Genomic DNA, 70,290 nt, shown 5'->3' on the forward strand with positions numbered 1-70,290 from the left:
CACAGGAAGGGCAGGGCCAGGCTCAGCTCTTAGAGCCCCTGGCCTCAGTTTCCCTGCTTTAAATAAGCCCAGGGCCTTGTCCCGGGGTCTGGCAGTTCCCTGGCGTGGACAGAGGTGAGAGAGGGCAGGGCCCTCCTCACAGCCTCCGGGGGGGGGGGGCATGTGGTGGCCCAGCTCGGACCTCCGGGTTAGGGCTTTGTCTCCCAAGGGGCCCATGCAGGCTGGAGGCTGCCCTGCATTCTAGGACAGCAGGAGATTCAAACCACAGGCATTTCTTCTCCCTGGAAAAGGTGATTGGAAGTGCCTGGAGCGTGGCCCCTCTGGGATGTCCAGGCTCCCGGCCTTCATCACTCACTCAGTGGAATTACCAGGCTTCTGACCTCTGGACAGAACCAGAAACAGGAGCCCCTGTTTACAAAGCCCTCCCAGCTGGGATCTTAGGATGCTTGCTGGGCTGCAGGCAGGACAGAAATCAGGGTCCCCCATCTGAGGACACAGAGGCTGGGTAGGAAAGCAGCTAAGATAGTGGCAGTGGACCCAACCCCAGGCTTCTTGTCCCGCAGGCCCTGGCTGCTCACCTGCCAGAGGCGCTGGAGGGAAGATCTCTGCAGGGTTCCTGTACCAGGCCTGGAACAGCAGGGGAATCAGCTTGTCAGTGTCCCCATTGGTGAGGATGTGGTTCCCTTGGCTCAGTTCATTGCTCAGAGGCAAAGGAACCAGTCTTGGGAGCCTTGATTTTGTTGACAAAATCTGTTCTGTGGTTTATATTAGCTTTGGCTCTGTCTGCGTGAAGTTTCCAAAAATGTAACTTTCCATAGATACACTTCCATAGACTTCCCTCCCCTTTGCTCACTCCACTGGTTTTCCTATGAGTGAAACCAGTCTTTTCTTGTTTTACTTTAAGATTCATCAGGCCAGCTCCACTCAGGCCTCAGATCAGCCTTCCTCCCCCTGCCTTCCCACCCACCCTGCACTCTGTCCCCCTGACACTTGTGTTCCTGCTCTTGAGCAATTTATAAACAAGGAAGAGATTAAAATCTTTCTCCTCTGCCCCTGGATACCTTGGGTGGCTGTGAGAGGAACAAGGCTGTCACGAGGATACAGCGGTGTAGATTGTGTCACTGTACAGGCTGTCCCACTCTCACCCCCACCCCATCCTCTGATGACTCTCCTGGAGAAGAGAGGACCGGCCTCCCCCTGCCTCTCCAAAGCCCCAGGAAAGGATGAAGTGGGGGTATCTCATCCCCTGCCCTCAGGAACTGGGAAGCTGTGACAGTAGGAGCCCATCTGGGAACATCAGGCCTTCCCACTGGACAGGCAGTGCTTAACAAATGAGCAGACAGGTCCTTGGGGGGAACTAGTAACAGCACCCCCATCTTCAGGCATTTTCATATCTGTTCCCCTCCTGTTTCACTCCCTTCCCCCCCCAACCCCCCCCACCCAAGAAATAAGAATATGTAGAGGGAAGTTCAGTTGCAGGGCTGAGCAGTGCATGAGTTCCTGCACAAGATATTTTTCTGTAAGTCTCAGAGCCTGGGTTTCTGCCTCGGTGTGGTGAGGAGTAGGGAGAGGGGGTCTGATCCCCATCAGTCCCTCTCTCTAGGCCATACAGGATTCTGTGAAACTTGGCAAGTTGGAGGGTCTGGGCAATAGGGGAGGGGAACAGATGGTGTTGGAGGAGTAAGGTGGAACACTGGGTGTTCCAGAGTCTGGGGCTCATCACAGACGTTTGAGCAGGGAAGTGACCTCATGAGAGTCCTTCCAGCAAACCCATTTGGTGGGGGCGGGGGACCGTGGGGACTAGAAGCAGGAGAGGAAGCCAGGGTGCTCCTGGGTGGGGGCACTGCATCAGGTGGAGGGTGGCAGTGGGGGTGGGAGGGCAGCATGGTGTTGGTAGAGGTGGGAGTAGGGGTGCTGAGGGCCGTAGGATCCCTTATTTTCAGGCAGAGCCTCAAGAGTGAAATGGGTGCCATCGACAGAAGCAGGGAGGGCTAGGGTTCATTTGACCCGTGTTTATGACATTTTGGGGTTCTGGGAGGGGAGAGAGAGTTGGCTGGCTGGCATTTCTTTGGCCTCCAGGTGGGCTGAGGGCTGGCCCCTGGGAGGGAGCCTTCCTAGTCCTCAGCCAGCATCAGCCTACCTAAGTCTACAACTGTGGCAAGATAGCTTTGTTTCCTTGCTGCTCTCATTATATTCTAATATTGTGTAGCAAGCACTCTTCTATGTTAAGAATGGAGGGTATCATGGTTGATGTCTAGTCTTCATTTCTTTACAGTGTTTTCTCACCTTCATGTCTGATGGGGGCACATTTTTAGCACTAAGTCTAGGTGCTGCCAAATAAAACTCAGATGACACGTGGTTAGAGGCTGTATATTTTAATCATGGTGACCATTGGAAAGAATAGAGATGGAGGAAGAAAGAATGGAGGGAGGAGCCAAGAAAGGGGAAGAAAGATGGCTTTTGTCCCTTAAACACTTGGAGGAGTTCTGATCCACAGACCATTGGGATTATAGCAGATCCCTCAGTTTATCTATTAAGGATGTTATGCCCCCATGTGACAACAGTATAAACACAGTTAAAACTCAGCCCACGCTCCACTAGCTTTAAGAATGTTAAATTTTTATTTTTTTAAGATTTTATTTATTTGAGAGAGAGAGTAAGAGAGCAAGCATGAGTAGGGGGTGAGGAGAGGGAGAGGAAGAAGCAGACTCTGCTGAGCAGGGAGCCCAACACAGGGCTCAATCCCAGGACCCCCAGATCATGACCTAAGTCACCCAGCTGCATAACTGACCAAGCCACCCAGGTGCCCCAAGAATGTTAAATTCTTGATACATTTTTAAAAATTTGAGATATGCATTATTATAAATCTGGGGCATTATGTGAGATACATAAACATATTTTTAAAAGATTTTATTTATTTATTCATGAGAGAGAGAGAGAGAGAGAGAGAGAGGCAGAGACACAGGCAGAGGGAGAAGCAGGCCCCATGCAGGGAGCCTGACATGGGATCCAGGGACTCCAGGATCATGCCCTGGGCTGAAGGCAGGCTCTGTTTTTTTTTTTTTTTTTTTTAATTTATGATAGTCACAGAGAGAGAGAGAGAGAGAGAGGCAGAGACACAGGCAGAGGGAGAAGCGGGCTCCATGCACCGGGAGCCTGATGTGTGAAGGCAGGCTCTGAACAGCAGAGCCACTCAGGGATCCCCTCATAAGCATTTTTGAATTTGAATTACTGTTTCAAATGAGCATAAACTTACCACCAAAAGAAAGAAAATAAAGATATTTTTTAACAGTTTTATTGAGGTGTAATTTATTTATTTATTTTTTTTGAGGTGTAATTTATGTACCATCAATTCCACCCATTGTAAGTGTACAATTTAAGGATTTTATAAATTCCTTGAGTCCTGTAGCCCTCATGACCATCTAGTTTTATTTTATTTTAAAGATTTTTATTTGAGAGAGAGAGGATGAGTGAGTGGGGGGAGGGGCAGAGGGAGAAGGAGAGGCAGACTGGAGACTCAGTCCCAGGACCCTAAGATCATGACTTGAGCCCAAGGCAGACACTTAACTGACTGAGCCACCCAGGCACCCGACAGTCTAGTTTTAGAACATTTCCATCACCCTACAAAGATAAGTGGTAGCTGGACTTTTCTGGCAAAATCCATAGGAGACAAACGCACCTCCACCCGACCCTAAGTCAATTCCAGGCAAGGCAAATGTAAAGGCCATTTCAGTTATTCCGCTACCTCTCCTCCTCACCCTGCAAATGTCTACACTTTTCCTTCCTCTTCCCATGTTTCCAGTAGTTGAGTCTTGGCTCATCCTGGCCCCTGGGCTCACCTTTTCCTTCCCTCTCTCCACCAGTGGCTGTGAGTAGCCACTCTGGGCTGGGACAGATGTTTTTTTTCTGGACTTTGAGAAAAAGTTATGAACTTTGAGACATGCCCCAGAGCCAACGGCAACATGTGGATGCCTCCCATCCCATGTCCTTCTACCTCGGAATGGGAGGCTATTTCCTGACACCACAGTCTGATGTTATAAAGCTGGGCTCCCAGAATTGCTTTTCCATGGCACTTTGGGGGTCCATGCCTGGCACGATTGGGTATTTCCCATGGGAGAACAGTTGACACTGTTCCAGAATAGATTGCTCCTGCATCTTCTCCATGGGTCTGTCTTTGCTTCCTCATCCAGTCTCTTCCCCATTTGGCTGGTAAAGGTGGTCAGGGATCCTCAAGGTACTACTGGTCCTGGTGGACTTGCCCTTTGTGGTCTTCTTAAGCCACGGGAAAGCCCTCTTCCCTTTTCTGCTGGAGAGGGTATGGATTTTTGTCTGCTTTTTCACTGGGCCAAGGGCCCAGTGTTCCAAGGGCCTTGAACAGTACCTGAACCGTAGTAGCATTAATCAAATTTATTGAACCAAGAAGAATTGGATTCTGAAGAGGGGTGGAAGTATTCTCAAAGCCCCTTGTGGGGATAGGTCCCATCTGATCTATTTTAAGCTTTTTTTTTTCCTTTTGATTTTTAAAAAGATTTTATTTATTTATTCATGAGAGACATAGAGGCAGAGACCTAGGGAGAAGCAGACTCCCCACGGGGACCCTGATGTAGGACTCCATCCCAGGACCCCCGGGGTCATGATCTGAGCCAAAGGCAGATATGCTCAACCACTGAGCCACCCAGGCGTCTCTATCCTAAACTCCTTTATAGACATTTGGGTTTCATTTTTCCAAGGACCCTTGGTTAATGGGCTATCTTGGCAGGAGCTGGTCTGCCCTTCCACAAAACTCCCCACAAACCTATCCATGTTCCTTTGCTCAGGCCAGTCATTGGTGCTGTTTGGCTGGGTCAGTTTGCCCAACTGGGCCCATTATAACCCCAACTCAGCCAGCCCACCCTGAGCCATTTGGACAGCTGCTTCAACCATCACTAGGCTGCCTTTGGGGGTTGTGATCTCTCAACTCCTCTGGCCTAGCCATCCACCACACGGTCTCTCTAGTTTCCCTCTCTCTAGAGTCCTGAAAGGGGGGGGGGGTCACTTTGAGCACACAGCCTTCAGGTCTCTTTCCCCACTGGGATTCTGGTCTTCACCCTAGTTTGTAGTCAGCTTGATTTCTGGCCTCACTGAAGCCTTCTCGTTCCTGGTAGTGGGCCCTTGTGCCTTTCCCTTCCGTGTGGGAAGATGCTATCACCTATCCCCGTCCTCTGTTAGAGGGATGCTGCATTATCGGCCCTGCAGAAGGGACGCTGCGTTGTGGTCCCCTTCCCGGCGGATCCATTCTAGAGGAGGCCATGGCCGTTCTGGGTACATTGGCTGGGTTAATAGGCCCCCAGGCCTGCAGGCCCAGAGACCACCACTCCCTTGAGCCTGCTCCTGACTGCTCAGGGCCTGCAGCCTGGCCCGCAGGCGATGGGGCGCGTGGCGAGCGCTGGGGGCGGGGCTGCGAGCCGAGTTGGGTTGTGGGCGGGCTTAGGGGCGGGGCTGAGAAGCCGACGTCGACCGGCCGAGGGCCGCTAGTCGGGCTGGGGGCGGGGCCAGGAGCCGGGCTGGGGGCGGGGCCTGCTCGGGGTGTGGCTGAGGGCGGAGTCTGTCCCGAGGAGCGCCGAGGCTGGAGCGGGGATGGGGCGGGCCCGAGGTGCTGAGGGTAGTAGAGTCGGGCCGGGGCGGCGCGGGGGGCGGAGCCTGGCCGCGGCGGGGCTGGGGGCGGGCGCGAGGGCTGCGCTGGCCCGGAGCGAGCGGCGGCGGAACTAGGCGAGCCCGGGGCTGAGCGGAGGCCCGCGGGCTCCCGGCTGGCCGAGGGCGGGGCCGGGGCCGGGGCCGGGGCGGGAGGCCGGCGGGGGCGGGGCCGGGGCCGGGGCCGGGGCGGGAGGCCGGCGGGGCGGGCCGGGGCCGGGGCGGGGCCGCGGGGGCCGGCGGGGCGGGGCCGGGGCCGGGGCGGGAGGCCGGCGGGGGCGGGGCCGGGGCCGGGGCCGGGGCGGGAGGCCGGCGGGGGCGGGGCCGGGGCCGGGGGCGGGGCCGGGGCGGGAGGCCGGCGGGGGCGGGGCGGGGCCGGGGCCGGCAGTCGGCGGCGCCCCTTCTTCAGGTGTTGCGGCGGTTCCACGTCGCCAGGCGGTCCGCGGCTTCCGCGCGCTCAGGCTGCTCAGCGTGTGGAGCGCCGGCCCTTCGGCTCCCGCGCGGCCATGGCGGGCCCAGGCCCGGGCCCGGGGGACCCGGACGAGCAGTACGATTTCCTGTTCAAGCTGGTGCTGGTGGGCGACGCGAGCGTGGGCAAGACGTGCGTGGTGCAGCGCTTCAAGACCGGCGCCTTCTCGGAGCGCCAGGGCAGCACCATCGGCGTCGACTTCACCATGAAGACGCTGGAGATCCAGGGCAAGCGGGTCAAGGTGGGAGGCCCGGCCCGGAGTCGCGGCGCGGGGGCGGCCTGGCCCTCTGGCCGCTCCGACGGGCCCCGCGGTCCGCCAGCGCCCCCAGAAGGCGCCCCCTCCGCGGGGGCGGGGGCGGGGGCGGGGGCGGGGGCTGCGGGAGCCCGCGGCCGCAGCGAGCGCCCCGGATGGCCCTCGGGTTTCTGGCAGATCCCTTCCCTGCCCCTTCCCCTTCCTCCTGCGGGAGCAGGCCCGGGCTTGGGGTCTGGGTCCGGGTCAGTCCTCGGGGCGCCGGCCTCGGGGGCGTGCGCGTGCGGGGGGTCCTGCGGGGGAGGAGGCCCCACCCTCCCGAGCCCACCCGCCGCGGGCTCTTGCTCCGAAATGACCTCGCCCGTGGAAGGAAGGCAGCAGAGCGCCTCGGAGCGCGGGGGGCCGAGGGGCGCCGGGCGGCCTGCCCCTCCCCGCCGCGTTCCGAGCGCCCAGCGCGGCGGCCCTGGCGGGGGAGCCGGCCGCGGGAGCACCCTCCCTCCCGCGACTGCGGGGCACCGGGAGGCAGTTGCTTCTAGGACCGGAGGGCCAAACTTTTTGTCAGAGTTTCCGGCCTGGCCACGCCTCCCCGCAGTCTCTTTGTGGACTCGGTGGTGGAACTTCACTCGACGAGGGCCGGCACTGGGTCCCCTCCCCCAGCTGGAGTGTGGTAGAAACTGGAAAGTTCACAGATACCGGAAGGTGGGGGAGAGGACCGAACTTTGGCAGCGGCTCTGAATAGAAACAGCAGGATGTAGTTGCCACAATGTCCTGGCAATGGTTTGATAAATAATATTTATGATTGATGAATCAGAGTCTCTTGCCCTGGCCACCAGCCCTCCCTAATAAGAGTTGGGAGACCATGGCCAGGACGGAGCATTGTTTTTGCTCAGTATCTTTACTCCACTGAGCTGTGCAGAAATCTTTTCCATTCTTTCATGGTTTTGAGTTCACGTATCTGCAGGACGGCTCCTGAGAGCACTGAGCAGGGGCAGCACAGGGCAAGTGTTATCTCCTGTTATCTCTGTGTTTTCTAGAAGTTGAGCCAGGTATTGGAGTCCCTGGAGATCTGATGCTTTGGGTCCCTGGGCTGCTGTAGCCGTGCTCATGCTTGTCTTTTGCACGGTATTTAGCTCTTTGTTTCTGCAAAATTGGCATAATTTCTGGGTGTCGCCTACCTCATGTCCCTCCATGGAGACATAGTACGCCAACAAACTTGACGCGGCCACAGTGCCTCTAGGGTTGATGTGCCAGGGGAAGCAGAAACTCCCTGCCTGAAGGGTTTGTTTTATTTGTTTTGTTTTAATAATATTTTGGGTTTCTGTGTGTTTCTTTTGGTTTCCTTAGGATAGAAAGATAGGAGCAAGGTGTGGCAGGCAGCTTTGAGTCATTATTTGGGACCACCCCTTTGGAACAGGTGGCGAGGGAAGGGCTGGAGGATGGGTGGAGTGTGTCTGTGGATGACTTTGTGCCCTGTGATGATGCCAGCAGCCACAGGGAAAGTGGAGTTCCTAAAATATAGGCATAAATAGCAGTGGCTGCTTCTGCAAGCTGTGGGCCGGTCTTCTCTTGCACCCGTGTGTTTGTGGTGGCTGGGTGCTGACGGTGGTCAAGGAGGGGGCAGGGTGTTCCTGTTTACCTGGCGAGATAACAGCCTGTGCCCCAGTGGAGCCCAGGGTGTACTGTGTACCCGAGCACGGGTTATGCAACACAGGGCAGGCAGTTCACGATTTCTTTTCCTTATGGGCACCTCCACATTGTTCTTAGGACACAGCTGGGTGGGATTGGGATCAGGACACTGGATGGATGGTAAAACCCCTCCACATAATGGCTTCCCCTTTTGAGAGTCTGTTGTGTGCCAGCTGATTTACAGATGTGTTCTTACTAACCCCGTCTGGCATAGGACAGGGTGGCCCTGGCACCCACAGCAAGTAACTGACAGAGCTGGGCATTTTTCTTCCAGTTTTTCTGACTCTACAGGGTTGAGGTCTTTCCCCTGTGCCAGACTGCTTCTTAGAATCTGATTGGAGTGGAAGAATTTTTGGCGATTATCTACATCCTCATTTTGTAGTCAGAGAAACCTGAGGCCCAGGGTGCTAAAGAGGCATTGAATTGAAACTGAGCAGCAGTGGGTGGGGGACATTCCTTCAAGTGGCAGTTTGGGGGCTCTACTGACTCAGCAGGAGCAAGTCACTTTTGCTTTCCTCAGGTGTCTTCATAAACATCAGGTTCATGATTTAACTTCCACTCCTTTAACTTCACCCACTTTACGTGTACTGTTGTGTGAATTTTTTTTTTTATTTAAATTTTTATTTATTTATGATAGGCACACAGTGAGAGAGAGAGAGGCAGAGACACAGGCAGAGGGAGAAGCAGGCTCCATGCACCGGGAGCCCGATGTGGGACTCGACCCTGGGTCTCCAGGACCGCGCCCTGGGCCAAAGGCAGGCGCCAAACCACTGCGCCACCCAGGGATCCCTGTTGTGTGAATTTTGACGAAACGTATGCAGCCCCATAATCACCTCCACAATCACAGTATAGAATACTTCCAGCAACACAGAAAGTTCCATGTCCCTTTGTGTCAGTGTGCTCCCTTCACCCCAGCCCCTGGCAATCACTGATCTGTTTTCTCTCCCTATAGCTTCAGCAGTGTGATTTTAACTGGAACCTTTGATGAACCAGATTTTATTGTTATTGTTCCTGCAGAAAGTGTGCCCACATCAGGGATTTAATTTAAAACCTTTGCAGGGGCTGCCTGGGGTCCAGCAGGCATCCGGTGTCATATCCCAAACCTCCTCCCTGTACTTTTTTGTTGGACCTTGAAGAACCCAGACATAGATCACCTGGTGTTTTTCCAGCTCCTCTGAGCTCCAGGATGTGGGGGTATCCCCTGAGGGGTCGGGGGTGGGAGCCGGGAAAGCCAAGAGGCCACAAGGTCGGAAGGGCCTTAACTAGCTTCTCACCTAGACAGAGCAAAACTACTTGTATCCAGTTTGGTATTGAGGTTCCACTTGTTTTCATTTGACTGCTAAAAAAATTAAGAAGTTACAACTTTACAGATCTAATTAAACCTCTTTATTTCTATAGTCACTTCTAGTTGCAACCAGAATGACATCCAGACTGCTCACCTGAAGAGGTGGGCCCCTGTCTGCCTTGGCTGGTTTAGCTCCTTCCCTCTGCCCCTCACTGAGTGCTTTCTGGCCTCACTGGCCTTCTCTCTCCTTCAGACAGGCCTGCCTTGGGCTCTTTATCCCCTTGCTTGTCATACTGTGTCCCTACATCCCCCTGCTGCCTCATCATTTGGCTCCCACTGCAGATGCCTCCTTTTCAGAGAGAGGCCTTCCCTGCCCTTTTGGACCTTCTGTTCCATTACAGGGTAAGGTCAGGGATAAGTTCATAGCACTTATCAGGACTTAAAATGACCTCATGTGACAGTCTCCTCCTGTACAAGGCCTGTCAGCTCCTTGAAAGTGCAGGGATCCAGTCTCCTTTGTGGGCCTGCGAGTCCCCGCACCTACAACAGTGTTAGATGCGTGGTGTGGGGTACATGTCTGCGAGTTGATTCTTATTAATCGAGGGGAAGCTGAGGCCAAAATAAATGAAGTAACCAGCATGCGGAAGGCCACACACAAGTCAATGGTAGAACTGGGACTTGAACTCAGGGTCTGCCTGGGTCGTAAGCCCAGTGCTCATTTTTACACTTGACCACCCGTCTGAGTCTCTCTGAGTTCATAGTGATGACTCTGAGAGTCTGCAAGTTAATGAATCTAGTAAAAAAAATGTGGTTGCAGCCACCACGCTTGAGAAACAGTGTGGACTTGGGCATTTTATAGATTTTTCAGTAGTAAGAGTTGAAGCCTTCACGAGTTTCAGGATGTTTTTCCACTGCCAGAACATCTAGCCAGCCCGGAACAGCTCACATAGCCCGCTGTGCTGATTAGTAAAGTTCCTTATGGGGTGCTGGGTTCCTGTGCCCTTCCCCATGTGGATTCATGCAGCTCTAGCTATGCGGGGTTGCATCTTTCAAACTGTGGGGGTTCCAAAAGAGAACAGTGGCTTAGGAGTATGAAAATCAGGGGCACCAGGGTGGCTCAGTGGTTTTGTGCCTGCCTTCGGCTCAAGTCGTGATCCCAGGGTCCTGGGGATCAAGTCGCCCATCAGACTCCCCGCAGGGAACCTGCTTCTCCCTCTGCCTGGGTCTCTTTAAAAAAAAATTTTTTTTTTTTTTAAAAAGGAGCGTGAAGGTCTGAGTCTTCCTACTCTACCACAACTGTGGCCAATTCCTTTTTTTCTTAAAGATTTTATTTATTTATTTATTCATGAAAGAGAGGGAGAGGCAGACACGGGCAGAGGGAAAAGGAGGCTCCATGCAGGGAGCCCAATGTGGGACTCAATCCCAGGACTCCAGGATCATGACCTGAGCCAAAGGCAGACGCCCAGCTGCTGAGCCACCCAGGTGTCCCTCCTTTTTCTTTCTTAGAGCCCATGGCTTCCTCATCTGTGAGTTGCAACTACTGATCTTTGCTCTGCCTGCTTCTTAGGATTGTTGGAAAACTCTAGACATGGTTAAAATAGTGTAAAAATTCCCTTTATATATTTTTGAATAGATAATCCATCTACATGGTCCAGAATTTCAAAATTTCAAGGGCACACAGTTAAAAAAAAAAAAAAAAAAAAACTCCCTTCCACCTTTGTCTCCCAACCCTACAGTGCCCTCTAAGAAGAGGCAGTCAGTGTTACTGGATTCTGGTCTATCCTGAAAGTGCTATTGTGAATAAGGCCAAGGAATTACAAATATGAGGACTTAAATTATTACTGCTGTTGTTACCATTCTCCTCTGTAGATCAGACAGGTGATGTCTTAACTCCCCTCTCCCCTACCCTTTGCTTCCTCTCTGCCATCCTCATCCTCAGTGTCCCCCAGGAATCTTAGCTGGTTCTAAATCCTTAAAACACTATGAGAGCTTTTCTACTCTGTCTTATCTGGGGCAGCACAAAGGCCTGTTATGTAAACTCGTTTTGCAGATCACTGGGGACACAGGCCTCAAGTCCACACACACAGGTTAGCCTTGTCAAATTGTACCCCCTTTATTCAGCTCTCTATCAGGTTCACTCTCCTCTTGTTGGGATGTTGCCGTATCTCTCCTTCACAGAGGTAAGGTTTATGCCCTTGGGCCTTGGCTCTCTAGCTGCCCTGGGCCCTGCAAGTCACCTTTGTTTTTGTAGCTGCTCCTGGCACTTCCAAAAGAGGGGGCAGGGGCCGGGAAATAAGAACCGTCTTCTTTTTCGAGTTTACATCCTCTGGGCGTCCAATCAGAGGTCTGATTTTGCTCTTTGGTTCAGGTGCTTTTCTGATTTGGGTCATACTGGTTTGACTTTTCCAGTTTTGATCAGAAAGAGCAAAAGGACTGTTAGATAAGAAAGAAGTTCTGGGTCATGCTGGTTGTCTGAAGAAATCTGTTCTTGAGGCCAATGATGGCCATCCCCGTTGCAAGATAAACCTTGCCTCCCGAGGTTTCTGACAGTCCTGGGATAGCACATTTCATGGAAAGACAGTGGAAGGAGGGCCAGTGTTAGACCCCCACCGCGGCACCACCTTTAAATCTTGGCTTTGCCTTCTAGTGTTCTGGGCATGTGACGTCACCACTTTTGATCTGCTTCACTTGCAAATCGCTTGGCTTTAGGGACCTGGCCCATTGCAGATCATCAGTAAACAGGGGGCCTGTCATTGGTGTGGCAATCACCTGAGAGAGAGAAAGTGTGGCTTGAGGAGTCCAGAAGCTTGGCTTCTCGGCCTGGGTGCTCAGCTGACCTTGTGCAAGTCACTTCACTGACCTGTTACTCTAACAGTGAGCTACAGAAGGAATCCCTGTCTCACCTACCCACATAGGATTTGCTCATGGGGATGAGAAGGATCCCCATCTTACAGAGCAAAAGATCAAGGCTTGTGGGTGGCAGATCTGAAAAGAACTTATCCTTCAGGCTCCTGGTCTGGTGCTTACCCTCACTGCTGTGCTATGCCCTTTTCCACTGGGAGAACATGCATAAGCACCACATATGCATGGAAAGGTTTGGGACGAGTTTAATATCTGGGCTGTCATAGATCACTTGCATTTTACTTTTTTTGTGTGTTTTGATTAGCAGTACGATAACAGCATCTTAATGCCAGGTGCTTGTTAAACAAACAAATCCTGATTAATTCAGATGAATTGGGTGAATTGGTGCATATGGATAGTGTGAACAAAAGAAAAAACCCATCTTTACAATGGTTTACAAAATGCTGTTCTCTTGAACATGTTGCAACAGAACTTGAGCAAGTGCTGTTAGAGAGAGGATCTCTCCAACCTGCTGTGATAAATTAATCAGCAAGGATCAATTCTCTCTTCTTTTTTTTTTTTAAAGATTTTATTCATTTATTCATGAGAGACACACAGAGAGAGGCAGAGACACAGACAGAGGGAGAAGCTGACTCCATGCAGGGAGCCCAATGTGGGGCTCCATCCCAGGACCCCCGGATCATGCCCTGAGCTGAAGGCAGATGCTCAACCACTGAGCCACCCAGGCGTCCCAAGGACCATTTCTCATTAATAGCTCCCATATCTATATACCGTGACACACATGGACTCCTCTGATCTTACTTGTACTCCTTTGTCTTACAAGCTTCCCTTTCTTGTGCTGGGAAAAGAGGAACTTAGTCCTAGATGAGGTGTGTTAGCATTGTGGGTTCTTCAAGGTTTTTGCACCTGTTCATCAGTGTTTGAGGTGACACTGTCCCAAATCTGGAGCGTGACTAAGGAGTAATGTGGCTGATTTGTAAACAGTAGTGACCTAGAACCTAATGTGTCCATGAGCGCTGCCTCTTTCAAAGTAGTCTCCTTCAGAAATTGTGTGCGCATTTCCCAAATGTTTGATCAGCTGTTGACGATCCTTATTCACATTCTTTGGGACCTACAGCTCTTCCTTCTGGCAGGTCTTTCTGGGGTGTATTTGAGAGCATTCCATAGAGGTAGCGGTTCTTCTGTTCTTTGGTCCAAAGTGAGGTCTTACCTATAAAGCCACAATTCTGGTGCCAGGGGGGCTTGCCTGAGGGCCCTGACAGCAATTGCAGTGTGTGTTGGGCAGGGACAGGTCATTGGAATGTGTCACCTGTTGAGGCGACTGCTTTTAAGAGGATGCTGTTCATCTTGCTTGATATGAGAGGCCTAAAAGTTTGGCTTCCAGCTCATGGCTCATGGGTGGGTTAGGTTAGCTGATGCTGGTGGTGTGGGACCATTTCATCACTGAAGAATTCCATCACTCACTGAAAAAAAAAAAAAAAAGTCTTACAATTTCAAGCCAGGTAATTCCCACTCCTGGCATTTTGATGCCTGAGAAGGGTAAAAATTAGGTATTTTTAAAATTAAAAATATTCTGAAGTGCCTGGGTGGCTTATTCAGTTAAGTGTCCAACTCTTGATTTTGGCACAGGTCATGATCTTGGGGTTATAAGATTGAGCCCCAAGTTGTTGGGGTCCATACTCAGTGTGGAGTCTGCTTGAGATTCTCTCCTTCCCTCTCCTTCTGCCTCCTGCTCACATGCTCTGTTTCTCAAATAAATAAATAAAAATCTAAAAAATTTTTTAAAAAAATCTGTTTACATTTTCCAGTGAAAAACTTTGATTTTTTTCTTGATTTAGCTTGTTTTTTATTCTTGGATTTTAGCTCTCTCATGGGTATATAAATAATGGATGATTTCATGATGAAAAGAATGGGTCATAGCTGTCAGAATAAACTTCAGTTTGCTAGCTACAAATTGTGAATATCTGCCATGTTTACATTATAGATAATTACATGGAGAAAGATCAGTTTTATAAAAGACATGAAAATTCTTTGAAATATATAGAAAAAAAATCTGTTATATTATTGAAATCACAAGGGTAGGGCAGCCTGGGTGGCTCAACGGTTTGGTGCTGCCTTCAGCCCAGGGCATAATCCTGGGGACCCGGGATCAAGTCCCACATCGGGCTCCCTGCATGGAGCCTGCTTCTCCCTCTGCCTGTGTCTCTGCCTCTCTCTCTCTCTCTCTCTCTCTCTCTCTCTCTCTTTCTCTCTCTCTCTCTCTCTGTCTCTGAATAAATAAATAAAATCTTAAAAATCACAAGGTAAGTACCTCAGTGTAAACTTCAATTCTCAAGTTTTCTTTTTTGGTTATTTCCCCCAAAATAAGCCCTTGGAAAGTATTGACTGAATCAACTAGCAAGTAGTGAGACAGAGGGAGGGAAAGCCTTCTAAGCAGGAAAGGGTATGAGTGAAGCTCTGCTTGAAGGCTGGAGTTCATGCACGAGCTGAAGGGCTCCTGGCCAGGAAGGAGAGATAAATGTTGGGTGAATACACGAGATCTTATGGGAACTCAGTGTTGTTTTGTTTGATTTTATGACTTTTATTTTTAATTTTATGACTTTTGAGAAATAGTATCACCATAGCACAAGTTGATGGGGAAATTTTTACAGGCTCATTTGCTGAAAAGCCTAATCTCTTAAAACTGTAACTAGCAAAGTTTGGTTAATTTGATGTGAAATGGTCACGGTTGGTATTTTCAAGTCTAGCATGAAAAACTCATCAAGTATTAAAATACTCTCCAAGCTATAGAATTCCAGCTGGATTCTTCTCTTTACTACTCAGGGGTTCCCCTGCCTCTGAGCAGCAGTATGGTTATGGATGAAGGCCCTAGAGTCTTAAGATGCTTTGGGGCAATTTGCTCTCCATGTGTATATGTGTATGAATACACAACAGATTATTGTTTTACCTCACACGAGGTGGCCTTACTTGACCCTCTTTTTTTTCTTTTAGATTTTATTAATTTATTTTATTGAGAGAGAGAGAGAGAGAGAGAGAGAGAGAGAGAGAGAGAGCCAGTGGGGGGAGGGGCAGAGGGAGAAGAGAATCCCAAGCAAACTCTGCACTGAGCACAGAGCCTGACGTGGGGCTCGATCCCACGACCCCAAGATCATGACCTGAGCTGAAGTTAAGAGTCTGATGCTCAACTGACTGCCACCCAGATGTTCCCTTACTTGCCTATCTTGTCTAAAGTAGCACTCTACCAAGTTCCTTGAAAAAAAAAATCTTTATTGAGATATATAATTCATATGCCATAGAAATCCCCCATTTAAAGTGTTCAGTGTGGTCATGTTGGTTACTCACAGAGTTGTATAGCCATCACCACAATCAGTTTTTATATATTTTCATTACCTCAAAAGAACCCCCCTACCCCTGAGCAGTCATTCTCATTCCTGCTTCCCCAGCACCCACTTGTCTGCTTTCTGTCTCCATAGAGTTGCCTGTTCTGGACACTCCATACAAATGGAATCCTGCAATATTGCAGGCTTTCCTGTGTCTGGCTTCTTTTTGTTTTTGAGGTCTGAGTTACTTTATAATCCTTATTCACCTTGCTTTTTCTTCCTAGCACTTACTACCATCCTCTACACCTCACTGACCTGTTTATTCCCAGGCCCGGGAGGGAATATGAGCTCTGCTGTGTGCCTGCACTTAGCACTGCACCTTCTCTGTTGTTGCAGGAACTGGATTCAGTGACTGGCTTTTTCCACGTCACAAAGTATGTCTTGGCTTCTGTTGGATCTCTCTCCTATGCCACCCTCTTAGTAATTTGGAAGTGTGTATATCCTATTTATATTTATCTTGTTAAATATTTTTTTTAAATTTTTTTTTATTTATTTATGATAGTCACAGAGAGAGAGAGAGAGAGGCAGAGACACAGGCAGAGGGAGAAGCAGGCTCCATGCACCGGGAGCCCGATGTGGGATTCGATCCCGGGTCTCCAGGATCGCGCCCTGGGCCAAAGGCAGGCGCCAAACCGCTGCGCCACCCAGGGATCCCCTATCTTGTTAAATATTAAACGCGTACTCAAATTTATATTTTTCTACCTGTGGTCTAGAATTAGTATCTATTTCTTTGACCCTAAGAGAACAAGAACCCTGGCACACCTTTTTTTCCCTCCTCATTGCCTCCTCACCCCCAATTTCCCCATTGAAATCATCCAGGGTTCTAGTGCCAGACCATTATTGATTTTTTTTGACATTATGCCACCAGCAGTTATTTTGATAACTATTGGATTTTAATTCCAAGTTTTATTTATTGATTTTTGGTTTACTGTTTATAACTTTAGTTCATTTTCATTTTGCCTGAATTGTTCCTCAAGTGATTCTTTCAGAAAGAATCTCTAAGTGACTCTTGAAATCAAGTGACCCTTGATTTCTGATGTTCTGAAATCTTACCATTGTATATCTAGGTTGTGGGATATTTTTTTCATTCACCCTGCTCTGAACTCAGTAGGTATAATCAGAGTGAAAATTCCTTTATTTCTAAAGGTCTTAAGGAATTTTTTTTAAAGATTTATTTATTTATTTGAGAGAGAGAGCAAGCAAGCATGGGTAGAGGGGAGCAGAGGGAGAGGGTGAGAGAAACCCAAACTCCACCCTAAGCATGGAGCCCAACTTGGGGCTCAATCTCGGGACCCTGAGATCATGGCCTGAGCCATAACCAAGAGTCGGATGCTTAACCAACTGCACCACCCAGGCACCTCTGAAGGTCTAAGGAGTTTTTTAAAGATGTCTTTGATTAGCTCTCGTTCTTCCCTCTGGAACTTGCATGGGACAGGAGCTGGAACTTAGGATCTGTTCTCCATATCTCTTATCTTCTCCATCTTAATAGTGTGGTGCTCTATTGTGCTGTGTTCTGGACAAACCCTGGGCTTCACCCTCCAGCACACTGATTTCCTTTTCAACTGTGTCCTTTTTTTTTTTTTTAAGATTTCTTTATTTTAGAGAAAGAGCATGAGCAGGAAGGGCAGAGGGAGAGGAGGAGAGAATCTCAAGCAGACTCTATGCTGAGCGCAGAGCCCACACTGGGCTTGATCCCGAGATCGTGACCTGAGCTGAAATCAAGAGTTGGACACTTCAACTGACTTCACCACCCAGGTGTCCCTCAGTTGTGTCTGTTCTGATCATTTATTCCAGCTCTGTCAAAATCTGTAATTTTGACAATTACAGATTTGGTTTCCAAGATCTCCAGTTGGTTCTTTTTCATATTAGTAATATTGTCATCCTGCAGATAGTATTAATACTCTTTATTTTTCCTGACTTTTTATTATGAAAACTTTCAAGCATATAGAAGTGTTGAAAGAAGAGCACAGTAAACTGTGCTAGGTGGACAAATCTATCCTCCACCTAGATTCAACAGTTCTTCCTGTTTTGCTCTATTTGCTTTATTCTTCTGTATATGTAATGCCCATTTTTTAAAGTTGCAGATAACATGATACATCATGATACATCACCCCATACCATAACGTAATCTTTTAAGAATAGGCATGATTTATATATATATATCTATATATATATATATTTTAATTCCAGGGTAGTTAACATACAGTGTTCTATTAGTTTCAGATGTACAGTATAATGATTCAACAGTTCCATATGTTCCTCAGTGCTCTTCATGACAAGTGTACTCTTAACCCCCTTTATCTATTTCATCCATCCCCCCTCCCATCTCAGGCAGCCACCAGTTTATTTTCTGTATTTAAAAGGCTGTTTTGTCTGTCTCTTTTCGTTTGTTTGCTCTTTTGTTTCTTTTTTTGTTTGTTTTGTTTCTTAAATTCCACATATGAGTGAAACCATATGGTATTTTTCTTTCTCTGTCTGACATATTTTCACTTAGCGTAATACCCTCTAGGTCTGTCCATGTTGTTGCAAATGCCAAGGTCTCATTCTTTTTTATGGCTGAATAGTATTCCATTGAATATCTATACCACTTTGTCTTTATCCATTCATCTATGGTTGGGCAGTAGGGTCACTTCCATGTCTTAGCTATTATAAATAATGCTTCAGTAAACATAGGGGTACAAACATCTTTTATAATTAGTGTTTTCATTTTCTTTGGGTAAGTACCAGCAGTGGAATGATTGGATCATGGAGTAGTTCTATGTTTAATTTTTTGAGGTGCCTCCATACTTTTTTTTTTTCCACAGTGGCGGCATCAGTTGGCATTCTCATCAATGGTGTGCATGAGGGTTTCTTTTTCTCCACATCCTCACCAATACTTATTTCTTGTCTTTTTTATTTTAGTCATTCTGACAGGTGTCAGGTGGTGACATCTCATTGTGGTTTTGATTTTCATTTCCCCAAAAAGAATAAGGACAATACTTTTAACACACCTAAGTCAATCAGTACAGTTGACCCTCAAACAACTGGGTACACTTCTATGCAGATTTTTTACAGTCCAGTTCTGCAAATGTATTCTCTCTTCCTTATGACTTTCTTTTTTTTAAAAGATGTTCTTTTTTTTCTTTAAGATTTATTTATTTATGATAGACATAGAGAGAGAGAGAGAGAGGCAGAGACACAGGAGGAGGGAGAAGCAGGCTCTATGCCGGGAGCCTGACACGGACTCGATCCTGGGACTCCAGGATTGCGCCCTGGGCCAAAGGCAGGCGCTAAACCGCTGAGCCACCCAGGGATCCCCCCCTTATGACTTTCTTAATAACATTTGTTTTCTCTAGCTTATTTTATTGTAAGAATATAATATATAATACATATAACATACAAAATATGTGTTAATCAACTGTTTATGTTATCTTTAAGTCTTCCCATCAACAGTAGGCTATCAGTAGTTAAGTTTTTGGGAAGTCAAAAGTACACAGTTTTTTGACTGCCCAGAGCATTGGTGCCCCTGACCCCTACGTTGTTCAAGGGTCAACTGGTATTTCTGTAAAATAGCACCTACTGTCTAGCCCATTTTTTTCCCAACTTTCTCCCAAATGTCTTTTATAGTGTTTTTCCTCTTTATTTTTTGAAAAGATTTTATTTATTGATTTGAGAGAGAGTGAGCATGAGCAGGGGGAGGGGCAAAGGGAGAGGGAGAAGCAGACTTCATGCTGAGCAGGGAGCCCGACATGGGTCTTTATCCCAGGACCCTGAGAGCATGACATGAGCTGAAGGCAGATGCTTAACTGAGCCACCAGGTGTCCCATTGTTTTTCCTCTTTGAGCCAGAGTCCAATACAAGTTTGGTCCAGAACAATACCTTGCCTTTTTTTTTTTTAATGACTTTTTGTTGTTAATGATACTGATTTTTTATTTTTTAAGATTCACTTCCTGGATTTGTCTCATGGTTCCCTTGTGGTGTCTTTGCACTTGTTCCTTTGTCTCCTGTATTTCCTATAAGCTGGAGGTTGAGTTAGAGGCCCAGTTTGACTTGGGTGGGACAATTTTGGTGATAATGAATCATAAGTAATGTGTATTGCCCATTGCACCACGACAGGTGGCACAGGATGCCAGGTTTGACCACTTGGTTAGGATAGCGTCTACCAGATTTCTCTATTCACATTTATCATCAAAAGATTCCTTTTTGCTCTGTTAACTTTGTTTCTTGAGGTGTCACTTAGGAATCATGGCCTTGAGCTGGCCTTTTCTGTCTGGAGCAGCAGGCAGGATAAAATGGGATTAAAAGGAGGAAATGAAAAATAAATAAACAAACAAATACATAAATAAATGGGGAAAATGTTTGAAACTTAGAAAATGTTCTGTCCAGCTTAATTACTGTTGTTGGTAGATGTTACCATCTGACACCCTGAGACATAAACTGCATATTGGGGAGATTCATTAAATGAATCTGAGTCCTTCCACTCTGTAACTAGCTCTTCTTTCCTGGGCACTGTTCTAAGCTCTAAAGAGAAAAAAAAATGAATAAAAAACAGTCCCTATTCTTCAGGAGCTCAAATCTGGAAACAGCTAGCTCTTGTGCAGTGCTTTTAGTGTTGTTGCCCAGGTTCTGAACCAGGAATTGGAACACATGGCCTGACAAGTATGTGTGTGTTTATTTTGGTGACAGCAAGACTGAATATTGAAAATGAGGACTGTTCCTGCAAAGCTGGGCCCTGTGGTTGCTATGGCTGTCACAGGGGTGTCTGTTGAATGCCACAGGGACACAGAGGAGGCAGCAATCTGCTCTCCCCGGGGGACAGAGGCAGTGAGTTTCAAACTAGGTAGGCCCTGAAAGATAGGTGAGTTTCCCAGTGAGGAAAGATAGAAAGGGCTTTGCTACCAAAGCCATGTGTGTGTAGAGCCTTAGAGGTATGAAAGAGGATGTGTGGTTATTTGTCCAAGTCAAGTGTAGCTAGAGTGTTGGGGGAGATGAGACTATGGAAGGGGCTCAGCTCAGGACCAGACTTCTGATCATGGAAGATGTGTCACCTGTGTCCTGCGGGCTGAGGGAAGCTTTGACTGGGAGACCCACTGTTTGTCCTGAGGGTTGCTGCTTGCTGGAGGCACAATCAACCATGGCTTAGTGGGGGGGCAGCCAAGGGGTCAAGGCTGAGCGGGGCTCCCAGCTTGGCACACTCTCTGTTAACCCTAGTAGCAGGCATGGGAGGGACAGTTTGAGGGAAGGCAGAGCTCATTTAGGGACGTCTAGCATTTGATCCCTCTATCTAATCAGCTGGGTCCTTGCTGCAGAGGAATTTTGAAAAAAGAGAGTGGATGGCTTTTTGTTTTTTAAGATGTTATTTATTCATGAGAGTCACAGAGAGAGAGGCAGAGACACAGGCAGAGGGAGAAGCAGGGTCCCGGGAGCCTGATCGGAACTCGATCCCAGGATCCCAGGATCATGACCTGAGCCAGAAGCAGACGTTCAACTGCTGAGCCCCCCAGGCACCCCAAGCAGATGAGTTTAAGGGAATTACTGTGGAGACAGTGAGGGACCATTTGCCCAGGAAGTCAGAGCCTGTGGCCATGGCTTTAGGACTGCTGCCATTGCTTGCTCTTGGCTTCTTGTAGCCACGGGGTGCTGGCAGTCCACATGTTTGCCAGGGGCCCTCCTGGCCTAGTGGGCCTGCCTGACCACTGACTTGGGTGGGAGGACTCCTGGCAGTCGGCTCTTGTCTGGTCACTCTCTGTTTCCTGCAGTGCCTAAAGAGGCCTATGAGCATGGTTTGGTGGCAGCAGGGATGAGGGCTATGAGGGGGGCTTTGGTTGCTAGGTGGTCTCAGCTGCCCCTGTGAGGGCATCTCTGGGGAGCCGTGGGCCCTTTGGGAGCAACCAAGGCAAGACTCATTCAGAGGCTTTGGTCTTTTTCCCACATCTTGTCTTTTCCCCACCAAGACTGTTCAGGAAGGGGTTTCACCGATTCCTGCAAGAGGTATGAATCATCATTGAGGCTTCTCAGAAGAAACAAAACAAAACAAAGCATTTAAGGTTTCTGGAGGAGCTGCTCACAGTAAAGGGCCTGGGGTTTAGAGTCAGACACAGCTCCTCTGCCGAGGCTGCCCTGTGACCCCGTGGGCCCTATGTAGAGGATAAGAAGATTTAACCTTGGGGATCCCTGGATGGCTCAGTGGTTTGGCGCCTGCCTTCGGCCCAGGGCGTGGTGCTGGAGACCCGGGATCGAGTCCCACATCAGGCTCCCTGCATGGGGCCTGCTTCTTCCTCTGCCTGTGTCTCTGCCTCTCTCTCTCTCTCTCTCTCTCTCTCTCTCTCTCTCTCTGTCTCTGTCTCTGTCTCTCCTGAATAAATAAATAAAATATTAAAAAAAAAAAAAAGACGACTTAACCTTCCTGAGGAAGACACGGGCTGCCAGAACGCTGACACTGGTGGCGCCCGGAGCTTCTCCAAGCACGTGAGGATCCTGCCTGTGCCATCGCTGTGGAGTGGGACTGGTCACTGCTGTTCCTGGGGAGGAAATGCCTACTCTAGGAAGCTTCTGGTACCCTCCTGGACTCTTCCGCTGATGCATGAGATGGGAACCCGAGATTCCCTATCGCTCTTTCACTTCCAGCTGCGGATACCCAGGGAGGGCTGCGTGGTAACAAGGGACAAAGGAATCTGTGAGGCCGGGACCATGAGCCACTGTGTTCAGGGGGCAGGAGGAACTTTGAACTCGGGAGCCTGTCCCCAGCCCCTCCTGCCCGCTGCAGAGGAGCCATTGTGTTCAGCACCATGTTACTTGCCCCTACCCATGTCACTCGCACAGCATGTCCTCGCCCTGCTCCGCATTGCTTGGTCTCTGCCCACCTGCCCGCCTGTCTTCAGCTAACATACTGGACATCTGGCAGCTTCTCCCTATTGCTCCTAATGGTGCACCCATGAGTTGGCTGTGGCCTGTTGGCAAATACCCGGACGGGCAAAGCCCTGGGCTGTGCTCTTCCCTGGAGGACGAGGCCAGAGAAGCAACAGCAGCCAGCCAGAGGAGTAGCCTGCAGGCTCCACCTCCTGGTTCCACTCACCACATCCAAAGACATGATGAAAAAATAGCTCAGGAACCCATCTTTGGGTCAGTCTGACCAGTTTTCAGAATTTTGTCCTGGGAACTAATTTTTCCAAGGTCCTTTTCTACTATGAATAGGCAAGGAACTTTCCACTGTCTGTTTTGTCATGTGGGAGAAAGACTGTCCAAATAAAATCCTCCTCTATTTCCACTGCAGGGTTGGGGGGGTTGGGGACAGTGCCAGACATAGGTTTTGAGAACTGACCCACTAATGGCACTTTATTTTTTTAAAATATTTATTTGAGAGAGAAAGAGCAAGAGCATGAGCTAGATGGGCAGAAGGAGAGGAATGGAATCTCAAACCTACTCCCTGCTGAGCGCAGAGCCCAACATGGGGCTCAAATATACGACCCTGAGATCGTGACATGAACTGAAATCGAGAGTTGGACACCCCACTAATGACGCTTTTAGCCTGCAGAGCTGACTTGATTTCCCCACTAGGGCACATAGGAACTCCTTCCTTAGGGATAGCAGGCATAAATCCCTGGAAAGTGGCTTTAGCCTCACCATACCTCTTGTCCTCCTCTTGTTCCCTCTCTCTGGCCTGACTACCAGGACCTGGCCTTTGGAAGGGTTCCTTTATTGTTGAGTTCTTGGGTCTGTGCCAGGCGACTGGTGGCACAAAGGAGTAAGAGGGGGTCTCTCCCCTCAAGAGCCCATTCTCCATAGCCAGAGAGAGACTTACAGACCAAGAGTGCCCACATGGACAGTCCTAGGCCAGTTCCCTTGAAGAAACCTATTTTTTCATGCCCACAGAATGGTGTTCATCTGGTTTGTTTTTAATTGCATTTACTTGAGGTGAGATAACCTTTGCTGTCATCTTGCTGCATTTTAGGTTCCTTGCCTGACCCCCAAAGGCACCTTAGTTTGGGACACTTAAATTGAATGATGAACTCTGCAGCATATGCTGTCACAGAGGCAAAGACACAGCTGCTAGGGAGCAGGAAGGAAAGAATGAATTCTGTTCTGGGCTGGGGCTTCGGCCTGTGTGTCAGGGAGAGCTCTACTGACCAGGTAACTTTTTCACTACAGTCTTGAAGGTTAGGTAGGAGTTCACCAAAAGGTCAAGATGATGCAATCTGTCCTCGAAAAAGAAGATAAAGACAAGAATATGCCATCCAATGAGCCTGTAGGCAGAGGACTTATGGTGGGTGGAGAAGCAGGTGGATGGGGTGGGTGGTGGTTTCAACTTGGCACATGTGGTATCAGGCTGATGTTGGACTCAGGATAGTGCAACACTCACAGTCATACTAGGATGCAAAGACCCAGTGGTTCCCTTTCCAAAGCCAAGGCCTGGAGCCCAAGCTGTTAGATACAGACCCAGCAGGGCAGGGTGACAGGCTCTAAGGGCAGTAAGGGTATTCATCTGCCTAGCATGGCTTCATGCCAGGCACTATGCTGGGTGCTGCCAGCCAGCCAGGCTCTGCCCTTGTGAAACTCATAAGACAGAGCAGTAAACATTTAAAAAGTGCATGTGTGTGAGCGTTGCATCTGGAGCAAAGTAAATTGGGATGCGGGGACAGGATGGGCTGCTCTTTTAAGAAAGGAGGATCGTGAAAGACCAGTGAGCGTAGTTGATACTTGAAAGCAGGCTGGGGTGAAGGGAGGTGGCAGTCATGTGCCGGCCTGGGGGAAGAGCACTGGGGGAAGAGCACGTCTGGAAGGGGGAATGTCAACGACAGGGACCTCAGAGTTCTCAGGGACCAGCCAGGAGCAAATACAGCTAAGGTGAAGTTCTGTGAAGATTGCAGGTCCTTTAGGCCTCCCGGGGGTGGAGAGCTGAGGAGCACAAGGTCCTTCTTACACTGTTTTAGGGGTTCCACATCAGTGGCTGAGTGGAGGATGGACTGCAGTATGGGTGGAAGCCTGGGACAGGCTTGAAGCTGTGGGCCGTAGCCATGGTGTGAGGCTCGGTGACAACAGGTATGCAGTGGGGGGAGCGACAAAGGATTCCGTGCCCATGATTCCTGCTCGACTAGGCCCCTGCTGAGGACGGGTTACAGTGAAGTAGGCAGATAGACAGATGGGCTTGGGCCTGGCATCACGCCCCATGCCTTGGCCTATCACAGCGCTGTTAGATCTTGCCTTTCTGTTCTGTGCGTGGGGCTGGTGGTCTCTGCCTGCAGGCTTTGCTGGGGACCCAGTGAGGTGGCCTAGACACCCACCCCAAGACCCCACAGCATCCATGCCGTGGATTCTGCTCTGGCTTCTGAGAAATAGAGTCTGCGACAGTCCTCTCCAATGGATGGCTCAGGATAACTCTGGTGTGCTTGCCTGCTTCCTCACCTGCCTGTCTCTTGAGTAGCCAGAGTGGCTGATCATACTCATTAAACTTTTCACCCAGACCCCCTTGGGGGCACTACCTAATGGCAGGCATGAGGCTCCAGCAGAGAAACTGGCTGCTGGGGAATAGGCTCTCGCCTGGCCTGGCTTCTCCCACCTCTTTTGGAACACACGAGACATTTGGGCCAAGAGATTGAGTCTCCTCTACTAAACCTTCTCTGAGATCCCACAGTGGGACCACACTCCACTGAACGACCCCAGTGATATTTGACAACTAGTCAGAGTGCCTGTCATTGTAGCCTGGGCTCCCTCTGGAAAACCAGAGCCCAAGACATGGGCTTGCATGCAGCTCATTTGTTTTGGCGACAGGAGAGAGTAAAACAGGAGGAAGGAATGCTACAAGGCTGCATCCTCTAGTTGATCACTGCCATGGGCGAGTAGGGCTTGATCGGGCAGGGCATCCCTCACTCCGCATTGGCCAAGTGTTGATCCATAGGGTGGTAAGGCCCTCTCCTTTCTTGGACGTGAATGCACAAATGCTTGGTGGTTTCCAGCAGGCCTCCCGGGCTAAACCAGAGAGGCTCCAAGGTAGGCAGCGAGGCACCCCTGGTGCAGGGAGGCACTTCAGGTTGTTACACTGTAGGCTGGTTGCTGCTAAGATCTGTGAGGTGGGGTAAAAGAGATGTCTAGTACATATTTCTCTGCTTCAGACAGTCTCCAGTGGCTTCCTTGCCATAAAAATAAAATCCACACTCGATGTTCACCGATAAGAACCTAAATGTTCTGGCTTCAGCTGCCCCTGACCGCATCTCCAACCATGTCCCTTCTTCCCTGCCATCTGGCCACACTGCCCTTTCTGTATCTCCAACACGGCAAGCTTTGTCCTTCTGGACACTGTGGCACTGTTCCCTCTGCCTGAACACTGACCCCGTGCCTGGCTTCTCTTCATCAGGCCTCAGCTCAAGTTTCACCTTCTGGGACCACCCTAGGAAACCCCTATCCCGGGGAGTCTCTCCCATTATCTTTACTTTCTTCAGAGTGCTTATTATCCTTCTCTGCAAGGATCCTATTTGCATTCTTCCTGTCTGTCTTCTTCTGCTGGGATGCAAGCTCTGTTTTTATTTCATTCCCTGCAATCTCCCCAGCTCCTAGAATCAGGGCTGGCACGTGGCAGAAACTCAGTACATAGTAGACAAACAAACGAATGACCTGTGGACACAGCCCAATATATTTTTGGAGGGGCCATTTTATATAGTCTACCTTGCATTAAAGCTCCTTTGCATGTATTAAAACCACTAGCCAAAAAATTGTCATAGCTCAGTAAATACTGTTAAATGGATGCATTTATCCAGCACCTTCTTTGTGTTAGTCACTGTGCACACTGAATCTATCATTTGGCCCTTACTGTACCTTTTTATTTTTATTTCTATTATTTATTTATTAATATTTTATTTATTTATTTATTCCTGAGAGACACATAGAGAGGCAGAGACACAGGCAGAGGGAGAAGCAGGCTCTCTACAGGGAGCCGGATGTGGGACTTGATCCCAGGACCCCGGGACCATAACCTGAGCTGAAGGCAGACACTCAACCACTGAGCCACTCAGGCGTCCTCCTTACTGTACCTTTTTAAAGAAATTTAATTAAAAATTTTTTTATTATTATTTTTAAGATTTTATTTATTTATTTGACAGAGTAAAGATAAGCAGAGCAGCAGGCAGAGGAAGAGGGAGAAGCAAACTCCCCTCTGAGCAGAGAGCCCAATGCAGGGCTCGATACCAAGACCCTGGGATCATGACCTGAGCCAAAGGCAGATGCTTAACCAACTGAACAACCCAGTGGTTTTTTTTTTTTTTTTTTTTAAACAGATGAGAAACTGAAGTTATAGCTCAGAGATACCATGCTGGAAAGTGATGGAACTGGTTTACCATTTCAGGCCTGTTGGACCCTGGAGTGCTGACACTGCTTGTTTCCTCTCCCCTTGTAATGTGGGAGAGTAGGAAGAGAATATTACCAGTCATGGGAAGGACCTACTTTCCAGAAATACCTCTTCCATTGCTGTCCAAATTTCACCAATTGGTTGACCTAAATACCTTAATCTGGAGCTATTTTGTTGGTTTTTAACTTAGTTTTTATTTTTATCAGAGTTATACATGTGTATGCTTTAAAGACTCATTTGGTTCAATAAGACTTGTTACTTAAAGGTCTCCTGATACCCCCACCTCTAGCCGCTGGGGGTGATCACTTCAGCTCTTTTTCAGTTGATGGGATTTTTCTATTTCTTTTGCTTATATTGCCACCCCCCACACACACAGCCTTCCCCCAGGTATAGGCATAGTTTATTGACTTCTGACTCTGGAAGGTGATGGTTAACTAACTCAGTGCTCTCCCAGCCCCCATCACACACGTACACACTTTACATCCTCCTAGTAGTGTTGTGTGGCAATACTGATGAGATCAGGATTACATTCCTTTCAGCTCTGTTCCCAGAATGTATTCTGAATTTGCTCACTTCACCCTCCACAATTACTGCATTCATCTAATCACTGTCTTTTACCTGGATTATGGCTATTGCCTCCTAACTGGTCTTCCTATTTTTGTCCTTGATCTCTTTTGTTGTTTTTTATTTTTAAGATTTTATTTATTCGTTTGAAAGAAAGCACAAGCAGGAGGAGCGGGAGATGGAAGAGCAGGCTCCCCGGCTGTGCAGGGAGCCCGCTGCAGGGCTCAGTCCCAGGATTCTGGGATCATGACCTGAACAAAGGCTGACACTTAACCGACTGAGCCACCCAGGTGCACCTGTCCTTGATCTCTTTTGATCTCTTCTCAGTACAGCAGCCAGAGTGATCCTGTTAAAAAGTAAATATGATTGGCTCAAAACTCCCGTGGCTTCCCGCCTTCACTCAGAGTGAAGGCCAGAGTTCTTACCTATGATCTAGAAGGCACTGTGTGATCTTGATACTTCTCTGCCATCCCTTATTACTCTCTCCTTTTGTACTCTGCTCCAAACACACCGATTTTCCTTGCTTTGTCTCTGCCTCAGGGCCTATGTACTTGCTCTTCTGTCTTCCTGGAATACTTGTTTCCCAGACATCTGCACAGCTGGCTTCCTCCAGCTTCCTGAACAGATACCCATCTGCACAGTTAGCTAACTTTCTCCACATCTTTATTTTTTATTTACTGATTTTTTAAAAAAGAACGTCTTTTAACATTTATTTTTTAGTAATTTCTATACCCAGCATGAGTATAAGGGGCTCAGTTTCACTACCCTGAGATTGAGAGTTTCACACTCTTCTGACTGAGCCAGCCAGTCACCCCTATTTATTTATTTATTTATTTATTTATTTATTTATTTATTTATTTATTTATTTAAAGATTTTATTTTTAAGTAATTTCTATACCCAACCTGGGGCTTGAACCTACGACCCTGAGATCAAGAGTTGCATGCTCCACAGACTGAGCCAGCCAGACACCCCTCTCCAGGTCATTACCAATGGTTATCTCAGTGAGGTCCTCTGTGGCCATCCTATCTGAATCTTCATTCCTCACCAAGATTCATAATTCCTTCTCCTGCTCATTTTTTCCCATCTTTTCACTATCTAGCATATTTGTTATTTTTATTACTTACTTTATAATAAGTATCTTTATATTATATATTTATGTATAGGTAAATTTATCTTATTTTTTTAAGATTTTTATTTATTTATTCGTGAGAGACACACACAGAGAGAGAGAGAGAGAGAGAGAGAGAGGCAGAGACACAGGCAGAGGGAGAAGCAGGCTCCATGCAGGGAGCCCGACGTGGGACTCAATCCTGGGACTCCAGGATCACACCCTGGGCTGAAGGCAGACGCTTAACCACTGAGCCACCCAGGCATCCCAATATATTTTATAATAATTATAAATTCTTATTACTTAGGATCTTACTTAGCATTTGTTTCCTGCACCAGACTATAAGCTTGAGGATAGGAATTTGCATCTGTTTTGTTGGCCCTGGTATCTTCAGTACCTAGAACACATAGCAGGTGTTTAGTAAGTTCTTATTGAAATGATTGAATTAATATGTTATGATTAGTAAGTGCTACCCACTGCTAAGTCATGTGGTATATTGCCATTATTTTTCATTTGCCATGTTCACTAGTTTTTCCTGGAAGTAGTGATCATCTTTGTTTTGCTCAGGTGTCTATGTATTTACCATTAATTCATCTCCCCAATTAGGGGAAATCCTAATTGATAAAGTTTTCTTCTCCATCTGTCCAACACATTGTATACCTTCCCTCTCAATATATGGCCTTCTGAGTTCTGTCTTTTTTTTTTTTTAAGATTTTATTTGTTTGAGGGGAGGAAGAGGAGCAGAGGGAGGAGAAGCAGACTCCCTGCTGAACAAGGAGCCAGATGCAGGCCCAATCCCAGAACCCAGAGATCATGACCTGAGCTGAAGTCAGACACTTAACCGACTGAGCCGCCCAAGTGCCTCTCAGTTCTGTCTTCTTGAAGAAAACTGTTTCAGAGCTTTCTTGATCTCTATTTAAGTTTTTCTGTGGTTACAGAAATAATCTATAAGAATTCAATCTTCAGAAATTTATTGAGACTTCTTTGAGGCCCAGAATATGAATGGTTTATCTTGGTGAATATTCTAGGTCCACTTGAAAAAAAAAAAAAAAGTGCTGTTCTGCAGTATTGGGTGTGATGGTCTGGAAATGTCAGTTTGATTGAGAATGTTTAGATATTCTTTATCCACACAGATTTTTTTTTTCTCTGCTAACTCTATCAATTACTGAGAGGTGTTAAAATAAAATCTCCAACTACAATTGTGGATTTGTCTCTCCCTTTAGTTATGTCAGTTTCACTTCATGAAATTTAAAACTGTAATTATGTGGATACATATTTAGTATCATGATGTTTTTCTGATAATTGTCTCATCATTATGAAATGTCTCTTTATCTCTTGTAATTCTTTGTTTGGAAGCCTACTTTCATATTCCTATAACTGTTATTCTTATACTTTCTTATGCTTACATGTATTTTATGTATTTCATTTTTTTATGGGCTATCTATTTGTGTCTTTATATTTAAGGTGCATCTCAGGTAGATAGCATATAGTCTTGCCTGTTTTCCAGTCTGAAAAGCTATGGCTTTTAATTGGAATGTTTAGTCCATATATATATATTTTTAAAGATTATATTTATTTATTCATGAGAGACACATAGAGAGAGAGGCAGAGACACAGGCAGAGGGAGAAGTAGGCTCCATGCAGGGAGCCCAATGCGGGACTTGATCCTGAGACCCTGGGATCACGCCCTGGGCTGAAGGCAGACGTTCAACCGTTGAGCCATCCAGGAGTCCCAGTCCATTTATATTTAATGTGATTATGTGATTATGGACCTGGTTGAATTTAATCTTCCATTTGCTACTTGTTTTGTTTTTGTTTTTTGTTTTTGCCTCTTCTGTTTTTTATTCCTTTGTTCCTTTCCTACTATCTTTTGGTTTAGTTGAAATTTTTTTAAAAAGAATACCATTTTAGAGGTACCTGGGTGGCTCAGTTGGTTAAGCATCTGACTTCAGCTCAGGTCATGATATCAGGGCCCTGGGATCAGCCCCCTCATTGAGCTCCCTGCTCAGCGGGGAGTCTGCTTTTCCTTCTCCCTCTCAAATAAATAAATAAAATCTTTAAAAAAAAGGAGTAGCATTTAGTCTCCTCTATTGACCTGCTATTTTTCTTACTAGTTAATATAGGGCTTACTATGCATCCTTATTAATTTACTAACACTCTTTAGAGTCAGTTTTGTATCACTTCATATATTACGACTGACACCACTTCTCATTTCTCTCTTCACATCTGACACCTTACAAGTATATTTACCTCACAACAGTATAATTTCATTTAACTGCCCTCCTTTTTTTGTGTGCTATTATTGTTATACTTTTAATTTCAAATACATTATAAACCCCACTTTACAGTCATTATTTATAGTTTTCCAGCCAGTTGTCTTATATGGCAATTATAAGAAACAACAATAACATTTTTTTAACAATAACATTTTTTAAAAAGATTTTATTTATTTACTTATGAGAGATACAGAGAGAGAGGCAGAGACACAGGCAGAGGGAAATGCAGGCTCCATACAGCGGGCACGATGTGGGACTCGACTCAGGAACCCTGGGATCATGACCTGAGCCAACGGCAGACGTCCACTGAACCACTCAGGCATCCCTAAAATCTTTTTTTACCTTTGTTTTCATCAGTTTGGCTATAATCCCTCATATTTTGTATTTCTTCTGCGTGGGTTTTGCTGCGTTCTTTGGATCAAGGTGATATCTTCATTAAGTTTGGAATTTTTAGTCCTTATTCTCCCGCATTCTCACTATTTTCTCTCCCTGGGACTACAATTATGTGAATATGGAACTGTATGATATTGTTGTCTAGGGGTGCGCAGGGTGTCCTGTGCCTCTGTTGCTTTTTCTTCAATATTTTTTTTCTTTGTTCTACTGATTTTTCTTCATGTTTGCTGATTCTTTTTGTGTGTGTGTGCTGTCTCCATTTTGCTGTTCATATTGTAGAATGAATTTTCCACTCATTGTACTTTTAAGCTCTAGAATTTTGACTTTTTTTTGTATGCTTTAAAAAATAATTTCCATTTTTGTGCTGAAATTTCTTGTCTACTTATTGTCATCATATTTTCCTTTAATTCTCTGATCATATTTAAAATCACTGCTGTAATATTTTTACTTACTAAATCCGATATTTGGATCATTTTGGCATCATTTTCTATTGACTTTTTCCTTTGTGGGTCAAATTTTGTTAGGGTTATTTTGTGGGGTTTTTTTTGCATGTTTAGCGATTTTTTTTTTTTTTTTATTGTATACTGGCAATAGTGGTTGATGCCTTAGTGAGACTGTGGATTCTGTTATCTTGTTTTAAAGAGCATCAATTCATGTCCTGATAGTCAATTCAGTTTGCTGGCTGATCACCTTGAAGCTTGTTTTTATGTTCTGTTAGGGCAGATAGGTGGAAGTCCAAGGATGTTTTTCTCATCACCTCTGACTTGACAGGGGTCAGCCTCCAAACCTGAGACTTGTGTTGGGCTTTGGTTTTAGGCTTTGTTACGACAGATTTACTCATGGTCTACACTCATAGGTGGCATCTTTCTGGATTATTGTCTCATGCTGCTTGTTGTTTACATCTTGAAAATGGCAGCCTCTCATATTTTTCTGTCCTGTTTATGGAGGGAGGGCTCATCTGCCAGTAAGCATCCTGCCAGAGATGGGAGCTGCCCTGGAGCCCTGTGGCCTGCTCCATATGGGTTGATGTCCAGGCTCTCTGCTCAGCTGTTGTCTTGGGATCTCCCTCTACCACCATCCTGAGGTACCCTTTGCCTCTCTTTTGAGCTGAAGTCTCTGTTTTCTGGATACCACATTTTCTTACTTTTGGTTGATTTCTTTAGGTAGAGGAACAGTCAGTAGCTTCCTGAGAAAGGGAAGATAAACTTCTTGAGTATCTGAAAATGTGTTTAATAAACCGTCACACTTGACTGATGGCTAATTGGGTAGAGAATTTTAGGTTGGAAATAATTTTCTATCATAATTTTAGGCATTCTTCATTGAATATCTAATGCCATGTGGATTTTGTGAAACTTTAACCTGAAAACCTCTTTTTTCCCCCCTTCTGGAAGCTTTTAGGACCTTCTTTTCTTCCCCATTGTTGTGGAATTCCCATGTGGTGTATTTTGTGGAGGTCTGTTCTCCTCCATTGTGTGTGTGCTTAGTAGGCTTTTTCAACCCAGTGGGAGTTTTCTTGAAATCTTTCTTTGATTTCCTCCTCTGACTTCACTTTTCTTTTCTTCTGAAATGTTTACTATCCTAATATTGGACCTCCTAGGCTGGCTCTACAAGTTTTTCCCTTCTCTATTCTATCTCTTTGTATTTCTTTATTTTGGAGGGATTTCTTCAACTTTATCTTCCAATGCTTAGGTTGCATTTTTCATTGATGTTATATTGTTAATTGTTAAAAACTTTAAAAAAATTATTTGAGGCACAGAGAGAGAGAACATGAGTGAGGGAGAGAGGAACAGAGGGAGAGGAAGAGCAAGAAACAGACTCCCCACTGAGCAAGGAGACTAATGTGGGGCTTGACCTGGGGTCATGATCTACCTTTGGCTCCAAAGGTAGATGCTTAACCAACTGAACTACCCAGGTTCCCCAAAATCTCTCTCTCTCTTTTTTAAAGATTTTATTTTTAAGTAATCTCTATACCCAGGGTGGGACTTGAACCCACAACCTTGAGATCAAGAGTTACATGCGCATCCAACTGAGCCAACCAGACACCCTCTGTTTTTCTTTGACTACTCCCTCAACGTTTTTTTCTTAAGATTTTATTTACGTATTTGAGACAGAGAGCATAAGCAGGGAGGAGGGTCAGAAAGAGAGGGAGAAGCAGATTCACCCTGAGCACGGAGCCTGATATGAGGCTCAATCCCAGGACCCTGAGATCCTGACCTGAGCCGAAAGTGGATGCTTAACCAATTGAGCCTTCCAGGAGCCCCCTCCCCCCATTTTTTTTAAGAAATAGCATTCTATTATTGTTTTACAGATCTTTTCCTATGTCTGAAAATATTGATGTTTATTTTGGTAAACAAAAATTTGCCTCTGTATTGTTTTTCTTTCGTCGCAGTCACTTGCTTTCTGTGTTTGTTTGGCGTGTGTCGTGTGCTTTCCTGTGGGGTATGGAGATGAGTTTCTTGGTCATTTGGTTTGTGTATTGCCAGAGTTCATGCCTTTTTCTTCACCCTCTGTGTGAACTAGAAGACCCCCAGCTTCCTTGGAGCCTTTTGTAGTTGGGGAGTAAACAGGTCTCAAGACTAGAGGCTTCTGCTTGGCATGTTGTAGAAGAGGGGGTCACCTCCACAGCCCTGCCCTCAGGAACTGTCTAAGGCCTCTGGGGTGCTTCCCTGTGCCAGGCAGACTAGTGAACTAGATAGAGGCACCCAGCATGCTTGTGCCAGTGAAGTAGGATGGATGGGCCTACAGCTTACTGGAGATCAGAGGCTTGTGTTCATCTTCAGGGAGCCCCAAGAACCTGTGATCTGTGGAGCAGAGAAGACAAACACTGAGCCCCAAGAGCCCTGGCATCTGCCCACTCTGAGGCCCTCCCAGAGTCCATCTCTCCCCAGCCCAGAGCTGGTGATGTCCTGCCAGAGTGAGCAGCCTCCCAGCCTGGGTACAGTGAAAGTCCAGGTCTGCCCTGGCTGCAGCCTCCTGCCCTATCTGGCATCTGTTATGCCAGACTGCTGCTTCTACAGAAACCAGGCAGGCTCCTGCTATACACAGGCACCTCTCCTCCATGGCCATTGCCCAGGAGGGCTTGGTAGTGGGCGCTGATGGGTGTTTGTTAAGTGAAGACATGGGCAAAGGAAGACCTCAAGTTCCTTGCATTTGGCCAGGCTGGGCCAGCTGGTGGTAAAGGCCTTACAGGAGGACCCTACACGTTGCCTCCCCCAGGACCTCAGTACCATAGCCTAGGCCCCCTCACCACCAGGCTGTGAGCATGCTCCCACGTGTCACTGAGGTGGAAGCAGGGAATCTGAATACTGGAGGAACCTTCCACACGGCTGGGGATAGCGGTGCAATTACAGGCCCAGAGAGGGGAAAGTATAGGACATGCACACACAGCCAGCGTCGCAGCACACCTGAAGCTGTGAGCTGCTAGAGCCCTTCTGGTTCATTGTTCCTATCAGTGAGCTTGCTGTGTAGGGGAGAGGGCATACAGAGGACTCTGGGCCAAATGGACCCCCTGCTGTGGTGCGGAATGTCCCCTTACCACCTTTTCCTGGGGCTCTAGAGAGCAGAGGTGAGTGCTCCCCACCTTCCCTTGGCATCCTCCCAGCCCCCTCAAAGTTGGGCCACTGAGTTGTTTGCTGTGGGCCCAGAAGTCCTCTCTCTACCTTCCAGCCTCTCTTGCATGATTCCTGCCAAAGTGTGACCTGGGGGCCTGCCCAGTGGAACCAGCACTTTGGGGACGGGTCTTGGGATTACACTCCCTATCCCCTGCACATGGTCACACGGCCAGGTTCACAGGAGGCCCCCTATTTCTTTAGCTGCAGATCTGGGACACAGCTGGCCAGGAGCGATTCCGCACCATCACCCAGAGCTACTACCGCAGTGCCAACGGGGCCATCCTCGCTTACGACATCACCAAGAGGAGCTCCTTTCTGTCTGTGCCTCACTGGATCGAGGATGTGAGGAAGTACGCGGGCTCTAACATCGTGCAGCTGCTGATTGGTGAGCTGGGGGGAACGGGGCAGGACTAGCAGTGTTCCTCAGGGCATGGATCTGCCTCTCTGTCTTAGTCTCTTCCTCCTTTTTATTTATTTATTTTTTAAGGATTTATTTATTTATTTGAGAGACCCAGTGAGAGAGACCACGGGCAGGGTAAGAGGTAGAGGGAGAAACAGACCCCACGGAGCAGGGAGCCTGATGTGGACCTCTATCCTTGGACTCCAGGATCACGACCTGAGCTGAAGGCAGAGGCTTAATTGACAGAGCCACTCAGGCGCCCCTCTTTCTCCTTTTTAAACAAAGGGCAAGTGGAGTACAGAGAGAGGCTGAACTTGGCCAGGCAGGAATGAAACAAGAACTGGAACTGTGATCTTCCAAATTCTGATCCCGCCAATCACTTACACAGTTATATTCAAAACTGGAAAAAAAAAAAAAAACTGGAATTAGAGGGAGGAAGAAAGGGGTTACCATGTAACCATAGAGGGTAACACTGGTTAAACCTTCACTTGGGTCATTGCATTTAGTTCCCTTAACCTGGCCACTCACTCCTTGTTTGTAAGGGGTAGGAGCTGAGGCTCAGAAAAGTGAAGTCTTTTATCTCAGTCCACACAGCCTGTGAGCATATAAATATGAAACTTTTAGCTCTGCCAGTTGTCATTCAGTGACGTCCCGTCACACTACACTGCAGAGCAGGGTTGTCAACCATCTGTGTGCTTCCATGTCACTCTGAAGTTTGTGAAAACACAGATGCCAGGCACCACATCTGGATGGGGCCTGTGAATGTGCATTTCTCACAGGTTCCCAGGTGGTACCGAGGACACCTGTTTGTGACCCAGGGACCCCACTTTGAGAACCACTGTTGCTCTTACCTGCTCTTTGCTTTTCCTCATAAATCAATTCCTCAGACCTGGGCTCAAGAAGCTTTGGACCACTTGTGTGGTCCTGAGGTTCTTACTCCAACAGTCAGTCTGATTCTTTTTTTTCTTTTTTCTTTTTTTTTAAGATTTAATTTATTTATTCATGAGAGAGAGAGGGGGAGAGGAGAGGAGAGGCAGAGACACAGGTGGAGGGAGAAGCAGGCTCCATACAGGGAGCCTGACGTGGGACTCAATCTCGGGTCTCCAGGATCACGCCCTTGGCCAAAGGCAGGTGCTTAACCGCTGAGCCACCCAGGGATCCCAGTCAGGCTGATTCTTTCAAGTTTCATATTTATATGCTCACAGGCTGTGTGGAGTGGGATATACAAGCATTTGACAGAGCTGGACTTCACAGGCAAGAGTGGAGACTTAAAAGAATTCTTCTAGAAATGGGGTCAAGGAGCCGTTGACCAGATTTTTTAGAACATAATGAAACCTCTGACGCCTTGTAGAAGCCAGAGATGTGCCCTCGGGTTGGCTGGTATGCTTTGCTCTGACAAGCTGAAAGCAAAATAATCGAAAACCACAATCTTAGAGCAAATAAGAGAATTCCAGAGGAAAGTAGGAGAGAATAAATAATAAGCCTAAAAAAATTGTAGCGAAGGACAAAACTCACAATGCTAGGTTTCTTTCTTCTTTTTTTTTTTAAAGGATTTTATTTATTTATTCATAGAGACAGAGAGAGAGAGAGAGAGAGAGAGAGAGAGGCAGAGATACAGGCAGAGGGAGAAGTAGGCTCCACGCAGAGAGCCTGACGTGGGACTCGATCCAGGGTCTCCAGGATCACGCCCTGGGCTGCAGGCGGTGCTAAACCGCTGTGCCACCGGGGCTGCCCAACAATGCTAGGTTCCTTTCCTTTTTCCTTTCCTTTTTCCTTTCCCTTTACTTTCCTCCTTTTTTTTTTTTTTTAAGATTTTATTTATTTATTCGTGAGAGACAGAGAGAGAGGCAGAGGGAGAAGCAGGCTCGATTCCCGGACCCTGGGATCATGACCTGAGCCGAAGGCAGCCGCTAAACTGCTGAGCCACCCAGGTGTCCCACAGTGCTAGGTTTCTTTGTTAACACCACCACATAGGGAGTGCCTGCCAAGTGCCAGTTGTGTTTTCAGGCTCGTTTTACCATTTGATTCCTCCTGGGCTGAGGTGGTGGCAGAGATGAGGAAACTGAGATTCAAGGATGCTGTGTGACCCACTTATCTGTGGGTCACACAGCAAGTGAAAGGGAGCCGAAGTTTCTCACAGCTCTAAAGTACTGTGTTCTTTAACCAAACTTTAGGGCTCCTGCTTGTCAGGAAGAGGCAATAAAATACTCGAGCCACTGGCAAAAGTAAAAGAAAAAAAAATGAACGAGGGACTTCAAATGTTAGAAATAAGAGCTTTAACATTAAAAAAAGTCTTAGAAAAAAGAGGGGGAGGGACACATGGGTGGCCCAGTGGTTGAGCATCTGTCTTCAGCTCAGGGGATGATCCTGGGGTCCTGGGATCAAGTCTCACATCAGGCTCCCTGCATGGAGCCTGCTTCTCCCTCTTCCTGTGTCTCTGCCTCTCTCTGTGTCTCTCATGAATAAATAAATAAAATTTTTAAAAAAGAGAGAGAGAGAGATGACCAAGCAAAGTGATATTGGTTGGCAGCTGGAAGGGCGCGATGGTCGGCCTGGCATCTCTGGGTCTCTGGGTGCGGCCCACTCAGTGTGTCAGGGCCTGCTGGCACCCATGGGCCTCACCCCGCCGCACTGGGCCTTTCCCCACAGGGAACAAGTCGGACCTCGGCCAGCTCCGCGAGGTCCCGCTGGCTGAGGCGCAGAGCCTGGCAGAGCACTACGACATCCTGTGTGCCATTGAGACGTCGGCCAAGGACTCAAGCAACGTGGAGGAAGCCTTCGTGAGGGTGGCCACGGAGCTGGTTGTCAGACACGGTGGCCCACTGCTCAGTGAGAAGGGCACTGACCACATCCAGCTTGACAGCAAGGACGTCGGGGAGAGCTGGGGCTGCGGCTGCTGACCGGGGTGCCGGGCAGGCAGGCAGGGGCCTCCCCACCTCCCCGCCCCCCGCCCCCAGCCTGCCAGGCCCACCCCTCCAGGGCTGGCCCTCCATGGCGCCAGCGATTCTAGTGCAGCTGGGTAAAGTCCTGGAATTATCCATTCCGTGGCCTGGGTACTTGATGGGAAAGCTACCCTCGAGGAAGGAAGAAGCGGGGTGCCTTCTGGGTGTTGGGGGTGGGGCCCCTCCTGCCGGCCAGTGGCGGTCCCCTCCAAGTTCTTCACAGTCCAGGACTGGCCCAGGCCCATAGGTATAGACCACGGTGGGAGAGGGGCCAGGATGTGCCTCCCCTGCGGCATGTGTACTGGTTCCGACCACTTCACACCTTGAGTCTTGCTGTAGCTGTGGCGGCAGCAGGTTGCTGCCTCCCAGGGATGTGGCTGGTGCCGGTTCTCCCGGGTCACTTGGGGCCTCTGGTCGGAGCCTCGGAGGGAGAGAGAGCTAGCAGCCCGACAGGCTCAGTTCCTGAGCACAGCCCCAGGGAAGCCCTAACTCCTTCCCGGCGAGGAACTTTCTTCCTTTCTTCACTGCCAGCTCTAAGCTCGCAGATAGCTTGGGGCTTGGCTTGCTGCCTTAGCAAGCAAGACCTCTCAAGTTTTCTGGTTTTCCATGTAGCTTCTTGTTTTCATCGGCACAAGTATGGGGTCATGGCCCACTGACTGTCTGCTGGCCTGGGGCACAAAGTTTTGCCACTCAGGTTGCAAAACCAGCTGATTCTTCAGCACGGACTCTCAGAACTTGCAGGTTTGGGGGAATGAGATAGGAATGTGGACATTTAAGGGAAAAGTAAAAGCTTGTATCCCTGAGGCTCAGGTCTGAGAGGAAACCTCAGGGCACCTAGTCTGACCTGTGCAGAAGCTCTTTCTGCCACGTCCAGAGTGACAGCTCCCCCACTGCCTCCAGTCTAGCTTATAGTTTCCCAAGCCAAGAAGGCAAGGCCCTGGCAGTCCTGGGTCTGGCCACTTCATCCTTGCGGCCCCACCCACCCTTAATGGTTTCAACATGTGTTGGGTGCTGAGGTTAGAAGGCAGATGAGGGCTGGCATCACTGGGGCTCTTGGAAGCACACTGTCCTCTGGGAATAGCTCAGAGGATCCCAGGGATGGAGCTAGGGGAGGCAGGTGATTTTCCCATACCGCCCCCGCCCTCTGCGTGGGGTCCCAGGAAATACACTGTTGTCAGAGCCGTGGGCAATGCCACAGCATGGAGCTCGAGCCCCAGGCCCAGCCCCAACCCCAGAGGTGGGCCACGGACCTCCAGCTGACTTCCCTGGCCTTCCACTCATGCCCTTTGTTCTGCGTCACTGCCTCTCCCAGGCAGGCCTGACCACAGAGCCAGCAGCCAGACCCACGGCAGTCTGGTGAAGCAGGGTCAGGCATGGAAGGCTTCCCTGGCCGGGACCCAGACAGGCAGGGCTGGTGACTCCCTTTCAGTCAGGGAGGCAGCCATGGGATGGCTGAGCCTGGTTCTGGAGAGGAAGGATGTTGGCCTGGTTGGACCAGGAGCTACTGAGTGGGTGTCTTTGCTGAAGGGAACCAGTCCATTGGTGTCCGGGATGGGGTGGGAGCAGGGAACGAGAAGGCCGCTGGGCTTCCTCCCTGAATGGCCTTGCCAGTGGGGTGGGGTGAGCAGGGCCTGGGACCCAGCTGCTGGCAGGCCTCTCCCCTGCAGTTCCTGGGCTCTACCTGCAAAGTAGAAAGTTCCTGTGAAGGAGGCACATTCAGGCCAAGGGCAAAGGTCCTCCAGCCCCATGACCTCTGCCAGGGGACTGATGTTTGGGCAGAGCTGGGCATTCAAGCTGGGCCCAAGCTGGAAGAGAAACTTTGTGAATCCTGACCTTGTAGAGACCTGCTGCTTTGGGGGTGGGTGGTGGCGGGGATGTAGAGGGTCTTAGAGCACAGGCCTGGGCCTACCCCTCCCCCCACCCCAAGATTGACTTGCGGCCTCAGTTGCCAGTGAGCACAGGTATGGACCCTCCCTGTTGTTCCCTGCTGTCCCCCTCTGCCTCCACCTGGGATGGCTTGGGGAAAGTGGGAGGTCCTTGCATTCCATCTCCTGCACTGGGATGCCCTGGGCTGCCATGAGGATCCAGGCACAGCAGCAGGTAGCTGGCTGATGATGGACTCTAAGCCATCCCCCTCCTCCTCCAGACCCAGGGGTTAAAGGCCGGAAACCCTGCAGAGGCTTGGCTGAGAAAGGGGAAAGATCACTGGCCCAGCCAGGACTGGCCTCACGGCTCACCCAGCAACCACGAAAACTCTTCCCTTTCCTGCCTGTCACAGTCCTACAGTGTCCAAAACGCTGGGCCGTGTGGTCTCCTGCCACCCTAATCTCCAGGTGGTTAGCCTAGAAATCCAGGGGTTGTCTCAGGCTCCTCACTCTCTCTCCGCACCCTACCACAGTGCTGGGATCCCACCTCCACGCCAGTCCCCACGCCTCTTCTCTGGACAGGCCCCAGCCTCCCCTGGACACCTTGTGGACCTCCTTGGCCCCTGGGCTTCTAGCCTGCGCAGCACAAACCACCCTCCTGCTGCAGTCAGAGTGGCACTTGTAAAAGGTCACTGCTGATGCTGCCCCCTCCCCTTCCAGCGTGCCTGGGGCCCTTGGGATACAGGCCATGCTCCACCCAGATGCCCAAGGCCTCCACAGCTCTGCCTTGGCCTCCCTTAGGACCACCCTCTGCCCAGGCCACTCCCTCCCCCTGCCCAGCCTCTCTTCATATCGTTTAGGATCCCACAGATGACCCACCTAGACACCTCTGAGAATTGGCCCCACCCCAAGCTAGTCCCTTGGTCATAGAACCTTCTGGCATGAATGAGTTCTTTATCTCCCTCTTCCTGAGCAGGAGCCATTTCCCACAGGCTCAGAGACCATTTCCCCACACAAATGCTGGTGCTTAGGTCCCGATGCTGGTGTGCTGACCGTGTGCTGGCTGGACTGCCTGTGGGGGGCCCATCCCAGTCTCCTGGGCCTCGGTCTTCTGTCACTTGGGTAAGAGAAAATGGGGAAGTGTTGAGACAACATGATCCACCTCTGTTTCCTTCTGCAGCAGCCCAGGGCTTCTGGGGCCAGAGAGCTTAATCTCTTCCTCTGTTTATAAATTGCCCAAGAGCAGGAACAGGTGGGGTCCAGACCAGGGTGTGGGAGAGGAGGCAGGGGACAGAGGGCCAGGAAGTGTCCTGGCAGCCACCAGGCCCCAAGGAGAGTACCGTCTGAGGCCTGGGTGGGGCCCCTGTGACGTGGGCTGCAGAAAAGGAGGCTGGTGTTTTATACTCCGGAGGAGGAGTGGGGCAGGCAAGGGACGCGGGTCGGGATTCCCAAGCCAGAGAGGTGGGTCCCTGTCCTCCGAAAGGGCTGCAAGGACATCAGGCCCCAGCAGGCATGGAGCTGGAGGGAGCTCCTAATTCATATTGAATTCGATTACTCTTTCCCAGGAGGGCTGCGGGGTGGGGCCTCCAGCCCTGTGCGCCCTGCCAGCCCAGACTGTTGGGCTGTGGGGAAGGCCTCAGCGAGCCCAGTGATGCCGTTTGCATTTGGGGATTTTTCACATGATCTATTTATGATACCGAAATCTTTATAGCAAATCTATTTTTTAAAACATGGAAAAGTTGCCTTTATGGAAACAGAGCCAGAGTGTACACATTCCTAAACCATTAAACTGATTTCTGCAAAGAGCCAATGGTGCCCAAGACTGGTTCTCTCACCTTTGAACCCAGAGCCAGCCCAGGTGGCCACATCTCCACAGATGCTTCCACCTGCCCAGCTGGCTTCCCCAACTAGTCTCCAGGCCTGGAGTGGGTGGGGGGAGGGGGTCTATGCACTGCCCACCGCCCTTTTTAAGACATCTCTGCCCCAGACCAATGTGGAATCCTACAGAGAAGCAGTCAGTGCCTAATGAGCAGGAAGGAGCTTGGGTTTGGTCCTCACTGTCAGGGATACCTGTGTGACCTTGGGCAAGTTACTGCACTTCTCTGGGCCTCTCGGGTTCCTTCAGTTGGGTTTGCAAGTTGGGGGGGGGCAGGTTGAGGAGCATGGTTCAGTGCATCAGGCCTGCTACCTCTCACACATCTACAACCCCATGAGAAGGTGTTACTATTCCTGTTCTTTCCAGATGAGCCAGCAGGCTCAGGGTTTGGGAGTTCCTTGCCCAAGACTTGAAACTAACAAATTAGAGGTTTTATTCCAAGTCCAGAGATCCCCATGAAAGCCAGGCTGGTCTTGCATACTGCTATATTCCAAGGGCAAAGAATGGTTTCAGGCATGTAGTAGGTGCTCAAAGAATTGCCAGCCGCCTAATTGGGACCCCTGGCACCACGACAGCCGTGAATCCATAGCCCACCCATATAACCTGTGGTCTGTTACTAGTCCTTCTCAGAAAGGGGCCATGTTGACATGGAGCCAGATGAGAATTGCATAGTATGGGTGCACACGGTGGCCAGGTCGGACTGTACTTGGTCAGCCACACCCTGCTCTGAGACCAACTGACATCAGGGAGGTCAGACCAGCCTCCGTTCAAATCCCAGGTCTGCTGTGACTGGTTGTGTGACCTTGGGCAAGTCATTTTCCCACCCAGCCTCTGTGTCCTCAGATGGGGGACCCTGATTTCTGTCCTGCCTGCAGCCCGGCAAGCATCCTAAGATCCCAGCTGGGAGGGCTTTGTAAACAGGGGCTCCTGTTTCTGGCTCTGTCCAGAGGTCAGAAGCCTGGTAATTCCACTGAGTGAGTGATGAAGGCCGGGAGCCTGGACATCCCAGAGGGGCCACGCTCCAGGCACTTCCAATCACCTTTTCCAGGGAGAAGAAATGCCTGTGGTTTGAATCTCCTGCTGTCCTAGAATGCAGGGCAGCCCCCAGCCTGCATGGGCCCCTTGGGAGACAAAGCCCTAACCCGGAGGTCCGAGCTGGGCCACCACATGCCCGCCCCCCCCCCCCCAGAGGCTGTGAGGAGGGCCCTGCCCTCTCACCTCTGTCCACGCCAGGGAACTGCCAGACCCCGGGATAAGGCCCTGGGCTTATTTAAAGCAGGGAAACTGAGGCCAGGGGCTCTAAGAGCTGAGCCTGGCCCTGCCCCTCCTGTGGGGGCATCCAAAGCTCCAAGCCCGACTCCCCTATTCCCTGGACACATTCCCCCAGGGGCTCAGCTGAGGAGGGATGTCGCCAGCCCTTCCTTCAGGGAAGCTGGGATGCAGGGTGCCCCCACCCCAGGCACCCTTCCCTCACGGCTGCCCCCCACCCCAGCAGCCTCTGCCCGGCCTGGCTCCCGCCTGCTGCCTCCACGCCCAGCTCCATACACCTTCCTCGAGTAGGTCACCCCCTGGCTTGGACCTGCAGGCCCCTGCCGCCCACAAGACTCCCCTCAGGGCCCATCAGGGCCATTCACAGCCGGCCACACTCTGCCCTGACACTCCCCACCCCCAGCCCACAGGGCTCTGCCCTTTCCTGGCCCCGCTGCTCCCGATGGGCTGACCCCCAGACCCACCTGAAGAGCCCACCTTGCTGCGGCTGCCCCAAGCAGGGCCTTCTGCATACCAACAGTCCCAGCTGGGGCCCTGGGCCCAGAGGACAACCACCTGCTCCTGACACGGACTCCCAGGCACCCCCAGGAGCTCCCCAGGATGGGGGCCCCCGCCCCCAGAGCCTGCCGTCGGGTCCCCCATGGGAAAGACAAGATTCGCCCCGATGGCGGGCTGGCTCCCACTGCTGCTTCCTGGGCATCTGTGCGTGCTCTCCCCGGGCCACCTCGGGGGCTGTAGCAAGGCCAGCTCTGCCCGCCCACCTCGGCTGTGAGAATGGAGGGAGCTGAGATGAGTCTCCTCCCTCCCACTCCGGGGCTGTGTGCTTTGGGCCTCTGTCCCCACCTTGCATCCTGGGGCTGCCAGCACTTGCCTGCGGAACACGCTACAGACATGGAGGTTCCCAGTTACAGCTACTCACTCATCAGCACAGCGTCACTTACCTATGAGGGAGCTGGAGGGTCCGAGTATAGGGCTGAGGGGACAGCAGGAGGCATGGAGCTGACAAAGGAGGCCGGGAGAGAGGGTGCTCAGGCTGGTGAGTGGGGCCAGGATGCCTGCCCTCTGCTCAGCGGGCAGTCCAGGGAGAGCAGGTGGCATCCAGGAGCTGCTTGGAAATGTAGGATCCCAGCGCCCACCCCAGAGCTCCTGATTCAGAATCTGGATTGTTGTAAGGTCCCCAAAGGATTTGTGAGCCTGCTGCTGTTTGAAGAACGCTGGTGCCCCACAGCCTGCCCATCCCACCCAGGTGATCCCTGGGCAGGCCTTTATGGTTCGAAAATGTTTAGGTTCTTCCAAAAAAAAAAAAAAAAAAAAAAAAAAAAAAAAAAAAGGAGGCCTGAAGGTTCTTGCCCATTTACCCCTGAAAGGTGTTTTCCATCCTCCGCCGAGGCACTGACTTGCTATGTGGATGTGAAGGGCAGAGGGCTGGTGGCTGGCTCCTTGGCAGGGCCCCCTGGGATCACCCGGGCCACCCCAACACCGACATTCTTCCATTGGACTCCATCCCCATCTGGCAACATTTGAGCTTGTGTCTGACAGAGGTTCTTGACCTTTTCTGGATCTCTGACCCCCATAAGCTGTAGACCCTTTAGTCAGGAAAGATCTATATTCACATCCACACCCAAATGTGGCGCGTTGTTGGGGGTGAGTAGACAGGTGAAGGTTGCCCACTTCCCATGTCTGGAATCTTCAAACTTCTATGGAAATGCTGTTTACAGCTCTTGAGATGGTAGAGTCTGAAACATAGAGTTTTCTGTGTGAATTCACGAGAGTGAATGGCCCAAATGCCCATCCAGTGCACAGCAGAGGTTAGTTTTGAGCCCTGGATGTCGGGCTCCAGGGTTGTGCCTCAATCCTCTGAAATCCTGGGAGGGACCCTTGGATTTCGTGGGGTGGGACTGTGGCTGCACCAGACAGCCCAAACTCAGGTTTACATTCAACAAAAGGGACCCGATTCTAAGTGGACATTTCTGAAAATAACAAACTTTATGGCGATCTATCTCAAGGAACGAATCTTAAAAACAATAAAACCTCTATGCACAGGAATATCCATGGCAGCCTTATTTCTGTACAAGGGGAAACCAGGAGGCAGCCATCCCTTGCTGCAGAGTAGTTTAGACTGTGTCTGAGCACTGGACGTGTAGGACTATCTCTCAGTGAAGGGCTGGGGAACGTGGGTCTTCCTTCCGCCCTCCTACACTTTCTGGTCTTCTATGGTCAACATCTACTACATTTGTCATAGAAAGACACAGTATGCTCCAGAAGGGTCATGAAAGCAACGTAACATTCAAAAATATGACGCTGCATTCATTGAAGGATTCAGAATACCCAAGTAAAGAAGTGTTACGTCAACGTAAATAATAAGGCGAAATAATAACACGAAAATGTTAACAGTGATTGTGTTAAAATGGAGCTATAGAGAACTTCCTATTTCTTTTCTCTCTTTTACAAATCTTTGAAAATGGAACTATGCTGCTTTTTGATATATATAATATATAGCATATTTTATATATAGCCTATTGAAATATATTACATAAGAGTGTGTAACTACGGATTTCTGTCTCAGCTGTAGATGTGCAGATGTACATATAGATACACGCTCATGTGGGAAATAAGTAATAAATCTGATAAAGAGTTTTTGGAAACTAGTTTTCATCACTCATAACCTTGCTCAATAGTTTCAGGGAGAATTTTGGCATAGTGAATTGATAATCAGGGATTTTCTTACTCATTTGGTGGAGGCTTTTTTGTTGTTTTTTTACTTAAAAATCACATATTCGATACATGATTTTTGCTTTAATTCTGAGAATTTCCAAATGCCTACAAAGGCAGAGAGTGCAACCAAGCCCTGTGTACCCACTGCACAGCTTCAACAACCCTTATCATCTTGCCACACTGGCTGCATCTATTCACCCCCTCCTCCTTTTCAGCTGGAGAATTTTAATGCAAATCACAGACAAGAGGAGGCATTTCCCCCAAATTGGTCACTATGAATCTAAAAGCGAACAGGCAAGTGGAACCATAAGAAAAGTAAGCCCCACCTAACAAAAGTAATCATAATTCCTCAAAGTCATCCTAGATCTAGTCTTTATTCAAATTCACCAATTGCCTCCTCCAAAAGTCCTTTAATTTTGTTTTTGGTTGTTGTTGATGGTTATCAGATTTGGGTGTGTATCTCTTTTTAAGTCTCTTTTAATCTAGAGTATTATTCCCTTCTTTTATTTTTTTCTTGCCACTTACTTGATTAAATGGGGTCATTTGCCTATAGCATCCCCTCTCGAATTTTGGGTTTGGCTGATTACACCCCTATGGTGTTCTTTAGCATGTTTTTTTCTCCCCCATACTTCCTGGAAACTGGTGGTTTGATTGAACTCTTGGCAAGAATAGGGGTGGTGCAATTTGTACCTTTTGCTCATGCCAGGAAGCACATAATGGCAGGATGTCCCACTTTTAATGCTGAGGATTGACCAAGGGGCTCAGGTGGTGCTCACCTCAGGCCTTCTTGTAAGGTTCTTCATCAGCCTTTCACCTAATGCTTTTACCATCTGTTAACCATCACTGCCTGAATTGGTCATTTCACTGGGGGTCACAAAAATGGAGCCATCTAACTCCTTCTGCTCTACCTTCACATTAAAATTATCCCTGTATACACTAGCTGGAATTATTTGAGCTGACAAAAATATAATGGCTTCGATGAATTAAAACATATCAAATATGTGTGTGTGTGCTTCTATGAAGGAACATATTCAGTGGGTTAATCCATTGAAGCCATCATTCTTTTTTTTTTTTTTAATTTTATAGAGGAGTACAAATAGGGGGGTCAGCAGAGGGAGAGGGAGAGGTAGGCTTCTTGCTGAGCAGGGAGCCCGACGTGGGGCTCCATCCCAGGACCCTGAGATCATGACCTGAGCTAAAGGCAGATGCTCAACTGACTGAACCACCAGGAGATCCTGCCATCATCCTTTTTAATGCTCAAATTATTCTATCTTTGGACAGTGAGACTCCTTTCAGCAGGCTCCTGAGTTCTCTCCCATGACCCACTGGTCTTGAGTGTTTCTTTGCTTTCTGGCATATAGTGTGCATTTTCTGCCCCAGACCTAGAGTCATTCATTACTCCAAGGAGCCACTGGGTGTTTTGCTGTTTCTAAAAGTATCCTCTTGTTCTTTGTTTGGTGTTCCTTTTTCCTGTTGTTTGTTTTGAACATGCTGGGGCTTTTCTCAGCCTGGTCATCTCTGACTCTGCCCCTGTATTGAAAGCTTCTGGGGAGTCTGCCTGGATGTGTGGGTCCTGTGATGGGTTGGCTTCTCCCTATGGGGTGATCAGGGCCACACTGGCCTTTCCACTAGAGAGGGGTCCTCAAATGTCTGGGCCTGGAGGTCTTTTCTCCCAGGCTTTTCTGCTTTTGCAGTAAAGATCTTCTGTCTCCTGTCTCCTCCCACCCAGGGTGGGTGGTGATAGCAGAACCTCACTGCCCTGCTTGCTGTCCCAGGCCTGAAGTCTCTCTTTGCAGTGTCTCTGAAAGTGGATCTCCTCTCTCCTGCAGCGCTCGGGCAAAATGGAGGTCATCTAAAGGTGGAAGTTGGGCAGGGTGCCTGTGGGTTCTGATTTTCAGCCAGGGCTTGATTCCCAGCCCCTAGCCTCTCCCATGATCTTATCTGATTTTATTAAAACTCGAGCAACTTAGAAATGAAAGCAAATTCCTATTTGCATGTTCATGTTTTAAAAAAGAAAGTGGGGGATCCCTGGGTGGTGCAGCGGTTTGGTGCCTGCCTTTGGCCCAGGGCGCGATCCTGGAGACCCCGGATCGAATCCCACGTCGGGCTCCCGGTGCATGGAGTCTGCTTCTCCCTCTGCCTGTGTCTCTGCCTCTCTCTCTCTCTCTGTGACTATCATAAATAAATTAAAAAAAAAAAAAAAGAAAGTGGTTGGTGCTACGAAATTGTCTTACTTTTTAATATCCTGTTTTTCTACAACATCATTTAATATAAGGATAAATTCTATTTTAAAGGTTCTGTGTATTTTTCTAGATGTGAATTATTTCAATTGCTTTTTTTGTACCAAAGCTTGTAAACTAGGCATAAGAGGAATATTTTTAGGATCTATATGATTACTTCAATATGCACTTGCTGCTTTAAAGAGTATTGTGTCATCAGTGTTGTTGGGCTCATTTGTGCAATTGTTATGTTTGAATTTTATTATTTTAAATGAAAATCATGTAAAGTGTTATCATCTTGCAGACTTTAAAAAAATTCTTTTGTTTCATTTCTGAATAAAAGTCATATCACAGTTGCAAAAAGGAAGCGTGGAGCCTTCTGGGGGTTCTGTGGGGTGAAGGAGCCACCCCTCCTTGGGCTTCCTCTGCAGGCCATGGGGTGGGTGCTTCTCTTACCTGACCAGGCAGCTGGCTCCTCTGCCCACTATCCATCTTACAGAAGCTTGTGCGCATCACTTTCTGACTGTTGTCTCCCCCATTAACCTGGTCCTTACGGATTTATGCCTTTTTTACAATCATCCAGTAATTTTGGTGGGGCTTGGGGCAAGGAGAGGAGACGGTCCCACGTGGTCAGTATGCTCAGTGTAAGCAGAGTCTGGGAAGGTTCTGTACGCTTCACCAACACCTCTCCAAGCTGCTGTTCTGACTTTATCTGGCTTTCTGCTTAAATCTCTCATGAGGATTGATAAGGAGGTCCAGATGATGCCAGTGTCATCCCTTATTTGTTGAATCCTCTAGCAACGATTTTGATTGGGATGAAATTGAATTTATAGAATAATCTGAGAGGACTGAACCTTGCTGTTCATGAATAGGTACCGCTTTCCATTACTCAGACCTTCTGTCTTCAGTGACACTTTCTCGTGCTTGTTTTTTTCAACTGAATTTTAATACCCCACTTACAGTCTAGATCAGTGTTTCAAAAATGGGCTTTTAAAAAGTCTTGAAGCTCATTAATAGCCCACAAAGGCAGAGATGGAAAAGGAGGGAAGGTGACAGGTTAGGTCCCTGTCCCACCAGATCAAGCCACTTCTTTTTATTTTATTTTTTAAAGATTTTATTTATTTATTTATTCATAAGAGACACACACACGAGGGGGGGGGGCAGAGTGATACAGGCTCCACACAGGTAGCCCAGTATGGGACTTGATCCCGGGACTCCAGGATCACGCCCTGAGCTGGAAGGCAGATGCTTAACCTCTGAGCCATCCAGGCATCCCAAGCCACTTCATTTTATATACCAGTAGTGTCTAGGGATTCATTGGAGAAAAGGTCTTACCACTAAAAAGATTTGAAAGCCATCACTCTATACTTTTTAAAAAATTGTGATAAAACACACCTAACATAAAATTTACCATCTTAAGCATTTTTAAATGTACAGTTCAGTAGTGTTAAGTATGTTCACGTGGTTGTGCAACTATCACCACCATCCACCTCCAGAACTTATTCATCTTAGTTCTTGCAAACCTAAAACTCTATACTTGTCAAACAACTCCCCATTCCCCACCCACCCCCCGAGTCTCCACTCAAGGGTTTTTGATTTTTTAAAAGATTTATTTATTTGAGAGAGAGAGAGAAAAACAGAGAGAGAGGACAAGCAAGAGTGGGAGGGGCAGAAGGAGAGGGAGAGAGAATCTCAATCAAGCTCCGCACTGAGCATGGAACCCTACACGGGGCTGGATCTCATGACCCTGAGATCACAACCTGAGCCGAAACCAAGAGACCAATGCTTAAGCAACTGTACCACCCAGGCACCCCACCATTCTAGACTTTTTAAAGGCAAAATGAATGGGTGTCTTCAGCTACAGAATAAAATTATTCACATTCGTTAAAAGATAGTACAAAATATACTTAGTTAAAAAACTCTATCTAAGGTAATTCACACTTTCTGGACTCAAAGTAAGGACTAGTTCAGGTTGAGATTCAGGTGCATGCAGTTCTTTTAGAATTGAAAACATCAAGTGCATGTACTCCTACTTTTGCTTTTATTCATAGGTCTGTCCCCCAAGGCATTTGATAAAGAATCCAGGAGGTTGGCTAAACCTCAGAGTCTTACTTCTCTTTTCATGATGTCTTTGTAAACCTCATATTTGTTTTCTACTTAGTAGGGATACACAGACCTAAAAGAAAGGAATAGGATTTTATCTACGTTCCTGTAATAGTCTGAACAAAAACAGGATCACTGGGGCTGTCAGGGGCTCCATCTTGTTCCTTCTCTGTTGTTGCCCTGACAACTCTGAAGTATTTTAATTTTTTAAATTAAGAAAGTATACAGTTTAGCTTCCCTTTCTGGATTTCACCCACTTTATTAGAGATCTATTTCAAAAAACAAAACTTTCCCAAGATTTTGAGACATTTCGCAAAGCCTGAATAAGTCATCATTGCTTATTAAATGAAGGATTTAATATGAGGATTCCAGCCCCAAAGCTGTTTAGAAAGCTGACAATCGGAGGCCGGGGCTGTTGAGTCAGGTGCTGTTGCTCGAAGATTCCCCAGGCCACCGATTCACTGCTCCCCTGCTGGGGCAGAGCTGGGCGAGGACAAGTCTTCCACCTTCTGCTCTCTGCCATGTCAGTCACGCACAGAGGACGGGCTCAGGAGGTGGGGGTTCGCTTTCAAGAGATGGCATGGATTCTTGGCTTGACAGGAACTGGCTCTCATCTGGTGTGACATGTCATCCCCAGGGGCTAGTGAGGGTGAGGGTCCTGGCTGGGAGACCGTGTGCACACATGCACTCATAGGAGTTGTGGGTGGGTAAGAGTGCATGCAACACCACATGAGACAGAACTTGTGTTAGTGGCTCAGGGCCAAGACCCAGCGTGTGCCCCCCGAGAGTGCCACCCTTTTACAAATTCCCTCTCTGCGGCATGTCCGCCTTCTGATCAAGTGCCATTAGCTTCACATAGTCCTGTGGGCCCAATGCGGCCAGATGCCACCTGCCGCTGAGCTGGGCACACGGGAAGAGCAGGGTTCCAGGCCTGCCTTGCGGTTAGGGCGGCGGGCTCCTGGGTGCAGGCGGTGATTGCTTGGGAAGCCTCCCTCCCACCATTCCCAGGCCTGGCCGCCAGCATCCGCACTTGCCTCTTCCCTCCCTCTGCTCACCTGCTGGCCAGAGCAGCGCAGAGGCCCCTCAGAGGCCCTGAGAGGGAGCCTGGAGCCAGCCAGAAGCCTCCTGCTGGGCAGCCACGGGCCGTCGCCCAGGGGCAGCGGCCTGCAGGATGGGGCTTGTCACCGCAGCTGCTAAAGTCACCTCAGCAAATTCTCCAAGTGCTGCTTGATTTTAAAAATGCTCATGAAGGAGCACCTGGGTGGCTCAGGGTTGAGGATTGGCCTTCCGCTAGGGGTGTGATTCCAGGGGCCTGGGATCGAGTCCCACATTGGGCTCCCTACAGGGAGCCTGCTTCTCCCTCTGCCTATGTCTCTGTCTCTCTGTCTCTTATGAATAAATAAATAAAATGTTTTTAAAAAATGCTCATGAACGAGGTGGTCGTGAGGATGATGTCGTGGTGACTGGGATAGATTGATGGCAATGACAGATGGCACTTTGCTTATAATGGGGCTCAGGCCCATGACTGTTTGGTGCTAGTGGTGACAAGGGTGGTAGGGGGCTGGTGAGGGGGCAGTGTCACCTCCCGGGGCTGACATCTGTGGCTGTGGTGGAGAGGATGAGTGGCGGCAAGTGTGAAGCCGGTGAGCAGGCCATGTGGGCACCAATGGTGGAGGTGCCGGGGGTGGTGTTAATAGCCATTATTGGTTGTGGGGACCTAAGGTCCTGCAGGGGACAGTGGTGGCCAGTGGGGGATGGTCAGTCGTGGTGGTGGGATCTGCTGTTGCTGCCTTGGTGGCTGTGGAGCAGGTGGGGACTCTGCACATGGCTCTCTGGTGGCCACCCAGGACAAAGACCATGGGGACAAAGGAGGTGGCAAATTGAGTTTCCCATACACCTGGTTCCCTGGGGATTCTCGCGCGAATCTGCCATCCACCTTGGGAGATCCCTGCTCGGCCACTGGCAGTCCCTTGGGGGCATCATCCTCTGCATTGGCGATGCTGAGCTGCTCAGCCTCGTGGCAGGTTCTCATGCAACCAGCTGCTCGGCCAGCAGAATCAAGGCTAATGGTCGCTTTTGTGCCAGACCTGTGGCTGCATGTGTTGGCCTCCAGAAGGAGCAGGAACAGAATTCAGGAGCACCCCACATGGAGACTGGAGGGCTGAAGGCCCTCGGTTTCAGGAAGCTTCCAAGAGGACACTTTTCAGGTGTGAAAGGGACCTGTCTGGGATCATGCCTATGAAGTGACTGTCAGGGGTCCTGGGCCGGTGTCCTCCATCGCATGTGGGGGAGTAGTGCCTTCCTCACAGGGTACAGAAGAAGGACCCCCGGCAGGTGCTTCCTGCAGGGCCGCGCACATACTAAGTGGCCCGTGAGGAGACGCCAGCTTTTCCTGTTCTCCCGAGGCAGCCCTGTTCAGCTGATCGGACTGCAGAAATCACAGACTCAGCCTGTGCAGTCTATCCAGCCACTTACTATGTTTTGTCTGTGCTGTTGATATATACGTAACATTTTTTGGATTTAATTATCAGCGCTTAAGGCAGAGGTTTCACACAAAAATGTAGATTTCCAACCCCTCTGGAAGAATGGGAAGACTTGGTGCCTGGGTCAGCACCTCCACAGGGCAGCGTTAGGTGGGACATGGGCTCTCTGTTTTGCCACAGGCTCCACCTCTCCCTACAGCCCACCCTCTCCCCTGAGTTTGGGCCTCCTGCTCCAGCCTCACCTCTGTGGCTCACTGTCCTCCAGTGGTGCTCTGTGCCCACCTGGCCTTCCTTGTGGCACCCTCTGAGCCACAGGCCCACCACATGACCTCCTTTGAGGGAGGGATCTTGGTGTCATTATATCTGGATTTGGGTTGGCCAGTATCAGATCTGGAAATATTCTCTCATGTGATGGAGAAAAGTTTATTGGTTTAATTGCTGGTACCAGAAATTCCCCGAGGGAGAGAAGTGTCTTGTTTGAAGAATTTGATGATCATTGCTGGGGGTAGAAGTGGGATTCCAGGGCACCTGGGTGGCTCAGCGGTTTAGCGTCTGCTTTCAGCTCACGGTGTGATCCTAGAGTCCTGGGATCGAATCTCACATCGGGCTCCCTGCATGGAGCCTGCTTCTCCCTCTGCCTGTGTCTCTGCCTCTCTTTGTGTCTCTCATGAATAAATAAGCAAAATCTTAAAAAAGAAAAAAAAAAGAAGTGGGACTCCAGAGTTAGCAGGTGTCCTGATGTTGGCACCTGGAGTTGTTTCCATGAGAAAGGGAAGAATTTGTTATTTGGTTTCTAAAGAGGACGGGTAGAAAGGAGGAAAAGGAGAGAGAGCTTATAAGAGAAGGAGAGAAAGGATGGGGCCAGGTGAACAGGTGTCTTCATGGCCAGGAGAGAGTGGCCAAAGGCCATTTTGGAGACTGTGATGTGCCTTTCAAGGTATGTCTGCCAGGGAGATGGAAACGGCTCTTCCCCTACCCACCTGGGGTCTTCCGTGCCTCCTGCTCTGCTCACTGCTGTGTCGGGAGAGCAAGCTTTCTGTGGAATTTCTAGGGAGTAAATGTTATTTTTTAAAAAGATTTTATTTATTTATTCATGAGACACACACACACACAGAGAGAGAGGGAGAGAGAGAGAGAGAGAGAGGCAGAGACACAGGCAGAGGGAGAAGCAGGCTCCATGCAGGGAGCCTGACGTGGGACTCGATTCCGGGACCCCAGGAACACGCCCTGGACCAAAGATGGCGCTAAACCACTGAGCCACCAGGGCTGCCCCTATAGGGATTAAAGGTTATGAAATCCGCCTGGGCCTCCGGAATGGCCGATGCAAGAAGCAGGTGCCCCGGCAGAGGAGAGCGTGGGTGTCGGAGTCCTGGGACTTGTCAGGCTACTGAGCAAGGGCTCGGGATGTCCATGGATCATGGGGTTGGGGGTGGCTGGTGTGGAAGAGGTGGTACAGCCCATTTTACTAGGAATCTGGGGGCAGAGAAGCCCCAGTTGGTATCTGGTTATAACAAAATGGACCCAGGTTTCCAGAAGGAGCCAGACGTGGGTGCTGAGAGGAAAAAAAACATTCTGAGCTTGGAGTAAATGGTTGAGCAGCCAGTTTATTTGGAGCTGCTGGTGGCTCAGGCTGCCTGGGCCTGGCGGGGTCTGGGAGGGGCTCAGCCGAGCATCTCTGTGGTGGTGCACAGCAGGCCAGCCAGGAGAGCCAGGCCCAGCGCGGCCACACCAGCCAGTGCCACATCCCACCAGACCCCCGGGTAGGCCCAGGGCGCCCGTAGCTGCCAGCCGCAGCTGCCCAGCTCGTAGCCCGTCAGCCAGCCCAGCGGCCGGGTGGTGGCCAGCGCGGGGCTGGCACAGCGGACCTGCAGCAAGGCCTCGGGCGTGTGGTCCTCCAGCCAGAGACGCAGGTAGGTGAGGCTGCAGTCGCAGTGCCAGGGGTTGTGCATCACGTCGAGGATCTGCAGCCCGGGCAGGTGGTCGAAGGCACCAGGGGGCACGGAGCGGAGGCTGTTATTGGCCAGCAGGAGGTGGCGGGTGTGGACTGGCAGGGCGGGCAGGGCCTTGAGTCCCCGCCCCCTGCAGTCCACCCACAGCCCCATGGTCTCCAGAGCCTGGCAGGTGCACTCTGCGGGGCAGTCGTTGGTGGCCTCCGTGGCAGCCCAGAGCAGCAGCAGGGCCCCCCAGGCAGGCATTGGCGGGCTGGCTGTGGAGACAGTGGCTGTGACATAAGGGATGCTTAGTGGCCGGCATCCCTGCCATTGGCCTTTGGGACCAACCTGGGGCAAAGGACAGCTCACTTCCCTTCTCAGGCCTCAGCCTTCTGCTCTGTGAAACGGGGTGGCAAAAGCTGAAGGGAGTGATGGGCGCCCCACCCAGGCCTAGCTGAGCCTCCCTGGACAATCAGAGGGCCCAATGGTGAGCGGAGCTGTGGCGGCGGAGAGGAACGTGGGTAAGAATGCTCTTGGAAGAGCCCCTGACAGAGACCCCAGCTCCTGCTCAGGGAGAGGGGTGCAGATGCTTGCTAGATGCTTCCCAATCCTGAGCCCTGGCCCACAGGCTGCCCCCCGCCCCACGCCAGAGCCTGGGGACGGCCGATGGAGTGGACTTCCCAGACTGCACCTCCTCCCATCGATTCCCAGCAGCTCGTCCGTGGCCTAGTGAACAACTAGGTGATACCCGATGTAGAAGACAGTAGGGTGAGGATGCTGATATGAGGGCCAGGAGGGAGCCACGCATCTAGGCTAACCCTCAGAGCTGGGCAAATCAAGGCCCGGAGATGGGGAGTGACTCCTGTGGGGTCCACCCAGGGGTCTGTGTCAGAGGATGGACTCTGACTCAGGCCTCGTGAGCTCCAAGCTCTTGCCTAGTTCACTGACTTTCCTATGACTGTTTCCCTTTCCTAAGTCAGGCTCGCCCCCCAGGGCCTGACCCATGGCAGGCTGTCCGTGAATATTAATTGAATCAGCCATGGAGCCAGTGTCTTTGAGCGAGTGCCCCCCCAACCCCACCTTCTGGAGGGGAAAGCTGAAGGGGAGACAGGGCAGGCCTCCATGGCTGCCCTCAGTCCCTGCCAGGCCTGACTCACCGTCCCACCTGCATAGGGTGTGCTGTGGGGGGTGGTGCTGGGCAACAGGGAGGGACACTTACTTGTGAGGCCTGCAGCCGGCACCCCTTTCTGTAGCCTGAATGGTCCTGGTTGAGGCTGAGGAGGCAGCTCTATGAGAGGCAGTCAACGGTGGCCGACGCTTGGGAGGAGGAAGGAAATGATGAAAATAGCCTGGCTTATCCCCCGCGTGCAGCCTTGGAGGGCTGTCTCCAGAGGCCACGGGCTCTGGGGCTCCTAGGGACTTGAGCCCCGAATGGCAGGTCAACCCCTGTTTACAGAAGGAGGTCCCACAGTGCATCTCCTTGTACCACCAGTGCTTCCTTGGGCCTCAGGATGGGGTCTGTGGGAAAACCAAAGAAGCCCCTCACCAGGCCCAGGAGGTGGGGAAGGCTTCCAGAAAGAGGAGGCCTTGGAGTTGAGCGGCTCTGCTGATTGTTCCTCCAAATCTCAGATTTCCTCATCTGTAAAATGGGAGCAATAATCCCTGTCCTGTGTGCATACACAGGGTGTGAGTTGGGTAGCTCCCTTGGGCTGAGGACCCTATGAAGGGAGAATAATTTTTTTTAAATTTTTTAAAAAATATTTTATTTATTTATTTATGACAGACACAGAGAGAGATGGAAGCAGAAACACAGGCAGAGGGAGAAGCAGGCTCCATGCAGGGAGCCCGACACAGAACTCGATCCCAGGTCTCCAGGATCATGCCCTGGCTGAAGGTGGTGCCAAACTGCTGGGCCACTGGGGCTGCCCAACAATGTTGTTTTAAATTGTCTTTGGTTCTTCTGAACAGGTCAAGGAAAAAGGCACTTTTTTTTTCTTAAAGATTTTTTTAATCTATTTATTCATGAGAGACACACAGAGAGAGGCAGAGACACAGGCAGAGGGAGAAGCAGGCTCCCTGCAGGGAGCCTGATGTGGGAATTGATCCCAGAACCCAGGATCACGACCTGAGACAAATGCAGATGCTCAACCACCTGAGCCACCCAGGAAGGAGAAAGTCACTTTTTGGTACCACTGCGTCTTTAGCACCTTCTAACACCTCTTGTTCCTTTTCTTTCACGGGACGCCACAGGCTCAGTCTCTATCAGACATTGGTCTCTAGCTGGAATTTAAGACTTTTTTTTGGCATTATATTTATTTTTATAGCTACATCTTATCTGGGAGAGTCACATCAGTTTTCATGTATATTAGTGATACAGAGCTCCCTTTAAAAGATAGATGGATTTTCAATATATTTATTTTTTAATATTAAAAAGCATTAATAAAAAAAGCATTAATAAAAATCAAGCCTAACAGCAAAAATAGTATAAAAATATATTATATAATTAAAACATTTTACAATAAGTCATAAAAATTGCACTAATATGAAACATCAAATCAGTTAGAAAAGGGTTTGAAGGGACACCTGGGTGACTCAGCGGTTTAGTGCCTGCCTTCTGCCCAGGGCATGATTCTCGGGTCCTGGGATCGAGTCCCGCATTGGGCTCCCCACAGGGAGCCTGCTTCTCCCTCTGCCTGTGTCTCTGCCTAAGATAAATAAAATCCTAAAAAAAGAAAGAAAGAAAGAAAGAAAAGGGTTTGAAGAGAAGGCAAAATTTGTGCCCATGGAGGGCTGGGGGGCTGCCAAAGTGTGGGAGCCCCTGGGGTATAGCAATGCTTTGGGAGCAAATAGAGGGGTTCTAGCAAACTAAAGTAAACAGAGCCCTTGCTAAAGGGGCCCGGAGAGGAGCCCAGAGTGCGGGGTTGCTGGGGAGAGGAAATGCCTGGGCCACTCCTGTGGTCATGGGCAGTGTCGGCTCCGGGATGCCAAACCTGAGAAGAGGGTCCTGGGTCCCAAGCTATGCTGCCAGCTGAGCCTCTACTGGTGCTTGAGCAGTGTCAGGTGTCAGCCTGGTCAGGATGGAGGGCACCTGGGCACCGGTCCTGCAGTCACAGCAGCAGGAAGAGTCAAGGGCAGAGGGCTGAGGGGTGCTTTAAACTCCCCATTTACACATTATCATATATATATATATATATATATATTTTAAAGATTTTACTTATTTATTCATGAGAGACACAGGCAGAGGGAGAAACAGCCTCCCTGCATGAAGCCAGATGTGGGACTCGATCCTGGGACTCCAGGATCACGTCCTGAGACAAAGGCAGAGGCTCAACAGCTGAGCTACCCAGGTGCCCCTACACACTACCTTAGACCCACAGGAGCATGCCTTGTGTTCACTCTGAGTGTGGGTGTTATTTATTTATTTATTTATTTATTTATTTATTTATTTATTTATTTATTTAAGACACAGAGAGAGAGAGAGACACACACAGGCAGAGGGAGAAGCAGGCTCCATGCAGGGAGCTCGATGCGGGACTTGATCTCGGGACTCCAGGATCACATCCTGAGCCAAAAGCAGACGCTCAACCACTGAACCACCCAGGCAGCCCTGTGGGTGTTTTATTTTTTTAGCATCTCACACCTCGGAGCCTGCATAGAGGGCATGGCGTGGTTCCCGTTCATCTGTGTATTTGTCATCTGCTTCTCCCCAACAGCACAGCAGTCCCCTGAGGGCTGGAGCCATCTCTCTGGTCAAGCCACAGTGCCCAGGTCAGCGCGTGCACTTGCAGGCCCTCCCTTAGTCTTTGCTGGGTGTCTGCAGGAGGGAGCCAATGCTTGGACTCTGAGAGATTCCATCAGCAGGGAGGACGTCTGAAAGTGGACCCCTCATTGTGCAGATGCCAGCAAGCCTCTCAGAGGGGAAACCTGACTCCCTGAGAGGCTTGCCTGCCACTGGGGCCCGGGACCCCCTCAACAGCCTTCTGCTCCTAGGACACCTGGGATTGGGTTTTGTTTTGTTTTAAGTGCCCAAGGATGTGTACTGTGGTGTTGTTAGTGGTAGCAAAAAAATGGAGACAAAAGGAATAGGTACGGTTGCATGCACACCACAGGATGTTATACAGACATTATGTTAAATGAAATAAAACTGCATGAATTGCGTTGGGGGACTTTCCATTGTGTTGTTGAGTAACAAGAGTGAAATGGGCAGAAGTGTAGAGTAATACCTCATTTTGGTAAAGTGAACTGTGATAAACTTCCCTTGCCCAGGATGACCTGAGGATGTGGGCCTTCTTATTCCTTATCATGTGCCCCCGTCAAGCGAGCCTCTGCACCCTCCATGGCCAGGGGCCTGGGTCTCCCCTGCCAGCCCCAGAGGGTCCCTGGGCTCCTGTCCTCTGCTCGGTTTGGCTTTGCTCTCTGTGAAGGAGCTGGGCATTCACCTTCCTATGAAGCCCAGGGAGGCTAACAGGTGTGCCCCAAGGGGCCAGCCTCCCCAGCCTTCTGATCCCTGATCCAGAGCAGGGTGGGGAGGGAAGGTGTCATCTGGTGCCCCAGAGTCATGCCCGCTGTGGAGACAGCTTGCCCCAACTGGGGTCACCTGGCAGGTATGTGGTGAACACTGTCATAGGACCCTGGAGCCCAGACAGGAATGTCAGCCTCCATGGACTGTCCCGGCTCCCATTGTGGACGCCTTGGCCTATCTCCCTTTGCCTACACGCCTTTACAGCAGGTGCAGAGGGAGTCTGGGTGAGCGGGGGTCCCGGCCCCCAGGCTGTGTTTCCTGATCTGACCTGACCCAGTTGGACACACACTCCTCCTCTGGGGCCTCTGAGATTTCCCTCTGATTTTTAGCCTGTCCAACATTAAAAAAACAAAACAAAACAAAACAAAAACAAACAAACAAAAAAACAAAACCCAGCACACATGAGAACTCATTTTTGTTATGGGAAAAATTGCCTGTTCAGATGAGTAGGAAGACAATAAAATTTTCCATCAGTTCCAACATCAAGCAAGACTGCCTTTTATTTTTTCTCCTGTGTGTATTTTTCTTTTTCTTACCCAAAATTGGTCACTGGGGCCCACGCTCTTCCGGAACCTCCTTTTTCTACCTGTGAATACACCCACATATGCCACCAGTGTTCGCCATGGTTCAGTCGTATGGATGTGGCAGCTTTTATTTAAAGAACCTCTGGGCCTAAAGAGCATGCCTAGTTCTCCTTATCTTGGTCAGCCAGGCCTTTGTTGGGGTTGACGGAGGGAGAAGGACAGCTCTTTGGGCTTCCTGAGGTAGGAGGTTCTGCCTCCCAGGGCTGCCCAAGTTGGCTGGCCCGGTATCCTATGATATGTTCCCTGTGGAGAAACTGAGGCATTCTCCACTCCTGCCCCTTCAGGCTCCTTACTAGGTCACCCTCTGCTTCCTATATATGGAGGCCCACTCTGTCTGGCCCCCTCCTTCCTCTCAGTTTGTAAACATGCTTATGACTTCTTTTATTCTGGAAAAATCTTTTTTCTTTTAAGGTTTTATTTATTTATTCATCACACACACACATACACACACACACACACACAGAAGCAGAAACACAGGCAGAGGTAGAAGCAGGCTCCATGCAGGGAGCTCAACGCAGGACTTGATCCTGATTCTCGGGATCACACCCTGAGCTGAAGGCAGATGCTTAACCACTAAGCCACCCAGCTGCCCCCTATTCTGGAAAAATCCTGTGTGTATGTGTGCATGTTTTGAACACCACAGCATGCTCCCTGCCCACTTCCCTCACCCCCTTGTGTTCACAACTAACCCACATATAGTTGATACTTCTCACGGGCACCAAGTCCCATCTCAGTCCTGCATGTTCTCTCTTGGCTTCCGGTTCAGCTGTCCCTGCTTGCCGGCCATGTCCAATGCCAGCCCAGACCTGGCATCCTGTACTTGTTGGGCATTCCGTCTGAGTGTCCTACAGGGTGCTCACACCCACCATGCCCTAAACCTGGTTGTCTTTGCCCCCAAAGCCTGCCCCCTCAGTGATCTTCCCCTTATGGAGGGCCAGCTGCCTCTACCCAGCCACCTAGCCAGAAATCTGTGACACCGTCAGGGATGTCGCCTCACCCTCGCTGCCGTATCCCATCAGCTGCCAAGTTGGCAGGCTGCCCTTTGCCTTCTGCGTATCTATGGACTTCGTCCCCTTTCGGGTGGTTGTCTGTTCACTCTGCAGCCCCTCCTCCTGCCCTGTCTCCCACCTCTCTCCAGAGCCTTTCACCTGCTTCTCCTCTGAGATCCTCCTCCACTTCTAGAATGGGAACCCAGTTTTCCCCCAGGAGTCTGTCCTCCTGCCCCTTCTTGCTGTTCCCTGTGATTTCTCTTCCTCACTGAAACCCCACTTCTTTTGGTCTGTGTGTTGTCCTCCAGGCCACCTGCTCCTGCCCGCTGCTTCCCATCCTGGTTGCTCCTCATAGTGGTGACTCCCACTTCGGGCACATGGCTTCCTGTCCACCATGAACATTGTCCTCCCTCTCTGTAATTCCAGCATTCACGTGGGTGACCCTTGCTCGCCCTGGCCTCGCAGTCTCTTGGCCTTTGCCCGAACTGTGCTCCTGCACTCGGGCCCACCCAGCCATTCATCCTCACGGCCCTACCTCAGACTGGCCATCAGCACAACTGCTCCTCCTCAAAGCCTTGATGCAGGGGCCTCACCCCTTGACGACACCTCCCCATTCCAGCACAAGTCCTTGAGCATTCCCGCTCCGCTCCTTCTCGGACCTCATCGAGGTCTCCTGGTCAGTGATCTTGTCACTGTACTTTTATACTTTGAACATCATGACCTCAGAAGCTGACTCAGGGATGACCATTGTCCTTCACTGTCCACTCTTCTGTTCTTTCATACAAATAGAATTTTAGCGGGACATTTGGCCTTCAGGCCAAACACTACATTTCCCAGCCCCCTTTGCATTTAGGTGTAGTCATGTGACCAAGCTTAGGCCAATAGGAAAGGAGGAGGAGGTGACTGTTTCTGCTTCCCACTGGCTGCAGGGCCTAGAAAACCATCTCTCTTCTTTCCTTTCCTTTCCTTTCCTTTCCTTTCCTTTCCTTTCCTTTCCTTTCCTTTCCTTTCCTTTCCTTTCCTTTCCTTCCTTCCCTTCCCTTCCCTTCCCTTCCCTTCCCTTCCCTTCCCTTCCCTTCCCTTCCCTTCCCTTCCCTTTCCTTTCCTCTTTCCTTTCCTTTCCTCTTTCCTTTCCTTTCCTTTTTTTTCCTTTCCTTTCCTTTCCTTTCCTTTCTTTCCTTTCCTTTCCTTTCCTTTCCTTTCCTTTCCTTTCCTTTCCTTTCCTTTCCTTTCCTTTCCTTTCCTTTCCTTCTCCCCACACACAGAGAGAGGCAGAGGGAGAAGCAGGCTCCATGAGGGGAGCCTGACGTGGGACTCGATCCCAGGACCCCGGGATCAGGACCTGAGCCAAAGGCAGACGCTCAACCGCTGAGCCACCCGAGGGCCCCTGAGGAAAACCACCTTGGTCCATGGGGTGTAGCCCTGATTTGAGGATGGCAGAGCCAGAAGACAGAAGGAGCCTGGGTCCTTGACAGTACTTGAACTGCCATCCATCTCAGGCATGCCTACCTGGACGTTTTCCGGAGACAGCGAGAGAGAGAGTGAGAGCGAGAGCAAGAGAGAGAGAGAAAGAGAGAGATAACATCTATCTTGTCGAAGCCTGTCTTTTCAGGTTTCTGTTACAACTTCTGAGGGCAAACCCACCAGTCTGCCTGTCCGTGTGCCTTCACGCATCCTGCCTCCCCACCTGCTAGAGCTCAGAGTGGTCCTGCTGCTCTGAGGCTGAGTGGGCAGCAATCCTGGGGATGCCTCCCAACATCCCATACCCTGGTCCCCAGAGTTGGTGAATCTGGTGAGACTGCACAGCTGTAGTTGTGCTGTGCTCTGTGGCACAGTTGACTTAAAAAGGACGTTTTTTTCCAGGAAGGCCTAATCGAAACGTGTGAGCCCTTAAATGCAGAGAACTTTCTGTGGCTGTTGGCAGAAGAGGAAGTGAGAGAGATGCAGCACAAAGGGAAGTCGGAGAGATCCGGGGTGTGAGAATGGAACCTCTATAGAAACGTAAAGGTGAGGGGCGCCTAGGTGGCTCTGTGGGCTGAGCAGCTGCCTTGGGCTCAGGTCATGGTCCCAGGGTCCTGGGATGGAGCCCTGTGTCCGGCTCCTTGCTAGGCAGGGAGCCTGCTTCTCACTCTCCTTCTGACCCTCCCCCGATTTATGTGCTCTCTTTCTCTCAAATAAATAAAATCTTAGAAAAAACCATAAATGTGGATGGGAATGAAGATGGACACACTAGCGCTTCCAGAAGGCTTGACTTCAAACTGAACAAATGTTTCTCTTTCTCATTCTTGAAGCCTCCCCTCCGCTTCACTTGTTTTCTTGTAGAATCCTTGGGTCCAGGAACTTGGTATTGACACTTAGTAATGAGACTCGGGGGGCCAGGGCCAGCACCAGTTGTAAAACCGCGTTGGAGACATGACCAATGTGGCTGGTGGAACGTGCTGGATTCTTATCAAAACCTCCCAGATCCTGCATTTTCCTATAAACCCCTTGGCCTTTTACCCCTGGCGGGTCTGCAGTCCGGAAGCCTTTAGCCGGCTGCAGCCTCCTTTGCCGGGCAAAGTAAACAGGTGTCGTTCCTCTTTATCCCCAAACTCTGTCTTCGGGTTATATTTCAGCTCCAGGGCACAGAGGTAGGTTTCCCACCATAAGAAGGACTTGCTGCAGATTGCTGCTTGGAAGAGAATGCGGGAGCTGGATACTGTGGATACTGCCAACAGCTGCAATGAGCCTGCAAGTGGATTCTTTTTTTTTTTTTTTTTTTTGGTTTCACTTATTTATTCCCACCTGATGTGGGACTTGATCCCAGGACCCTGGGATCACAACCTGAGCCAGAGGCAGTCACTCAACCACTGAGCCACCCAGGTGCCCCTGCAAACGGATTATTACTGGGAGCCTCTGGGAAGGAATAGGCCTCTGCCCGCACAGTGATTTCAGCCTTGGGGGACCTGAAGCAGAGAACCCAGGTCCCACTGCTGCCCCTTGGAAAGTGGGAGGTAATACATGAGTGTTGCTGTAGGGCTCTCAGTTTGTGGTAATTTCTTACAGCGGCAAGAGAAAACCAACAGGAAGGGCAAACTCTGCTCTGGGCTCTGCATTAGGTCCCCTTTGTGAAAATTAATGAAAGGAAATCTTGTTTAGGATGGAGTGGGGAGGCCAGCAGGGGGAGTTCTCATGCCCCTCCGATCCTGGTCCTGGTAGACCCGGCAGGAAGACAGGGACCTTGCACGCGGAGGCTACTGTACTATCCAGCAGGTGGAAGGAAGGTTTCTTCCCCGCCTCGCCCGGCAACAGCCCAGCGAGGAGGGGCCGTCACGACTCAGCCCAATGAAAAGCCACCGCACTTTGAGCTGTTTGCTCCAATGGACTTTTGTTTATCACAGCCCCTCCCGGCTCCCCTCCCCTTCCTCTATGAAAGAGCCTTCCTCTTCTGCATCTGCCGACTCAGTTATGGTTTTGCAGTGCTTTACGTGTCTCAGTTTGCGGTTCTCTTCTATTGCCCAATCAATTTTTGCTGGCAAGGTAACTGGTGGTTTTCTTCTTAAGGTTAACATCTTTCCTGATCTCAGGGATATTGCTCCCACAGCTAGCTGCTCCCCTACCTCATCAAATTGATCCTTTCCTGGGTCATCCCCATTAGATTACAAATGGCCTATAATATTGTCCTTTTAAAAAACCCTCTCTAACTCCACGTCTTCCTCTGATTACCACTACTTTTCCTGCCTCTCTCCACCACAAAACCTCTCCAAAGATTGGACTCTACCCCTACGCAACCCATCAGTAATTCCTGCTGTCTCAGCCCCTAAAATATATTCAGAACTGACCCACTGTACTGCCACTGCTCTGCTCTTCCGTTAACTCCCTTGGCTTCCCATTGCAACCAGAATAAACACCTCCTCTGTGTTTCACGAGGCCCTCTGGGGCTTGACCCACCTAGTTCTTGACCTTGTCATGCACTCTCCTCTTTACTTGCTAATCTACAGCCACATTGACCTTCTTTCTGTTCCTCAGTCACTCCAGTATCTTCCTGCCTCAGGGCCTTTGCACTCACTGGTGCCTCTACCTGCACCCTTCCCCCAAATTCTACCATGGTTTCCTCCTGACCATCATTTATGTCTCAATTCAAGTGACCTCCTTCTCAAAGACCTTCCCCCCTAGTTAAGGCAATTCTCCATCATTCTGCACCAAAGTATTCCACGTAATTTCTTTCATAGCACTTAACAGGACCTAAGATTACTTGAATTTTTATGCATTTCTTTTTTTTAACGAAGTTTATTTAAGTTTTTATTTAAGTAATCTCTACATCTCAACATGAGTTCCCAACTCATGATCCTGCCACTCTAAGATCAAGAGTTGCATGCTCCCCTGACTGAGCCAGCCAGGTGTCCCTACGTTTTTACTCATTTCTTAAATGTCTGTGCCCACTGAAAGTGAACTTCAAGAGGACAGAGACTCTGTTCGATTAACTGCTGTTTATAACCCCACCTACCCTGGCACATAGTCCATGCATAATACATATTTGTCAGTTTTGCAACTGTCTCTCTGGTTCCAGCCAGTCCATATCTCTCCAGGACTTTTGTCTTCTGGATGCCAGTCTCTTCCTCTGGCTACAATCTTGACACTTGCCTGCTCAACATCCTTTCATGGCTCCTTGGCGTCTTTGGGGTGAAATCCAACTCCTCGGCAGAGTTCTCCTTGACCATCCACTCCAGGGTCCCCCGTCATCTCTTCCTGATCCGAAGCTTCATGGGAGGTCATCTTTGTTGCTACTCCCCACCCACATGCTGGTTTCCCTCACTGTGCTTTTTTTCTTTCTGGAGCCCCCCTGCCCTCACCCTCCACAGTCTTGCCTGTCACACTCCTTCCTTTAGGATTCACCTAGGGCATGACCTCTTCCAGGAAGCCCTCCCTGACCTGCTCCCCCAGTTGAGTTAGTGGCCTTGCTGTTTGCCTGTTTTTCTGTCTGCCTGCAAAGCTTCTCCTCAGGGACCCCAGACACCCACAGAGGCATAATGGAGGAGGTTCACAGAGTAAAGAATGACGGTTGAGTCTCTTAGGTGATTTCAGGTAGTCCCCATGCATATGGCATACATACATACTGAGACACACGAGGAGCAGTCACTCCTTTTCCATTCCCTGACCTGAAGGAGAGAGTCTTGGTCTGGTCATTGTATTATAAGGGAAACTGCTTAGAAACCCTTTATTTGGAGGAACCAGGATCCTTAACTCTTCCCCTGAAAGAATTTAATTTTCTCTTCTCATGGGAAGCAGAGGAGAGTAAGAAGTGGAAACTATTACCTAGCTTTTTTAGCCTGTGTGCAACCAGAGGTAATTGGGTCATCCTTGCCCCAGCTGCTGGGGCCCCTTTGACCAGAAACTCTGCTGGCTGGTTCTCTGTGGACACACATCTCTATCCATAGAGCCTTTTGGAGCCATGCTGTGGAGCAGCATGCCCAGCTTCTGAACCCAGTTTTGCTAACTTACTAGCTCTGTGGTCTTGGGATATAGTCTCCACTTCTCTCTGGCTCGGTTTCCTCATCTGTAAAATGAAGGAATAAAAGACTCCACTTCCCTGGGAAGCCATGAGGGCTGAATGAGTGGGTACTTGAGGCGTGTTGCTTGGAGCCTGGCATAGTCTGTCGTGGCTGGCCCCGGCCAGCCACAGGGGAGGGTCTGTCTGAATGCTGTCAGGACATAAAAGGTGGGCCTGGCACCCTTTGATCTCTCTGTGGTGTCAAAGGATTTTTATCTCTTTGGTTGAATAGATCAAATAGGCTGGCTTGACCCCCCCTGAGCACCAGGGCTTTGACCCTTGCTTGTCCCCTCAGCCTCAGCAAATGCATCTGGCCGGAAGTTAACAAGTCATTTTATTTTATTGATAGAATGATTTATTTATTTATTTTTAAGATTTATTTATGATAGACAAAGAGAGACAGAGAGAGGCAGAGACACTGGAGGAGGGAGAAGCAGGCTCCATGCAGGAGCCCGACGTGGGACTCGATCCTAGGTCTCCAGGAGCAGGCCCTGGGCTGCAGGCGGCGCTAAACCGCTGCGCACCCGGGGCTGCCCAACAAGTCATTTTATTTTCCGTGAACTTACTGCGATGTTACCTTCCCTATATGGCAGGTGGGACCGCTTTCTCAATTAAATTAGAGCATATCAACTTTCCTTTCTAAAATCATTTCCATAGATTTAAAAAGTGGGCTGATTCTAAGAAAAACACTGAGTTGGTAATAGCACGTGTGGTGCAAAGATATGGCAAATATCTAAGGAGGGTCACTCAGGTGAGTCCCACCCCCTGCTCCCAGACGATTCCGAAGCCGGCCTGTTCATTCCTCGGGTAAATGCGTGCCCTCGCCGCCTAGTGGCCAGGGTGTGAAATTACAGGTTGCTCGGCCGAGCGGGGCAATTTCAGGTCAGCAGAATGATTTTGTCGCCAGAAGATGAGAAAGGGTGTTAGTTAGAAATTCCTACAAAAACATTTTTCACCCAGGAAAAAAAAAAAAAAACATTTTTACCGAGTTGCAGGCCATTTGAGCAATCCCAAAGAAACCCTCCTAGAAAATAGGCAAAGAAAGGGGTGAGAGATTTGATGGCTATTCACAAACACCCAATTCTCCTATTTTCCAGGAAACACGGGGAGATGGTGAGATGACTGCCTCACTCCCTGCCTCCTGGCTTTGCACTCGGCGCCAGCTTCAGAGCCAGCTTCAGAGCATGCAACCCCTGTAGCTCAAGGGCTCCCCACTCAGGCCCTGAGATTGGGGTTTAAGGCTCTGTGGCTGCAGTCTTGAAATTCATAATCGTCTTAACTTTGAATTTGTTCAGTGGAGCATGTCCTGGGGACTGGGAGCCTGGCTAACATGTACGCCACAGCCTGTCATCTCCTTGGCTCTTGGTCGCCTGTTCTCCTGCCTCACTGGCCCCCCAGACCTCCTCATGCTGCTCTCCGGGCCAGGGCCAGGGTGTGTTACGCTGGTCAGCAAGCTCTATGCCCGGGGCGGGTCTTCCTTCCAACCTGCTTTTTTTTTTTTTTTTTAAGATTTTATTTATTCATTTATGAGAGACACAGAGAGAGAGGCAGAGACACAGGCAGAGGGAGGAGCCCAATGTGGGACTCGATCCCGGGACCCCTGGATCATGACCTGAGCCAAAGGCAAGATGGTCAACCACTGAGCCACCCAGGTGCCCTGAGAGGCATCTGTCAAGGGTGAGTTAATCCGTGGTAGCTCCCAGGAGCCTCAGTTGACAGGAAACTTCTAGGTTAGCATTGCAACTGGTACTCAGGCCCAAATATCAGGGGAGGCCCTCTTTCTGGTGAGAGCTTCTCAAGAACTGTGCACTTACGTTGCTTCTGACCAGAGGGAACCCCAGGTTTCCCGTGATGGCAGCTCCCTGGGTTCCACAGTTTCTCCCCACCGGGGACATCACTCCAGCCTGCAGCTCAGCAAAGCTGTGCCCCATCTTTCTGTGACATTGTACCCTCTGACCCTATTTTTCATCAGTGACCTCAGACCTGAGTACAGGCCCTATCTGCTTATCATGGGGACAGGCTGGGGCCTGAGTCCGGGCTCTGCTCCTGAGCTTCATGGCCGTGGACGTGGGCCCTCATCAGTCAGAGGCAGAGGTGAGAGAGAACACTGGCCCCCCGCCACCCCCCACCAACCCAGCTTCTGCTGGTCACAGATGTCGATGCTACCTTTGGTCTCTGACCCAAGCCTTTCTCCAGGGAAGTCCCATGGTCCTCTCAGGATGTTTCACCCTGAGGTGGCGAGCCAGGTTCCACTGGGCCGGGAGCAGTGGGTCAACCTTGGGCCAGGGCAGAGAATCAGGCAGATGCTTAGGTCACACCCAAGTTCAAGGTCCTAAAGTTGCAGAGGTTGCAGCCTGTCCCCCACTGGGCAAAAGGAAGGCCCCCCAGGGCCCAGCCAGCAGGGCTGAGGGAGCCGGATGCAATGACACCAGCGCTGTAAACACAGCTGAGAGACCTTCTGTGCCCATTCCTCACCCCGCCCCCGCCTTTTTTTCTTTTCCAATGGATTTAAATTTTTTTAGAGTAGTTTTAAGTTCATAAAAAAAATTGAGCAGAAAGAATAGAGTTCCCCTGGGCTCTGTGACCCCAGCTCACAGGCACAGCCTCCCCCACTGTCAACACCCCAAATCTGGGTGCTGCATTTACTACAACCGATGAACCTACCTGGACAGGTCATCATCTTCCAAAGTCCATGCTTTACAATACGGTCCACTGTCGGGGGGTCCATTCTATGGGGTTTGACGAATATACCTACTATCGCAGCCTCATACAGAACAGTTTCTCTGCCCTAAATTCCTCTGGGCTCCACCTTGTCATCCCTTCCCCCCTCCAGCCCCTGGCAACCTCTGGTCTTTCTACTGCATAGTTTGGCCTTTCGCAGAATGTGATACAGCTGGACTTGCACAGTACATAGTCTTTTCAGACTGGCTTCTCTCACTTAGTGACACACATCGAAGTTTCCTCCGTGTTTTTTTGTGGCTTGGTAGCTCATTTCTTCCTTCCTTCCTTCCTTCCTTCCTTCCTTCCTTCCTTCCTTCCTTCCTTCCTTCCTTCCTTTCTTTCTTTCTTTCTTTCTTTCTTTCTTTCTTTCTTTCTTTCGATTTTATTTATTTACTCATGAGAGACACACAGAGAGAGGCAGAGACACAGGCAGAGGGAGAAGCAGGCTCCCTGCCGGGAGCCCGATGCAGGACTCAGTCCCAAGACCCTGGGATTATGACCTGAGCTGAAGGCAGGCTGAAGTCCAGTCACCCCTTGGTAGCTCATTTTTTTGTGCTAATATTCCATTGTCCACAGCTGATGTATCCATTCCCCCACTGAAGGACATCTTAACTGCTCCCAAATTTTGGCAACTAGCTGCCATAAACACTCACATGCGAGCTTTTGTATGTATCTACATTTCAACTCACTTGGAGAAAATCCCAAGGAGCGTGATTGCTGGATGGTAGGGTGAGGGTATGTTTAGTTTTAAAGAACTTTGTCTTCCAAAGTGGCGGTGCCACTTGTGCCTTCCCAGCCAGCGAAGTGGCCTTCCTATCAGCAGAGAACAAGAATTCCTGTTGCTCCACATCCTCACCAGCATTTGAGGCTGTCAGCGTTTCTGATTTTGGCCTTTGTAAGTGCCGTGGAACGGCATCCCTTTGTGTTACTTTGCACTTCCCCCATGACATCTGATGTGGAGCATCTTTTCATATGTGTATTTTCCATCTCTGTATCTTTGGTGAGTTGTCTGTTCAGGTCCTTTGCCCACTGGGAAAAAAGTCAGCTTGTTAATTCTCTTATTATTGAGCTTTAAGAACTCTTTGTCTCTTCTGGATACAGTCCTTTATCAGATATGTCTTTTGCAAATATTTTCTCCCAGTCTGTGGCTTCTCTTCTCATTCTCTTGACAGTGTCTTTCTCAGAGCAGGAAATTTTAATTTTAACAAATTCCAGGGTATCTGGGATGGATCATGTCTTTGGTGTATTTTAAAAGGTCATAAGATACCC

At 49.5% G+C, this 70,290-nt stretch overlaps 2 protein-coding genes across 3 annotated transcripts; one reads left to right on the forward strand and one right to left on the reverse strand.

Annotated features, from left to right (window-relative positions):
• The first annotated feature begins 6,058 nt into the window (after positions 1 to 6,058).
• RAB43 (RAB43, member RAS oncogene family) lies at positions 6,059 to 43,141 on the forward strand. The gene is made up of 3 exons (XM_055344906.1): positions 6,059 to 6,380; positions 35,074 to 35,257; positions 37,922 to 43,141. The coding sequence occupies exons 1-3, from the start codon at positions 6,177 to 6,179 to the stop codon at positions 38,170 to 38,172; spliced, it is 639 nt and encodes a 212-aa protein (XP_055200881.1). The 5' UTR covers positions 6,059 to 6,176; the 3' UTR covers positions 38,173 to 43,141.
• An 11,235-nt stretch (positions 43,142 to 54,376) lies between these two features.
• GP9 (glycoprotein IX platelet) lies at positions 54,377 to 55,986 on the reverse strand. 2 transcript variants are annotated; one of them, XM_055344629.1, is made up of 2 exons: positions 55,895 to 55,986; positions 54,377 to 54,950 (listed from the first exon to the last, which is right to left on the reverse strand). In XM_055344629.1, the coding sequence occupies exon 2, from the start codon at positions 54,937 to 54,939 to the stop codon at positions 54,406 to 54,408; it is 534 nt and encodes a 177-aa protein (XP_055200604.1). In that variant the 5' UTR covers positions 54,940 to 54,950; positions 55,895 to 55,986; the 3' UTR covers positions 54,377 to 54,405. The 2 variants fall into 2 exon arrangements, with proteins under 2 accessions (XP_055200604.1, XP_055200603.1); XM_055344628.1 differs by having other exon boundaries at positions 54,377 to 54,965; positions 55,895 to 55,953.
• Positions 55,987 to 70,290: the final 14,304 nt, after the last annotated feature.

Source organism: Nyctereutes procyonoides, unplaced genomic scaffold, assembly GCF_905146905.1.
Source record: "Nyctereutes procyonoides isolate TBG_1078 unplaced genomic scaffold, NYPRO_anot_genome, whole genome shotgun sequence".
In the NCBI taxonomy this organism is placed as follows: Eukaryota; Metazoa; Chordata; class Mammalia; order Carnivora; family Canidae; genus Nyctereutes; species Nyctereutes procyonoides.

Excerpts from the sequence above, each read along its gene's own strand:
- RAB43 (XM_055344906.1), top strand. The coding sequence starts at position 6,177 with ATGGCGGGCCCAGGCCCGGGCCCGGGGGACCCGGACGAGCAGTACGAT. Across the intron at positions 6,381-35,073 it reads TCCAGGGCAAGCGGGTCAAG|CTGCAGATCTGGGACACAGC; the intron begins GTGGGAGGCCCG and ends CTATTTCTTTAG. Across the intron at positions 35,258-37,921 it reads CATCGTGCAGCTGCTGATTG|GGAACAAGTCGGACCTCGGC; the intron begins GTGAGCTGGGGG and ends CTTTCCCCACAG.
- GP9 (XM_055344629.1), bottom strand. The coding sequence starts at position 54,939 with ATGCCTGCCTGGGGGGCCCTGCTGCTGCTCTGGGCTGCCACGGAGGCC.